Below are 57,732 nucleotides of genomic sequence, written 5' to 3'. Positions count from 1 at the left end.
TAGCATAAAAATAACCCGTTTATTCTTTCCCTTTACTCTGTTGCCTCCCTTTTGCTGACTTATACATTGTAAGCCCCCAGGACAGGGTCCTGTGTTCAAATACTTTGTGTTATGCACATAGATGACATTATCTAAATAATGACTCAGCAAAACTTACTCCTGAGCAGCCATTCCTAGGATGGAGCTGCATACTACAAAGCCACCACTATAGGAAGTGCTCCCATCATCCCTGACTATTGACAATGCTGAGTGGGGCTGATGGGAGTTGGAGTCCTACAATAGCTGGAGGGCACCACTGATAGCTACTGTTGATTTAGTGTAAGTTGCAATGGGTGGCAACTCAGGAAAACATCTCCATGATAGCACCCTTTCTCTTAAATGCTGTGCCGAGAGATCCTTGCTTGCCGCCACCACCTATGGGCACCAAGCAAAGACCTTTACATTCTTGCAGGCCTTCTAAAAACATGTAACCATGGGCTTTATGCTGCTTTTATGTGCAGTTGTTAATGTTTTGTATTTATATTGTTCTTTGTGTGTGCGCAGTCAGTCCAATTTTCTTGCTAAACTGTAGATCATCACAGAAAAACAGAAGTACAAAAGTATCGAGGTACTTTTTAGCATATGGTCCCCGGTACACTGGACCCTATGCTGTCCAATGAAATTTTCCCTGATCCATGCACTGCAACCATAGAAGCCATATATATAAAGTGTGTTTATCCCCATCCATCAGCAAATAACAAAATTTATCCCTACAATTCAAGAAGGAAACTCTCTGAACAATTCATTTGAGAAAGCTATTCCTAGGAGAATTATACAGGGAGCAATACAATATGTAATGAAAAATATTTTCCACCTTTCTCTTTTCATTGTGTGTGTAATTTGCCCAGGCAAATTTTATATGAAGGGCTGGGTTAAAATATATATATATATATATCAAACTTGCTGGTCCAAATTCAGGGTGTTGTTATTAGTATACAAAGCCCTTAAAGCCTGGCAACAGTTTAACTGAAGGATATATATCCCCATTTATGCCCATCCAGCCACTTCGATCTGCAGAACTGTCACTTTTACAAATGCCACATAATGTTCATTCTGCACTTGCAAGGAATGGATCTTTCAGTGTGGCTGCACCCACACTCTGAAACTCCCTGCTTGTTGATATTAGGCAGGTGCCTTCACATCTGTATTGTTTGTGGCATGTAAATTTGATGTTTATTTTAACATGTAGTTTTATTTTATGATCCTTATGTTTTAAACTGCTGGTTTCATCTATATTTTTGAACTTTTTAGATTAGCTTTTTTTCAACATCTGATTTTATTGGTATTTTTAATGTTTACTTTGTATTTTATGGAAGCTGCTTAGAGGCTTTGATGATTAAGTGGTACATAAACCCAGTTAAATAATTAAAATAAATAAGCAAGTTCTCATGCAGTGATTCCCAAACTCTTTTTACTGAATGTATTCTGCAAAGCCTTGAAGACCTGGCTTTTCAGACAGGCCTTTGGGACTTCCGGGGAGGGTTAATTTTCAGGACTAACTGCCTATTACTCTGAACTGTTATCATTCCTATTATTTATAGTTTCCTTGTTATATTGTATTTTATGTGTATTTTATTGTGCTGCATTTACTGCAACTGATTTGTACGTCGCCTAGAGTGGCCACTGGCCAGATAGGCAACACATAAATTAAATTAAATTATTATTATTATTATTATTATTCTCCATGGACCATCTGAAAATTGATGAGAGTCTTGCTGGACTCCTTAATGATTTTTCTACTTGTAATGCGCTGTGCTGGATGCTATATGTTTTTTCCATGCATTTCTATTGCTTCTTTTATTTACGTATTTTATTGTATTCCATAGAATTCAAATCGCAATACAATAAAATACAATATAAGAAAGAAAAAAAGCAATTAAAATACAATCAATGGGAATATTTATTCATTTATTATTTATTAAATTTATATCCCACCCTTCTTACCAGTAGGAGCCCAGTGCGTTAATATGTAATAAGATGGATGTGCCCTTTTCCCATCTTCAACCGCACATCCACAGATGGGCAGCAGACCACCTGAATGAAGCTTGTGGATCGCTAGTGGTCCATGGGCCACAGTTTGGAAGGCCCTGCTCTAGTGAAATCCCGCACCTCTACTCAGAAATAAGCGTCTTCTGAGTAAGAAACTCAGTGGCGCTCACGCTCAGCTAAGTGGGTCCAGGTCAGACCACAATTTGAACACAGACGTATCTGATAATAAATGGGGCTAAATGGGGCTGTGACTCCTGAGTAGACAGGCATAAGGTTTGACTGTTTCGCTGAGATCTTTTGCCCGTTTCCCCGGCAGTAAACGCCATGGAGCCCAGCGACATAAACGTGCAGAGGAGATTGCAATGCAAAAATTTAAGAAAGCAAAGTATAAGTCTTGAAAAGAGCCCCATGTGAGTAATCCATACAAATCATGAGGAAGAGAGGGGAGGGCAACCCCACCCCGAGAAGCCCTGCCCACCCACGGCGACCCCAACATCCACCGTCCAAGCCCTCCCCGCTGCCGTTTCGCGCATTCATCCCCCTAATAACCCGACCTCTCTCCTCCCTCCCAGCCCGAGCACAACAACAAACGGGTGGCGCGCCTCTTTTCGCCATAGCCTGGCGCTCCCCTCGCGTCTCTCCCGCCTTCATCACTCGCGGGAGGGAGGCGGAGGCGGCAGCTTCCTTTTCGCCCCTACGTGACACATACACACGACCGCGACCGCCTGTGTTTGCCTGTGTGTGTATGTGCACGCACGCGCGTGTGTCCTTCCACGGGTAGGTAGGTAACGGATTTGGGGTCCCTCAGGGCTGGCGAGGAGGGGGGAGGCAGATACACACACACCGCACGGACGGGGCGGTGCAGGCCGCGCGGGCGGCTGAGGGAAGAAGGGAGGAGAAGTGGCGGTAGCTGTCCCGGGAGTGGGTGGGGGCGGCGGTGGGGGCTGCCGCCGGCCTAGGCCAGCTCGGAAGAACACGAATGCTCGCCTTCACCTCTCCTTCCCCCCTCCCCATTCTCGTGTCTCCACTAAAAGCGCTCTCCCCCATCCCCGTTATCCCTGCCTGCCCCTGACACCCAGCGCACCTCGGGGTGACCTCTTTCACCCTGGGGCTTTTTCTAAGCTCTTTATCCCTATTGCACAAGCAGCCAACACACTGCCCGCCCCCAAACCATTCAATAATATACTATTGGCAGAGCTTTTGTGTGTGAGAGAGACAGTACTTACCAGTAAGGAGTACCTGCACCTCTTTTTTTGCTGCCCATGCCAGCCATTTTGTGCTGGCACCCACAATATCAAGGTATGAGTACCAGTTTTATCAAGGTATGAGTACCAGCACCTCATACATATTTTTTAACCAGTAGTTTAAGGTTATGAAGGTTTGAAAGGAACCAGTATTTATCTTCAGCTTCCATTTCTTTTTATCTTTTCTCATCTGTTTCTTTGTTTAGAAACTACCAGGCTCCCTATGAAATCCTATCTGCTCAACTGCACAGAAACTTATTTCACACTGCACGCATTTTTGATGCTGCACAAAATGTGTCCAGCTGCATCTTAGAATAAAGCCTGCAGTCTTGCCTTTCATGCATTTGACTGAAGGTGGCCTCCCCACCAAGCACAGATTTCAGCCTCATGCAACAAAAGAGGAGGGAAGATGAAATCTAGGGGCCCCTCCAGGCATCCTGTTCATTGAACATTTGTCATGATTTGTACCCGTCATGGTATCGTGGTAGTTATACACGATCATGCTTTCAATCCCATTTTGTGCCTGCAGAAGTTCTGGGGTGGGCATACTGCTTCTTTTGTAATATCTGCATGTCCTGTAGTTTCCTGCTAAAATTGTGTAACTTTTCATGTCACAAATGTGTGTGCGGTGGGTGTCGTTTTGTAGCGCAAGAGTGCCCCCCCTCCCGGTGCCATGGCAATAATGTAACATTGGGGAAGCATCGCAGAACAACAGATCCAAGCCATACATTGAAAGCACATCCAATACGCATTGAAAGCACATTGAAAGAATCATGAGAACTGTAGTTGCTTAAGGGTGCTGGGCATTTGTAGCATTGTGAGGGGAAAACCAGTTCCCAGAATTCTTTGAGGGCAGTCATGTGCTTTAAATGTGTGTTGCGTGTGTTTTAAATGCATGGTGTGGATCTGATGTAAAGTGGAATGATGTGTGGATGGTCCAGTATAAATCCTCCCCTTACGCACTGTTATTGCAACAATGACATGTTGCAGAATACACTTAAAGACTTATGCTGCAGTCCTCTATATGTGTGTTCAGAAGTATAATTATTTAAAATACGTGTGTTAAGTAAGATGCATTGAGTTCAGTAGGATTTATTCCCAAATTAGGCTGCAGTCCTAACCCTGGAGATCTGAGAGTAAGCTTCATTGAGCTCAGTAGGACTTACTTCTGAGTAGACATGGTTTGGAATGAGCTGTAAATGTGTATGCAGGTTTGGAGACTTGGATTCTATCAATTTCGTAGTGTAGTAGACTCTGGAATTGCCCATGTTTGATCATTTTGATACAATGAGTTTGATCATTTTGATACGAATCAGTTGGTATCCATCCCAGCTCTCTCCCCTTTTCCCCTCTCAAACTGAAGTTTTGTCCGGTAGTTAATAATAAATAATAATAATTTAATTTGTGGGTCGCCTATCTGGCCAATGGCCACTCTAGGCGACGTACAATTTAACAACAATACATTACATCATAATAAAATACATCATAAAATACAATATAACAATAAAACAATAAAACAGTTCCAGTACAGAGTAGTAGGCAATTCGTCGTAAAAATTTAACCCTCCCCGTAAGTCCCAAAGGCCTGTCTGAAGAGCCAGGTCTTCAAAGCTTGGCGGAATACATTCAGGGAAGGGGCATGCCGAAGGTCATACGGGAGGAAGTTCCAGAGAGTGGGGGCCGCCACTGAAAATGCCCTCTCTCTTGTCCCCGCCAACCTAGCTGTTTTAGTTGGCGGGATTGAGAGAAGGTCCTGTGTGGCTGATCTTGTTGGGCGGCATGGTTGGTGGCGCTGGAGGCGCTCCATCAGATAAACTGGGCCGAGACCGTATAGGGATTTAAAGGTTAATAACAACACCTTGAATTGGGCCCGGAAAATAACTGGAAGCCAGTGTAGGTCGAACAACACTGGGGTGATGTGTGGCTGATAAAACCCACATTTACTCGTTCTTCAAAGGGTATGTGTGTGATGAAAAGGATACTCAGGCAAAATTAGGGACGATGGGTTGTTCTGACATATTATTACTGTAGATGATCACTGTGCTTGTTTGCCCTTGTTAGTCAAACCTGCAAAGAGTCTTGTGGCACCATAAAGATCTGATTTACAGCACAATCCTATGCATATCTACTTAATAGTAAGACCCACTGTGTTCAAGGGGCTATATGCTATAAACTCAGGAAAGATAGGAAGACTGCAATACTGTGGATACTTGAACTTACTGACTTGGTAAGATTTACTAACAATTTACTAGATTCTGGAGTTTATCATATTTTATCATTTTGATGTTGCTATGCTTTCCAGTCTCAATTTGACTTTAAGGTCAATCCCTGTTCTCTCCTTTCCCCATATGACCGGGTCCAGTGGCCATGGCCCTTTGGTTACTCAGGCTAACAAATCCACATTTATTTTGTGTGTGTGTGTGAATTTAAGATCGGAAAAATTAGAAACTGAGAGAGCCTGTTGCTAAAGGGCTGTTTAAAAGTGTAATAAATAAATAAAAAATAAAAGTGACATTGACAGATTCGCATACCCCTAGTAAACAGTGGGGTCAAAAGGCTATGAAATACAAGTAGTGGTCTTGGGTCTACAAAACATTATAGCTCCATAAATCTGTTTGTCTTTAAGGTGCTACATAAATTTATGTTGTTTTTGTTGACATGACTACCTCTTTCTGATCTGGTATAATATCCACCTCACCAGTCCTATACTGGCGATTACTAACACATATTGGAATCCACATGCAAGTGGTTCTTGAGCCAGGAAAGATCTACCTCCTTTACCTTTCATGCTGTCTATTAGTTTTGTTTGTTCTTTAGCATATCAGGCAAAAATCTATCCACTGATTATTATCCTGGCCTAGAATAGGTACTATGTAGAAAGTTTCATTTCCTGATTTTCTGTCTTTAATACACTTATTAAAGGCACAAGAGTCACATAAAGTGGAAAACATTGGCAGGCTTATATAGCCATTTCTAACTGTGCAGAAATAGAGTGTTAGCACTAGGGTTGCCAGGTTCATGGCCTGAGACTGATCCTGTATATTTAGGAGAAGAGAAAGTCAGCCAAGTGCAGATGTTCTTGCAACATTGTTATGGGAGAAGGGAGAATTCCACCTTGTGGTTTTTCCCATTACAGGCAGGCCCTGCTTATACGGCAGGTTCCATTCCGGACTGCCGCCGAAAAGCGGAAACTGCCGAAAAGCAGAACCCATTGAAAATAATGGTGCGCGTTGTGCAAAAATGGCGTGCGACAAAAAAAACCTCCATAAAAGCGGAACAAGTGCCTTAAAGCGGGGACTTTTCGGAATTGAAAGCCACCGCATTAGCGCAACACCGAAAGGCGAAATGCTGTAAAGCGGGGCCCGCCTGTACAGTGTTGCAAGAACACCTGCATTTGGCTGACTTTCTCTTCTCCTAAAGATACAGGATCAGTCTCAGGCCATGAACCTGGCAAACCTAGTTAGCACTGACTAAGGCTGTAATCCTAACCGTATTTACTTAGAATTAAGGCTGTGAGTACACTAGTCACCTAAAGCAAACCATTTCCATTGCCCACACCCAGATGGGTAACTGGTTGATCTGCCAATCAGTTGTGAAATCTCTCTGAGGCAAGTTTTTTAAAAAATGCACTTAAAACAATCCCACCAGGTTTTACAGTAAAAAGGGGCAGGATTTGACTAGTGCTGTATTCCCCCGTTTTCAGAAAAGAGAGATAAAGATGCACTGGGATCAGCAGAACAGGAAGTGTGTCTCCCCTAAGTCCCATTAAATTCAGTGGGCTTACTTCCATGTAAGTGTGGTTAGGACTGTATCCTAAGTTGCACTTAGTCAAGGAGTCTTGAATCACATCTTGCCTTAAACTCCAGATCATGCTCTTTTCTCATACCTGTCTATACCCTTCTGCCTCTTGAGTTTTTTCCCATTTATGGTATGCTTTAATACCCTCTGTTTTTACTTTTTCCCTATCTCTTGGAGCTTATATTCTATTTTTATCCAACATTCCATGTCACCCTTCACTATCTCATTTCTGCTCCCTATAACCACAATGCCTATTTCTTTGTACTCTTTTCCTATATGACCCATACTTCACCCAAACTGTCCCTTTCACCCAGCCCATCCCTTTCTACTTTTAAGCACTCATGTATTACTTTCTACTCCACATTTTCTCATATTGTCTTGCCCATGCATGCCAATCCCTTGCATTCCTAATCGACTCACATTCCATTCATTGTTCTGGTTAGAGGGGTAAGAATGATCAAGTGAGGCACATCCTATTATTCTGCATACTATCTATCCATGGCTTCTATTTCCATTTGAACTAGGAAGGACCCTTCAGAGCATGACCCAGTTGACTTCAACATGCAACATTTCACAATCTCCTGGCAGGTGGTGATCTGCAGTTGAGCTGGCTGACTTTTGCATTTTAAATAGGAATAGCATTTTTCTTAACATGGTTGTCCTCCATCACAGGTTATTAAGGAACCTGCTGGACCTAAAATGGCCAAATTTTTGTTTTGAGGCATCCAGTCAGACTAAAAGATAAATTGCCTTGAAAATCGTCATTGTTAGTGGGCTAAGCTATAAGATGGGAGATTAATTATACATTGGCCCAGAAGATGTTAAATAACTGACTTTGTAGATTTGGCCTCTCTGACTTTTAACCTGTAACCTTGATGTAATATATCATTGCGTAAGGTGAGAAAAGTTCTCATTTTACTTGGGTTTACTAAAATTAATATTCAATTTGTGTGAACAAAAGCACATTGCATTAGCATTCCCATCCACAGTAAGTGTATTGCAAACTACCAAAGGTGAAGTGTAGGATAGAGAAGCTTTATGTGCCTTGTGATCCTCCTACCCAAGCACAACCAGTCATGTATTGTGGCTTACTAGGTTCTTAACACTTCTGCTCCGCTGCCCCTCCCCGTGTTTTTGCAATCTGCATCAGCCAGCCTCTGCTAGGTTCCATTTGGAAGGACCCTTGAATATAGAGTATGTCATTAGCACATATCATAGGAAAAATGACCCCACCATACACACACAAAAATCAGATTGTTTAGTTATACCTTTATTTAGGTTAAGCACATACAGAACGGGCTAATTCCATTTCAAAGATTTTGCATAAACATTATTCTTTGACAGCACTCATCATTTTCATTTTATTTTACCATATTCCAAAATTGGCACAAGTCTTTATAAAATAAAGAACCATCTTGCCAGATTACACACTGTCATTATTGGATAGGCCTTTCTTTCACCTTAAAAATATTTTTTGCTGCGACAGAGGCAGGCACATCAGTAAAGTCCTAAATTATTTTTAAAAACATGTAAATATTTGTACTTTCAAATGGTGCACTTATACCTTGATTCTGACAGGGAATAAATTAAGAATCTTATGTTTTACCCTATATCCTTTGCACTGTTATCTGCAAGTTACCTCAAATGGCTCTGTGCATTTTATTAAAAAGTTTTATTTTGCTAATTTGGTTGTGAAAAACTGAGAGAATGAGACCATTTATTCTTGGATGTTTTGCACCAATAAAAAGATGGTGATTCAGTGATTATTCCCTTCTGTCTGTAAAGTATATACCATATCTTCTTGTTTATATTTTAAGGGTAGTAATAATGATAGAATGTTAAATGTTTAAATACTTTATATATGTATCTATAGGAACCAGCATAAAGTATAATGTGCGAATATTACTGACATCATGACAGCTGTTAGACAGAGGAAGGGAATAAAAGCTACAGAAGTTCCAGAAGAGTGCCTGTTCCATGAGAAGAATTGGAAACGTAATGGGAAAATTCTAGCTGGTAGGTTATTGTTATGTTAGTGTAATGTACTTCAAGAATATGTTTTCATTCAAACTGTATTACATTGATGTTGAGATTAACCATTGTCAGGATAAAGCCCTGTTGATTCTCAACCAGCATTTAAAACTAGCTTTGACTGTATGTTTAGGTGTATTTCGAGGATATAGGTTTTTACTTACAGAGCTATGTTTTGATTTCGGATTTTTTGCCTACAAAATATTTTATGCAAATAAATGTTTTATTTGCAAATAAGGTTCAAAGATCTTGTCTCAAAATTTAACTAGTTAGCACATAAAATACAGGTTTATATGAAACACCCTCTGCTATTAAGACATATGGGCTCTAGTGTTTTTAGTTTTATTGCATTTTCAGAGTTTGGTCTTGTGCTTCAAGAATGGGTGAAAGTTGATCTTTCTTTCAAATAACATGAATAAGTGAGAAAACTGAGAAAAGTAATTGATTTGAAACAAATATAGTCTGCATGGAAGAGCAGCTATTGAAATGTAGGAAACTAGGCTGTATTTTCCCTTGATATCATGTTGTCAATGATTTTGCTGCTCTGATCAGCAGGTAATCACATGTAATTGTGTGACATTATCAGAGATTGCTTTGATCCGCAAATATTTAGAGAAGAAGGAGGTACAATATAGATAACCAACCCTTTCAATATTAAACAAGATTTTAGTGTGATTAATAAAGTCACCCTGCTCATAATGTATCAGAAGGCTTGCCACAAAGGACATTTCAAAGAATTTCAGAATGCAAGGTGATGATTGTCAAGATTACTTTGAACCTACAAGCTTTTTCCTGAATTCTATTATTGAGGAAAGAGCACAACACCAAGCAGATCAGAGCTTCACTAGTGAGTACATGAGCAATAACTGTTCTTTGCAGAAGCCATAGCAAACTGGCCCTTTCAGTGATCTCTCCCTCAGATTAACACCACTCAAAGAGAATTAGTTGGGATCTAGAGTACCTGTGAATGAAAAGAAAATAACTATTAGCATTGCTCCACAGATGCTTTCTGAAGAGTTCATACAGTGCTATAATAGATAGGTTCTATATAATTCTGTTGTATAAGAGTTTGCACAAGTGGTAAGAACATCTTGGGATTTTGTTCACGTCTCACACAATGCTCTATCTAACATGAGGTATAAAACAGTCCTCCTTTGTGTGGAAGCCTCTTCTTTGGGCGGAATTATATCTTTGTATCCAGTCCTTTTAAGGACGAGCTCGGTCAATTTAGTGGCTTTTAGTGTGGGTTTTATTATTGTTTTTTGTTCTATTGTGCACCACCTTGGAGTGGAATAACTATTGACAAGTTGCAATACCTCCTTTTGGGGGGAAGGTGGTGAAGAGAGTAGTGGTGGGGCAGCTGCAGGCATTCTTGGATGACACGGATTATTTAGATCTGTTCCAATCTGGGTCCGGGCCTGGCCACGGACGTCAGTCAGCCCTGGTTGCCCTGATGGGTTACCTTTATAGAAAGCAGGACAGGGGGAGTGCAACCTTGCTCCTGCTTCTCAATCTGTCTGTTGCTTTTGATACCATTGACCACAGTACCATCCAGGATTGGATCCATGGAATGGGAACTGGGGGCACTGTGTTATGGTGTTTGTGGTCCTACCTATAGGATCAAGTCCAGAGCACAGCATTGGGTGATTGCCTTTCAGCCCCCTGGCAGTTGTGCTGTGGGGTGCCACAGAGAACTATCTTATCCCCAATGCTATTTAATATCGATATGAAGCCTCTGGGAGCTGTCATTAGGCGTTTTAGGGCAAGGTGTCATCAGTATACTGATAACACTCAGTGCTACTTCTCCATTACATCTAAATCAGGAGAAGCTATGCGGGCCCAGGACTGGTGCCTGGATGCAATGGTGGGATGGATGAAGGAAAGTAAGCTGAGCTTGAATCCTAGCAAGATGGAGGCACTGTGGGTGCGTGGTTCCTGTGTCCAAGAAATTGCTCAGTAGCCTGTCCTGTACAGGGATGCACTCACCTCAAGGAGCAGGTATGCAGTCTTGGGGTGCTTCTAGATCTAGCTGTGTCACTGAAGGCTCAGGTAGTCTCAGTGGCTAAAAGTGTCTTTCATCTTTAGTAAGATAAATATGGCCACTCCTGGACTGGGAGAGCCTGACCACATTAGTTCAAGCACTGGTGACTTCATGACTGGATTACTTGAATGTACTTCCCTTGCACTTGACCTGGAAACTGCAGTTAGTGCAGAATGCTGCAGCCAGATTGCTGTCAGAGTAAAACCCTGTCAGCATATAACACCTCTGCTCAGGGATCTGCAGTGGTCGCCAGTTTGCTACTGGGCCAAGTTCAAGGTGTTATTATTTGTATATAACGCCCTTAACCGCTTGGGATCAGTTTACTTGTGGGACTGCCTTACCCCATATGTGCCCACTTGAGCACTTTGATCTGCAAAACAGGCACTGTTATAGGTGCCACATAATATCCACTCTGCACTTGTAAGAAATCATACTTTTAGTGTGGCAGCACCAACTCTTTGGAACTCGCTGCCTATTGACATAAGGCAGGGCTCTTCACTGTATTCTTTTTGACTCCTGCTTAAAACTTCTTTGTTTAGGCAAGCCTATCCAGATGCATAGATGCTGGCATGTTTTAATTAATTTATTTTTTTGTCTGTTGATATTTTTAATTTGTCTTAAAAGTATGTTAATTAATTGTTTTAACTTTTTTTGACTGTTTAAATGTCTTTTGTAAACTGATTAAAAGTTTTTTTTGCAATCAAGTGGTATATAAATTTTAATAAATAAATTTTTTAAAAGCCCTTTAAGTGGATGTTTGTTTTGAAAGATGGGATATAAATAAATTTTGTGTGTATTTCCTAATGCTAGAACAATCCAAGACTAATCGGTTTTCCCCAAGTTTCTTTGAAAATCTGTTCTCTGTTTATAATACATAAATTGTACCAACATCTGGAGCGGGTAACACCATCTATTTCAAACATGTTGGGGGAATTTTAAATCTTTGAATGATAAATATTTACTAGAACAATCTTCTGCAGGTGGAAAACTGTGGAAGAAACTTTCACTCATCATTGGTGGAATTATTGGCATATCCCTAGGAATTCTCACATCTGTTTATGTTGCTACACTACATGAAAATGATTTATGGTTTTCCAACATCAAGGTAACAGAATAACTGTAATTGCATCATTGCTTTCCTAAGGCATCGTTCACAATATGGATGACATTGTATCTATATTACCTGTGACTTTACAAACTTATTTTATCTGCAAAGACTTCCAAGACATCACCTTTTTCTTCATTGTTGATAATTTTATTCTCTCCCACATCAGCCACTGTTCTTACCGGGGGTTGTCTTGAGAACTTATTAAGGTGGTATAAACAGCAGAAAGTAGCAGCTATGTTGATGTATTTTTTTGTATACTTTTGTATAAAGGATCCTGAATTGTTCAGACTGAATGGTGACTAAACCATCAACCGTATATGCACAATTCTTTTTAATCAGATTTTGTGTAATTGATGAAGGAAGGTTAAAGCCTTTATTTTCCTTCAGAGAATATCACCAGTAAAACAAAAAGTGGAATTGACATGTGATATGACACAACCAAAGTTGTGCTGTTGTGAAATATATGGCACAGATTCATGAATACTAACATTTATTGTAGGCCTAGCTTAGAAGTTTTTAGAAGGATTCCAGTAGATTTTCCTTCCTGACTGCAGCAAGTTGGGAGTAGTAGAATTCATCGTGTGGTACATTAAAGTATTTTCATCTAATGATGTCACGTTAACAGCACCTGTTCTATCTTTAACTCTGTTAGGGCAAACTTGGTTGCAATTTATTGGCAGTTCTTGCAGGATAAATCAGGGCTGGATGTGATAGAAAATCTGCCAAGAGAAGAATGAAATTTTCAGTTAATAACTTGGTGTTATGAACACAGATTCTTTCTATGAAGAGAAAAGTGCATAATTTATACAGGATAGAGAACTTACCACGAACATACATTTTGCTTGTACTAGGTCTTGAAGCCTGTAACATCTAAATATGAATTTCTTTCAGTCTTTTATAAGGAAAAAACATACTCCTGAGCAATTCATTTAGGTTTGTAGTGTGTCTTCTTCCAATGGGCTTGGATAGGAAACTGAGACACTGAAATAATGATCCAACTTTCTAGCATTAGAATTCTTTATTTCTTTTCCAGTGAAGTCTCCTTTCAGTATTTGACCAGCTATTATATACAAATCTGTTGCTTTCTTCATTCATTAAAGCTGAATAAACACTCCCCTCAGAACAAATGGGCTTGAGGTTAACCAGTCAAGAGTTCTGCGTGTATTAACTATGTTTGTTGAAGGCACGCTGTGCAACCTTTATCACATTAATGCAGTTACCTGTATTGAGCTTTCACTTTTATGCTTAAGAAGATATGTTAATTAATTAATTGGATTATATTTTTAACGGCAATATTCTTTTATTTCTTTTTGGGGGTGCATTTTGTTTTTTATTAAGCAAGCAAACAAACAAAATGTAGGAAGTTGAAACAGTTTCTTGAGTGTTTTAGGTTGGGTTGTTTTGAAAGACAGTATCAACCTTCATTTGATGTAGTTCCCAAACTCTTCACTGATGTGGGACCCTTGTGGTGAAACAGAATTTAGCTGTTAGTCCTGTTCTCTGATTCGAAAGCCATTGCCTTTCCAAGACTGTCTCATATACTTCATTGCCAAACAGCCAGCAGCTCATCCGCAACACTCTTAGGTTCCCCAGATGCCATCCTGGGTTCTTACTGAGAGGAAGGGTGGGATATAAATCTGATAAATAAATAAATAAAACCAGAATCCTCTACAGACATGAATGTAACAACAGAAATACAATGTTAATATTGTTGGTTTCTTTTTATATTGCTTTGTTCAAAATATTTTGAAATACTTTGGTACATCATCTTGATCTTCTGTATACCATGGGGTTTTGTGCTGATGTGATGTTGAGTTACATTTTTAGAGGGGGAAGAATGCACAAAACCAGGATGTATTTAGCTCCTTGCCAGTTCTTCAGCCTTTTGAAAAAGATGAAGTTGAAGTACTCATGAGTCTCTTGAGAAACTATCATTTTGTACAGTGATGATGATGATGATGCAACAAGAGGACAGGGACACCCAATGTTATCATGACAACATCTGTGCAAATCCAGTTTTCTGAGATTACCACTGACATGACCCTTCCCTCCATGGGAATTTTAGATCTGGCCCTGTCATGCAATACCATAGTGGTGGGAGATGAAGACAGGAACAAGTATCTGGACCATGCAGCAAGACTATTTAAAGTATTGGTCCTGGTGTGGAAGCGGGCACTTGACTTCTGCTGTAGGCAACAAAAATGTCTTTGGACTGCACTGTTTAGGATTCACATATAAACAAATCTAAACATCAGGATTCTTGACAAAGCATCAGTGAGGATCACAGAGTCAGCACTTCATAAAATATAATCAAAATGCATATTTAGAATGTGATTATTATTAATAACAACAACAATAATAAAATTATTATTATCATCATAATTTGAATATTATTCTTAAATTTTTAACCCGTAGTTCTGGCCACTTTATTGGCATACGAGATTAAGAAAAGTATAAATTGCTATAGAATTGGAATGAGTAAAGCAGATGTTAGCTTAGTATGAAACAGATGTAAAACAGTAGTGTTTACTTCATAAAGTATGGCATTTGGTTGAATACAGCTGGTGCCAGGCTTACAAATTAATCACATTTGATACATTCTTGCTAATTAGATCCCCCTCTATGCTCAGCCCTCCAAAATAAATTCCACAACACTTTAGAGAGCTTTCCATTTTTAATACAATAGGCATATTTTTCCTTTATATACTTTCACTAGTTGTGGGACTAACATAGGAACTTGAGTCATGGTAATGTGTCATTGTGAATTGATTAAACTGATTGATTAAATCAGTATTTTAGATAATTTAGTGAGCTTCCACTGTTACCTAAATCGTTCAGCTCACTACACAACATACACAGCCACCTAAAATTGACATGTATTTTAATCTGCAATTGAAGCTCATAATGTTGTTTTAACACTGTTTTTTTAAACTTGCTTTTAACTTTGACTTTTATTGACAATTTTAATGTTTTAATATTCTTTGTAAGCGGCTTAGAAGTTTTATTTACAATTAAGCAGTATATAAATTCTGTATGGTTTCAAAGGGTTGTGGTGTGAACTATCTGTCATTTTCTCTCCATTATCATGTCTCAAAGCCTGGGGTTAATTTTGGTTTGGATAGTGAGAATTTGACTATATTCTTAATAGATCGTAAGTTAGGAAGCAACCCAAGCCCAAGATCTGCGGAGTGGAGTTTGAAATAGGAGGATCACAAGCTGAGCCTGTGCTCAGCCAGGGCTATTCTGTTTGAAGTCCCTTATCCCAGTAGGCCAGTGTAAGTCCTCTATCCTGACTTAGCCAGATCAGCCAAAGCTGCCTGAGTCAAGACCAAGGTAAGCCGTGAAAAGGGGGTGGCATGGGGCAGTGGGGAACTTACCCCATTCCAAATTCTGTTCAGCTCAGTCACATGGTATAGCAGCCCAGCGGAGATTACACTGGCAAACTGGTGTTAAACTATTTTAAAGGCTTGTTTTCCCTCTGCCAGGCTTGGGACAGCTTAGCCAGCAATAGCCCCACTCCTGAGTGGAGTTTGGAATGGGGTAAATTATACGGGCGTAATTTACGATGGCATAAATTACGCTGACTTCCTATAGTTTGGATAGCTCTGCCCATTATTTTATAGCCAGCCTTCCACTATAGTAACAACGACCAGGGTGATTAAGAACAATGTTTAAAAAACGGCAAAATGAGCCATAGACCCTAAGAATATAATTTGACAGTAACAACAATAAAACAGAAGCAGGTACAACAGGTAAAAAGAGCTCAAATACAAGTCCATTAAAACTTCTCAGACTAGCATATCAAATGCCTGCTAGAATAAAAACATCTTCGCTGGATAACAGGAAGGCAAAAATTGGAGGTTAGAAAATGAGATAGTGAGGTAATACAAATGAGATAGTTGCTAGCTTCAAAAAGAGTAAGTTCACTGAGGACAGCTTCACGAAATTTCAAGCCTGTGTTTCTAGATTTGGGTGGGCAACCTTTTAAAAAAAATTTGGGAGTCAGTCTTAAATTGACTGTTGACAGGTCTAAAAACCACATTTGTTCTTATAAACTCAGCAAATACACACATCTTTGCTCACGCTAAAACTTTTGTTTAGAAGAAGCAAAACTTTTGCTTGGTAGCTGGGCTGGGCTGATACCCTGAAACAACATTTAGGAAATAATGTTACTTTTGCTCTCTCAATTCTTGCAGATCTATTGGCTATCCAAAATGAAATGGAAGTTTAGCTGCCTTTCAGGTCTCTATTTTCTTTTTGGACAAGAGCCAAAGTTTTCTGATAGATTTGGACCTTGGAGATCTCTGGGCTTAAATTTCTGTTGTGCCAGCAACAACTCATCAAACATTCTTGATTAATCTCAGCCTCAGGTCCCCTTTGGTTAAACTAGGAAGGATAATTATCTATTGCATGCACTTGTACTGAGGAATGAGGTGAGGATTAGAGAGCGGTTTTCCTATATTGTATAAATTGCAGTTGTTGCCATCTTGTCTTTGTTAACACTAACTTTATTAAAAAAAGGGCAGAGGCAAGTAATACTAAGACAAGCATCAGTTTAAGATTATTCTTCATCTTAACTCACTTGTTTCCTTATAGGAGGTAGAGCGGGAGATTTCATTTAGGACAGAATGTGGCCTGTATTACTCTTATTACAAGCAGATGCTACAAGCCCCATCCATTCAACTAGGTATTGTTACCTTTTTTTAAAAAAAAAGTTTGTTTTCTGAACTGGATAAAATGCAAATGGCTTTCAGAAGCATGACTCTGTTGTGATTACGGATAGTGCTGAGTTTTTAACTCCCACTTCTAGTTTGTCAGAGTGCTTTTTGTATAAATCTCAGGAACACAATTTTTTGTGGTAAAAGGGCTTGTCATCCCTGGAGATATTTGTTGTTTCTAGACAGTATAGAATTCTAGATGTTATTGAAATCAGTGGACTAATTACTGCTGTCTTCAACTGTACTGTTCAGATTGTCTCTACTTGTAAAAAGTGGAGTGAGATTCCCAATAAAAGCAGTACTATTTATTAGACCATTTTCAAGAAAATTACTCCTATACACATTTAGTAAGTGGTAAGCCGCATTAAACACCATAGAACTTACTTTGGAGAAAGCCAGATTAATTGCTGCCATGGGCCACTTCTGCATTTTCCAGTTGCTCATACTTGATCACAGTCCTTCACTAAAGGGGGCACTTTCAACTCAGAAAATCAGTTCAAAAATCTTTGGAGTAGATTTTGTAACTTAACAAAGTTCCATTCCAAACTTTTTGACTTCTTGCACTATGCTGAAGAATCCCAACACAAATGTTACAGAGATATACGTTGTGTATTACTAAAGATGCATAAGCTGTACTTAATGTTGTAAAAAAATGTATTCTAAAGCAAGGATGGAGACCCTCCAGCCTACAGGCCAAATTTGGCCCACAACTCCATTTTCTCCAAGCCATGCCCACCTTCCCCACACCTTATATTGTATGTGATGTCATATCACTTGACTAGCGCTTACAGCAAACTCCACAGGGTTTGGTTACACTACAGAGTTCCTGGGAACTTCATAGTGCAGCTGGTTGAAAAGCGGGGCTTGCTGTAACCATTTGAAATCAGCCGCGCAGTCAAAGGAAGTGGGATGTGCTGTTGTCACCAATCAGCTGATTTCCAGCTATGGGCAAAGGAAAATGCTTCGCCTGATGTCATGTGATATCAGGTGGTAGGTGAATGGTATCGCCTACCTGTCAAAGTGCTTGCAGAGGTTGCGGGAGGTCTGGAGCTGGCCCAGTTGCCAGATCTAGTTCCCCACTTATGTTCCAAGACAAGGACTTTTTAACCATAGTAGAATATATTTAACGAGAAGTATTTTACTTTCCAACTCTGTAAATTATCTTGCAGGAGACATTTACATTTTAATGGATTTTTATATGTGCTCATTTTATTTGCTTCTTACTATACAGGTTTACATGGCTTGATTTTTGACAATAAAACTGAGTCCATGAGGACAATTAACATACTTGAAAGAATGAATGTTTACCAAGAAGTATTTCTCAGCATTCTGTATAGGGTTTCTCATATGAAGGTAAGTGTTTAATTATAAATCTCTGACAAATGCACAATGAATTGAACACACACATATACCATATCAGCATAGTGTGCTCCTTCCTTGCAAGTTTTGTGGAAATTCATGTGCAGCCCTAAAAATGTTTACCCAGAAGTAAGTCTCATTAAGTTCAGTGGAACTTAATAGTGCAAAAGAACCAAAGAACAGCCCTGCTGGGTCAGCCCAAAGGCATATGTTGTCCAGCATTCTGTTCTCCCTGCGACAACCAGATGTTTAAGGAAACCAACAAGCAAGTATGAGCACAGTAGCTTTCTTCCATTTGTGACCTCCTACAATTGGTACTCATAGACATACTGCCTCTGATCCTAGCAGAAATTATTGTAATCATGAGTAGTAGCCATTGATAGCCTTATCTGCCATAATTTTGTCTATTCCCCTGTTGATAGCCATCACTAGACCTTATGGTAATGAATTCTAAAGTTAAATTATGCCCTGCATAAATACAGTGCAATCCTATGTATTTTTACTAGAAAATTAAGGCTCAAATATTTCAATGGGACCTGCTTCCTAATATATGCAAAAGTTTCTTATGATATGAACTGTTGATTTCATGCTAAAACAAATGCTCTGTGTTTAACTATTGCATATATCTTTCTTTCACAGAAATTTTTAGAACCTATTTATTTTTACATCTACACGTTGTTTAGTCTTCAGGCAATCTATGTTGCTGCTCTCTATGTAACCAGCTGGCTTCTCAGTGGAACTTGGCTTTCAGGTGTATTGGCGGCCTTCTGGTACATCACAAACAGGTGAGGATACTTTTGTAAATCTTCCTAGAATAATCTGATTTTTGCCATGCTATAGAAAAGAATATATTCAGTCTGCTAAATATTTGGGAAAATTTGTTGTCTGTTCGCTATGTATTTGTAACCAAATTTTTCATCATGGTTCCTCAGATCAAAGATCAGGTTTTCACCTGTGATTGAATACAATTGGATACCTACATGAATGGTGGACCGAACCTTTCAAAACTGCACTGATTTTTATTACTAATTTTAAAACTGCACTGATTTTTTTGTTTTTATAATTCCTGAGCAACACCAGATACAAAGCTGCTAGTCTTTATAGGCAGATAAGAGTGCATACACTAACAAAGGCATATTGGTTTTAGATCAGTACTTCCCTCTGTATGTAGATCTATTATAGGATGCCTCAGAGTGGGACACATGACTTAGAAGAGACATGAGGGAGAGAGAATATATGGGAACAGAATGAAGTTAGTAGCCACAGTACAGTATAGAAGGCAGGTTTGCTGAGACTGAGGAATGAGGATTTTAAGCTCTGGAGTTTCTGCATAAAACTGTTGTTTGAAAAAGCCTGCTCTAGTTTAGGAATGAAAATTTGGAATAGCCCCATGGGGAAAAATTTCCCTTTGTGTAGAAATGTTGCCTGCTGGGCTGTCGACCACTTAAGGGTACTCTACTGTTGCCAAACATTTATTTTGTGCCATTAGTGTCTAGACAGTGTATGGAGCACGGACATGACAGAGTCAATAAATTATCAATTAGCTGGCTTTTAATCTATTAATAAAAGCAATTACTATAATATTTCACTGCAGAAGATATTTTGAAGATGTTCAATGAAAGATGCTCAATGAAGCTGGCCATATTTTCTTGATGAAATAACACATGCCAATAATTTAGTCCTTTTGGAGTTTTAGAAGTCTTTGACATTTACACATTACTGCTCTAGATTTAGATCTATAACAGCACTAAACTCCACTTTACAGGGTTCCTCTCTCATTGAAACCTGATTTTATTAAAATAACCTCAATGCAAATTAATTGGATTATCCTGAAAACTTTCTGCCATATTTTAAAGTAATCAAGTAATATTCTATATACATTTTCAATGTTGAGATTTTCTTCTTTGTAAAGAACTTGCCGTTGGTGCTTATTTATACCTTTGCTTTTGTTTTCCGCAGAATAGATACCACCCGGGTGGAATTCACCATTCCATTAAGAGAGAACTGGGCATTGCCATTCTTTGCTGTTCAGACAGCAGCAGTTACATTCCTGTTCAGATCTCATTTACAGCCAACTCATGAAGTGAGTCTTTTTTAAAAAATAATAATAATAATCTTTATTAAGGAAAAAATTACAATTAAAAAAAGAAGAAACTTTTTACAAAGTTTTCCGCTTAAATGATATGTTACTTTTATCAAATTGATAGTGTCCCAGATTCTGTTAAACCAGTCAAGAATTGTTGGTATTTAGGTTGCTTCCATTGTTTTGCAATTTCAGTTTTTGCTAATGTTGCAATGATTTCTAAATCTGTGTCCATAACTACGTCTTTCAAATAGTTTTAATAAAATTAGATGCTGTTACAAGGGTAATCTATATCCAGTTATTTCATATATATATTAGTATATTTTCCCAATATTATTGTATTTTTAAACATTGCCAAAAATATGTAAACAATCAGCTTTATTATGATTGTATCTCCCACATTTATCAATATTTATTTGGTATATTTTAGAAATTCTATGTGGTGTGAGGTACCACTGATTATTGAAGCTTAAAATAATTTTCTTTCAAATCTGTTGATATGAGTTTTTGAGGGATTTTTGTCCATATCCACATCCATTTATCCATTTCTATCTCCTGCTGTAGATCCTTATTCCATTTTTTAATAAACGTTTTCTTGATCTTTTTTGTTTCTGTGATTACTTTATAGATTTTTCCTATTAAGTTTTTATTTGTATCAGTAGATATCAGATATTCAAATTTACTTTTTCCCCTTAATGGACCATATTTTCTTAGGAGATTTGAAATAGCTTCACGAATTTAGAAATATTGAAACAATTGTGGTTGATAATTCAGTCTATTTGGAATTTCATTATAAGATTTAACACCTGTTTCTGATAAGTGCTATATTGTATCCAGATTTGAAGAATGCCACTGAGTTAAGTCACCAAGCATACCTTGCATATGTGATATGAAATAGAGAAAACCCCATCAGCTTATACAACATTATCTGTTTGGTACAAATATAAAAATACATTTTTACCTGGGTTATCACCATTTACATAATCTTTCTATAATGAGTTCATATCTCATATGAAGTGAATTTTTTTTAAAAGCAAAAACATTTCTCATTAAGATATAAAGATAAATGTTTTTGATATAGCCAAGGTAGCTTGCTGCTTAGGTTGCTTTTAACTGTTTTTAATTATGTGTTTTAAAACTGTTGTAACCCGCCCTTGGACCTTTGGGTGAAGGGCTGGTAATACATCATCATCATCATAAAAGGTAGCGTTGACAAAGCAGAACAAATATATATACCAGATGCACATGCTATTAAAATAATTATTTCTGCTCTTCCATAGTTAAATGTAAAATCTTTGATTGAATACAGACATCCCAATCCACCTAGGAGCCATATTACCCACAGAAACAGACTTCCATGCTGTATCCCTAGCAGCATGGAGAATTGCTTGTGCAAATAAGTGCTGATCACACACAGAGCCTTTTTAAAAAGCAGCAGCCTTGTTGACTAGGTTATTCGGAGTCGGAAACTGACTTATACTGAGTCAGGTCATTGGTCTGTCTAGCTCAGGATTGTCTACACTGAATGGCAGCAGCTCTCCAGGGTTTCAGGCAGGATTGTCTCTCAGTCCTACCTGCAGAGGCGAGGAATTAAACTTTATTCCTGTGTCTCAGGATGCTCAGCACTGAGCTATGGCCCTTCCACAAATAAGGGGGTTGGATTGTGTCCCCTTGATCCCCTTTCTCACCAGGGCAGGGTTTGTTTTTTGTTTGTTAAGAAAAGGTTTCTTGCTGCATGTGTGCTCTGTTAGATCAGAGCCAGAGAGAGCATGCTTTACAGATACTGATGCATGGGTGGTATTAAAAGGCCACTGGTTGACTATTTGTATATGGATGCATGATATTATGAAATTATTTATATATATATATATATATGAAATATTTTATTTCTTTTGTAATGATTTTATTTTTTGCATTTTTTTAAAGAAAGTAAACTGCTTGCTACATTAGAAAGGCCAATAATGGCTTTCTGCTTTATCTGCTATGATCTTTCCTCATGTTTCTCATTTAGCTTATGTTTCTTTTTCCCAGAGGTTGACACTTCTGGCAGTATTTATTTCAACCTTCCTCTTCTGTTTGGCTTGGCAGTTTAATCAGTTTATATTGTTGATCCAGGCATTGGTTTTGTTCACACTTGACTGTCTTGACTTGCTTCCTAGGGGAAAGGTAAGCTAATTGCTGAATGTGGAACCATTAAAATAATGGAAAACAGTCACATTTAGGTGTGCTTGATTGTATGCTGCATTGCAACCACTGTGCATAATTTGAAGTTTTGAAAATACTGTCTGTTACCAAGAACTAAAATGAAAAAAGAATATTGTGCTAGATACAAAGTGAATTTGGTTATATATATACATTTAGTATGGCAAGTCTTGCTTTTTCATACTTTTCAACTGAATACTAGAATCTTAGTTTTCAAAGTGAGACACAGAAATAAAGGCCATCCAAACCAATTTCATGCATTTGGGGTAGTTTTATTTAATTTTTAACAAACAACATAAAGTTCCGCACGAAAACTCAATTCTTCTGGTGGGAATTCCACCCTTTCTATTTTCCTCTGCCAATTTCCTCACTATGGGAGGACAGGTATGAGTATTGCACAAGATACTTTTAAAAGTGAAGCCAATGGACATAGAAAAAGGGAACAACCTTATGAAAGAGAGCCTCAGTTTTGCACAAGGCATGATTATTTTTTAAACTGTGACATGCATCGTTTCTCATTATTTTTGCAGGTGACCTGGATCTACATAATACAAGTGGCTAGTTTGCTGCTTGTTTGCTTCCTTCAGTTCTTTAATTCCATGATAGTAGGATCATTATTTGTAAGCTTTAATATGTCCATCTTGTTAGCAAGAAAACTTCAGGTATGTATTTATCATTGTTTATTTATTAACTAATTAGCCTTTAACAGGGTAAACTAAAAAGTTGTCTACTACTTAAGTAAACTTCATGAAATTACACATGGCATAATGCCAGCCACCTTCAGTTAAATACATTAGGATTGTAGAGACCATGACGCACATAGTCATGAAGTCCACATCATTATGGGGAAATAGCCATGGTCAGTTTGAAACTAGAATTGCTGATCAGATTGGGACTGGAACATCTTGGCCCTGCTTTCCTCACACATCTTCTCATAATGAACCCATGAGATGTTTTAAGGACAGGGTTTCCTTATTATTGTTATCAGTAGATCGTGAGGTCCCCTCCTCATCCTACTTACCATCTTGCTCAATATGAACTGCTCTCACAGCAGAGTATCTTCAAGATTGCTGGCTATATTTTCATGCCACTACTGCCTATCATAGTGATATGCAGGTTTTGCTGAGGAGACTCAGTGCTTTGAAAACATCATTGACTTCTCCTTTCAAAGATATGCATTTAGTGCCAACCCGAAATAAAAGCTGAAATGACCTTGTTGTGCTAATTATGTGTACAACAGTAATGTAAATGTACTGCCTTCAAATTGATTCTGACTTATGGTGACCCTATGAATAGGGTTTTCTTGGTAAGCGATATTCAGAGGTGGTTTACTATTGCCTTCCTCTGAGGCTGAGAGGCAGTGACTGGCCCAAGGTCACCCAGTGTTGTAGGGATTTGAACCCTGGTCTCCCAGGTCATAGTCCAACACCTTAACCACTACACAACAGTAGTCTTAAATTTAAAATCAGACGAATAAGTGTTGTTGATTGGCATAATTTATCTTTTGGTAGAAATATTCTCTGGAGTGAAGGAAGCATCCATTAACGATGGGTTAACCCTCCTACTGCCTAGGAAAAGCAAGGAACATGTGGTCAACTTTTAAGGTTTAGGCTGGATCTTCCTGCTCTCCCCACCGCATTCATTTCCTGCCTTTACCTAGAATACAGCTCCTCAGCTGTTGCTCACTGCTTTTTAAAGAAAAGTTAGTGGGTATTTGTTTTTTAATCTAACCTTCTGCAATTTTTCCTTTCATAATCTTGCTCATAATCTCTTCTTGTAGCCTCCTAGTTCTCTCCTTTACGAAAAGTCACATCCTTGATGAAAAAGGAGAGAGTGGGGAAGAAAGACTATTTTTTCCTATCATGTCCTCCTTGTTTCCTCATGGCTCCCATTGGCAAGATAAAAGCTGCAAAGTATGTTGGGGCATTAAAGGATAATGAAGACACTGGCTGCTAGCACTTGAGAGCCTCCTGCTGTGAATTTCCATGCTACTATGCCTTTCTACCCAGAATGCTGAGTCAGCCGATCCTTGTCCCTTATGGAGCTCCATCTCACCATAGGCTGCTGCTTTGGAAGTCTCCAGGAAGACCACCACCAAACTCAGAGAGAAATTGAGTCTCTGCCAGTGTCAGAGGGCAAAAGCAGAACTGGTTCCCGGGGTGGGTGGAAAGCCTCTAGAATGGAAGTGACAGCATCAGTGTCCTCATGCAAGGCACCTTTTGGAAATGGGGTGGGTGGGACAGTCCAAGGCAGATATGCAGCCATGCTCCGAGCCTTTCAGGAAAGGAAACTTCTGCCAACCTATTGGGCCTCTCTATAAGCCATTGTCTCCATTGAGGCTACCCTTTTCCTCAAAAACCTCCCCCTCCTCCCAAGGAACAACCAGCACCACCCTTGCCTCTGTTCCTTTTAGACTGATTATTTATTTATTTATTTGTTTGTTTCATTTTTATACCGCCCATAGCGAGTGGCTCTCTGGGCGGTGTACAAAAAGATTAAAATACAGAATATCACAATAAATAAACAGCAAACAAAAAAGATTTAAAATTATAACATTAAACGCTTAAAATGCCTGGGAGCATAGCCAGGTCTTAACCTGGCGCCGAAAAGATAGAAGCGTCGGCGCCAGGCGTACTTCTTCGGGGAGGCTGTTCCACAGTTCGGGGGCCACTACAGAAAAGGCCCTAGATCGAGTAACTGTCCTCCGGGCTTCCTGATGGGCTGGTACCCGGAGGAGGGCCTTAGATGCTGAGCGAAGTGACCAGGTCAGTTCATAGCGGGAGAGGCGTTCCACAAGATACTGCGGTCCCACGCCGTGTAAGGCTTTATAGGTCAAAACCAGCACCTTGAATCTGGCTCGGAAGCAAATGGGTAGCCAGTGCAAATGGGCCAGAACAGGTGTTATATGTGCTGACCGGCTGGTCCTCGTCAGCAGTCTGGCTGCTGCGTTTTGCACTATCTCTCTGGCTGGTGTATATCCCTTCCAGGGATGGCAGATGGCAGAAACATCCTTGCAGGCAAGCCTTCATTTCTGATTCCTCTCCATGCCCTTAATTAATGAAGTCTTGCCACTCCTTAGCAGAGCCCCATCAGGGTATACCTGAATCGCAGTTAAATGTCCCAATAGTGAATGCCCCAGTGGTGCCCCCGGCCGTCAGGCATCATATTACCTGAGGACAGTGTGTCACTTCAGGACCAAGTGAGGAAGCCAAAGGGGCACTTAATAAGAGCCATGAGACCTCTGTACTGGCTGTCAGAGCAGCTTTCACTGGTTCTCTTTTTGCCAGGGTCTCCCTCCAATGGCAGAAATTAATGCAAAACAAGCATCTAAATGACAGAATCTTACATAAGCTGCTACCCAGGCTCACATGGAAATCTCCATCACTAGGCACTAACAAATTAGATACCTTCGGCTCTGCAGAGACAACTTGTGGCAGGGCAGTGCTTCAGCATGTTCTCCCTCCCACAAAATCCTTTACTAGTAGCACCATGAGTGGACTCGCCCTACAGTTTGGTTAGGTAGGACATACCACGTTAATGATATGGATGCTTCCTTTACACCAAACACAGAAATGAATGTTGGGTACTTAGCATGGATTTTCTTTCTCGTTTGGGGTGAAACTTGCATGCACACCACAGCCTGCTCAGCCAGTGGCCATTGATACACTCATGCAGATCAGGGCTTCATCTGCAGCAGTGCCTCTGACTTGTGTCAAGTCTTCTCAAGGAGTGCAACCGTGGTCTCTTCTGTCCACAGTTAGATGCATACATCTCCAATTTTTTCAGCTCTCTGTCTCTTGGCCATGGGAGAGAACTGGAAGTGGAGCCAGACAATTGAGCCTAGATTATAAAAGGCAAGTTCTCTGCCTTTTATGAGCAGTAAGAGGGATTAGCTTATTAGTAATGGATACCTTATTCACCCCAGACCAGAAAGAACGTTCACTGTGAGTATGCAGTGTTGCTTTTCACACACTAAAATATCATTGCTTACATTTCCCAGAATAACCTGAAAACTGGAGGCTTGTTCAGCAGACTTGGGAAGATTTTCCTTCATGTACTCTTAGTGCTCAGTTTGACATTTCTTGTAAATAATTTTATTAAGGTGGGTAATTTTTTTTACTGTCTTTTACCAATTAAATCTATTTATAGTATCTTGTTCAATATATATAGAGAGGGTCCATTTACAGTGCAATCTTATGTGTATCTGTTCAGAAGGAGACCCCTTTCAGTTCAGTGGGATTTGTTCTTCATAAGTGTGCACAGGATTATAGCCTTGTGGCTTTATGCACTAAATCATAGTGAGTTTGTAAAGAAATGCTGTTTTTTATGTCTTTTCGACAGACAAATTGAATTTCTTATTCCAAATGTGTCCTGCTTTTTCAAACACTTTGCCTTGCACTAACATGGTATAACTTCACAAAAAACTGAAATATACTGCTTTATATTTGGGATGGCTAAATGTAAAATGAGCTTCCATAACTTCTACCACTACATGCACACATTCTGCTTTCACCTTTTCATATCCTTCCTCAGTCAATTTAAATTAGGAGTGGGGAACTGGATCCAGCCAAAGGGCTGGATCCAGAACTTGCCCACCCTCCACAGGCCTACCTGTAAATTACATTATGTCATATCACATCAGGTGATAAGATCAAGCCACTGGAGCAGGGACAGGCTCATCTCCAATCTTAGTGCAGTAGTCCCACAGCGCTAAGATTGGAGATAAGCCTCTGCTGCTGCCTTTTTAAGCAGTAAGCAGAGTTTTATCTCTGATCTTAGTTCCCTGGGACTACAGTGCTAAGATTGGAAAGAAGCCTCTGCTTGTACTTCGATGGTAAAAGGCAGCAGCAGGGACTTCTATCATAGTACTGTGGTCTCAGCAAGCCTTTGTTGGTTTAGACCTTGTTAGTTAGTTTAGAGGAAAATTTGTATCCCATATTTCCATTATAAAGTATTCAAGATAGCTTATGGAAATAATAAAATAAGAGTTAAAACAATCTTATCAGTAATCAATCTAACAATCTGCCTCGCACCTGTCAATCACCTGACATCATACTGACATAAGGTGATACTGCAGTTTGAAGCCCTGATTTTTGGAGGTTCAAAGAGTAACATGGGGCTGTTTGAAAGCCCTTTTGGAACAGGCTCATGATGCTCTTTGAACCATATGTTTAAAGAGCAATGCAGGAAAGTTTGCAAAATGGCTTTCAAGTAGCCCCGCAGTGAACTTTGGCTGCACGTGTAATCAAACTGAATTGGACTTAACCCCCACTCATCAGCTGATGAGCAGGGGTTAAATCCTGCTGCTTGGGCTGTGTGCACTAGTTCCTAGCAGGGGAACTGGTATATGCAACCAATGCAGAATCAAACCCCACCCATCAGCTGATATCACCCTCACTGGAGTGATGTCAGCTGATTGGCAGGTGGATGTGGCTTTTAAAAAACGACCTCGCGGGCCAAGATTTGCCCATGGACCAGAGGTCGGGACCTGGACAGGCAGTCCCATAGGGAGATGCCCCACTTCATTTACAAGGGCAAACAATGACATGGGTCTACACGTTCTTGGGCAAGGCAAGCCAAGTGGTCTTTCCCTTCCTAGTAGCTGAGATATATAAGAGAAAATAGACAAACATTCCTGTACTCCAAGCACTGTTGCATGCTGGGTCTCTTAGTAATTTTTGTTCCCACTTGAAGTACGTATATATTGGGCCTAGACTATTAGGTTAGTCTGTTGCATGGCTTGGCTTAAGTGAAATACTAAGACCAAAAATTCACCTTGAAATAGCTAAAATCATAAAGTGTTTTCCTGTTCTTTCCTATTAAAGATGCAGACTATAGAAAAAACTCAGTTACATGTCAGATTAGCAGCTAATAAACTAAAACAATATTTGGTAGCAAGAATGTTATGTGATTTGTGGCAGTACCATTTTTGCTTAATGATGATTAGAGCATCACTCTCCACGTACACCTGAACAATGTGGACTGTTTCACAATTTCAAGAAAAACCAATGTAAAAAAAAATGTGGCACATGCAAAATGTCATAATGGGAATGGCAGTAGAGGAGCAGCTCTCATAGCTAGGAGAAAGTAATAACTTTTATTTTCTCCTCACAGAAGGTTCTTAATCTGGAGTCAGATGAGCATATATTTAAATTTCTGAAAGCAAAGTTTGGATTTGGAGCAACAAGGTATGGTATCGTTCAGAGTTCAAAATAAATATATTTTCCTCTAGTTTCTTGGCTTGGGACTCAAGTATCTGTTGGAGTGTGTTCTCCTTTACTAGCCAACCTGCGCCCTAATATCTCTAGAGGCGGCTCTTCAGGTTGTCTCATTGGCAGAGATAGCTCACTGTATGGTGACACAAAATAGGGCTTTTTCTATAGTGGTACCCCAACTATAGAACTTCCTGCTCTAGAGATATGATTAGCCTGTCTGTTGACTTCCGACATCAAGTCAAAACACTTGTTCACCCATCCTTTTGGTGGTACTGATTAGACTCTCCAAGGTTTCAGAATTTGGGGGATGTTTTGTCTGCTGCTGCGTTTTTATCTGTATTTGCTGCTGCTTTTTGTCCTAGTGTTTGGTCCTAATGATTGTTGTTTTATTGCAAGCTTATATTTTTATCTGTATTTTATTGATTTTTTTGTAAACAGCCCTGGAATTTGTTTGAATGAAGGGTGGCTTAGAAACGCAACAAACAGATAAATATACGGCAGCAACTGCTTCTGCTTGTAAATTCTGAATTACTGTATAATTCTTGATCTCACATTAACAGCAGTTAACAATGTAGTATACAACTCTAGGTTTTGTTAGGTTTGTTTTATGTACACCATCTCAAGAACTTTCTAATATTTACCTTCCTTCTTTTTCTTTAGAGATTTTGATGCTAATCTGTACCTGTGTGAGGAAGCTTTTGGCCTCTTGCCTTTTAATACTTTCACAAGACTTTCAGACACTTTAGTTTTCTATGCCTACATATTTGTGCTCTTTATAATGGTCATAACAGCTGCTGTGGTTGCTTTTCAAAATCTCAGGTACGTGTGTTTATAACTTGTAAGATTATATTTTCACTGGGGGTCTTTTTTCTTTCATGTTGCTAAAAACAGGATGGCATGAATGGAGTACAAGAAAGGGTCTGCTCACATCAGATTTGAACCAGATATCTAAAAGAGAATTTGGTCTTCTGAACCCAAGATATGTAACTCTGGCAGCCTCAATCCTAAAATCTGCTAAGCAAGAACATTGGCACTTATATGTGTATATGTGCTAGTTTACTTGCTAAAACTGTGTCACCATAACAAGGCTTTGTTGGTGGCGCATTTCAGGCAAGTAGTCAGCACATATCTTTGTGGCTGAGATGCAAAATTCCAGTCCACAAACTACAACAAATTTAATGATGCCTAAGTACAAACATTTCACACATCACTAAAGCCTAGCTTCCAATGTGGCAGTAAACTTGTGTCTGGGCTGTACTACTTAAGCCAGTAGGCGCACCTCACATCATTATTATTTATTTATTATTATTTATTACATTTGTATACCACCTCATGGCTGAAGCTCTCTGGGTGGTTTACAAGAATTAAAAACATTAAAACAAATACACAAATATACAAATTTAAAAACACTTAAAAAACAAACAATTTAAAAACACATGCTATGCTGAAATGTTCCTACACAAGCACACATACATACATACATTTCAAATGGAAAATTACATGTCACGGAGAACATAGGAAGCTGCCTTGTACTGAATCATAAGAACCTCCTAAATGAGGCTGGTGGCCCACCTAGTCCAGGATCCTGTTCTCAGAGTGGCTAGTCAGATGCCTTGATGCCTTGATCTCTCAGCGGCGTTTGATACCATCGACCATGGTATCCTTCTGGGGAGACTCGCGGAGTTGGGAGTTGGAGGCACTGCTTGGCAGTGGTTCCGCTCCTACTTGGCGGATCGTCGCCAGAAGGTAGTACTTGGGGAACATTGCTCGACACCTTGGACTCTCCATTGTGGAGTCCCTCAGGGGTCGATTTTGTCCCCCATGCTTTTTAACATCTACATGCAGCCTCTGGGTGCCATCATCAGGAGTTTTGGAGTGCGTTGCCACCAGTACGCTGATGACACGCAGCTCTATTTCTCCTTTTCATCTTCTACAGGTGAGTCTGTGGATGTGCTGAATCATTGCCTGACCGCGATAATGGACTGGATGAGAGCTAATAAACTGAGACTCAATCCAGACAAGACTGAGACACTGTTGGTGAGTGCCTCCCCTGCCCAGATGGTGGATGTTCACCCTGTTCTAGATGGGGTCACACTCCCCTTGAAGGAACAGGTTCGTAGTCTGGGAGTTCTTTTCGATCCTTCCTTGTCTCTTGAGGCACAAGTGACCTCGGTGGCAAGGAATGCGTTCTACCACCTTCGGTTGGTAGCCCAGCTACGCCCCTATCTGGACAGGGATGACCTCACCTCAGTTGTTCATGCTCTGGTAACTTCTAGGCTGGATTACTGTAATGCGCTCTACGTAGGGCAGCCCTTGAAGACAGTTCGGAAGCTTCAGCTAGTGCAAAACGCAGCAGCCAGACTGCTGATGAGGCCCAGCCGGTCAGCACATATAACACCTGTTCTGGCCCGTTTGCACTGGCTACCTATTTGTTTCCGAGCCAGATTCAAGGTGCTGGTTTTGACCTATAAAGCCTTACACGGCGTGGGACCGCAATATCTTGTGGAACGCCTCTCCCGCTATGAACCTACCCGGTCACTTCGCTCAGCATCTAAGGCCCTCCTCCGGGTACCAACCCATCGAGAAACCCGGAGGACAGTTACTCGATCTAGGGCCTTTTCTGTAGTGGCCCCCGAACTGTGGAACAGCCTCCCTGAAGAAGTACGCCTGGCGCCGACGCTTCTATCTTTTCGGCGCCAGGTTAAGACCTGGCTATGCTCCCAGCATTTTAAGCGTTTATGTTATAATTTAATTTTTTTATTTTTTATTTTTTTCTTTAGTTGCTGCTTGTGTTTATTGTTTGTTGTTTGATTTTATTGTTGATATTTTGTATTTTAACCTTTTTGTACACCGCCCAGAGAGCCACTCACTATGGGCGGTCTATAAATGAAACAAATAAATAAATAAAATAAATAAATATAGGAAGCCCACAAGCAGAACCTGAGTGCAAGAACACTCGCCCCTCCTGCAGTTTTCGGAATGGGTATTTGGAAGCATGCTGTCTCCAACTGTGGATAGCTTTACCTTCCATGAATTTGTCTAATCTTTTAAAGCCATCCAAGTCAGACCATTGGTCCATCTAGCTCAGCTTTGCCTCTCCCCTGACTAGCAGCAACTCTTCAGGATTTCAGGCAAGGATATTTTAGCATTCTGCTGAAATTTCAACATTTCTGTATTAGCAAGTGTAAACAGACACATGATTTTTTACATTTGTTGTAAATGTTTAATTGATTTTTATCTTTGTTTTTAATGATGTTTTATGTATATTTGTTTTTAATCGTTTTGTTGCATTTAATCATGGATGATACATGTTGGAGGATTTTTTTTTCTTTTTTTGAGCAATCGGTTTATCCCTTTTCTAAATAAATGAATAAAATAGTGGTGCTGTCTTTTGAGGGCTGTTAGAAATCTTAACTAGGACTACCTAAAGGGACTTAATCCTAGCAAGTAGCGGCCATGACCAAAAGCTGAAACTGTCTCCCAGCTAAAGACGCTCCTGGAGAAGTAGACGTGGTGCTCAATATGGACTCTTCCAGGGCAAGAAAGATTTTCCCCAGTAGCCACTGCAGGCCTGACAAGGTATCAACAGCAGTAAGAGGACTGCACAGTGAACTTCTTACATTACCTCCACCAACGGTTTTGAAAGGCAGGGGGCAGTAATAGCATCTGCATGATTAGGCTACAGGATTCAAGGAGCAGCACAGATGAAGATGTTTTCAGATGTTTAATTGTTGTCCTCTTTTAGTATGTAATTCACTTTGAGAACCTTTTCTTTAAAAGCAGTATATAAAAGCTGCAACCAGGCCAAATTGGTAGGAGTCACGACTAAGTTTTCACATTGATTGCAGGGTCTCTTCATGGTAGTTACAGTTGTGCCCCCTTCTGAGATTATACAGCCTTCTAAAATGATAGAAGAATCTGGCCAGGCTTGAATACTGCTTTCTGCTTCTCTATCACTGTCCTCATTTGGCTGGTCTTTTTCACTGTCAAAATATATTGTTTCAGTTACTGAATTCAGTATCTACATGTTTATCTTCTGATGCTACCAAACTGCTTGATGATGTAGATGGGATGCTATCATCAGGATTCACCGTCTCTTCATCTGCAGTTACAGAATTCTCATTCTCTAGAACTTGTCTTGGCTTTTTGAAGTAGGTACTAATAAAGGTTTGATTGCCATTGACACTCATTGGGGCCTGCATAACTGACTCAGAAAGCCCTACAGCAATAAAAAAAAAACCCAAACTGCTAGGTGCATAGGCTTCCTCCCCTTCTACTCTCTTTCTCTAGGGACTTTTTTGATGATGGGTTAAGACAAAGCCTGTTTTTCCTAAATGAATGAATTCAGACTCCCTGAGCAAGTCATGCACTCATTTTGCATAGACATTTGTAACCTTTTGAACTTTGCCATCTAGACATTAGGAGGGGATTTTTCTACCTGTGTCACCCCTCCACCTTCCACACATACCTAGCATGTTAGAAAAAGAGAGGGGTTTTAGCCCATTCAGACAGTTTTTTATCATCATCATTATTATGCTGTAAGGTAAGGAATTTCTTTTGCTGAGTTTCCCTTCTTGGCTGCAATACTAAGACACACACTAACTGCATTTGGGCAGAGCTTACGAGTTTTAGGAGGAAACTTAAGCATGTAAATTTCTGATCCTAACCTCTGGTGTTGGCTCCACCACACACACATTCTTAGGCATATTCATCTGCATTTCACTTTACCATGCACAACACATCTGCGCGCACACACTTATATACAAGCTGAAACAGCATCATACACTTCCTCTTTCCTCTCTTAGCCTCCTACTCCTCCCTTACTTTGGCTTTGGACTTGAACAAAACCACACATCTTCCCCCTCCCCCCGTTCTTTTGCAGCTGGGTTGAGAATGAGATCCTTGTTAATGTTTTTCACTCTTATTGGCTCCAGTCAGCAGGAAAGGACAAGGAAGCATGTTAGAAGGCTATTCTCAGTGGCCAACACACTCCCCTTTCATGCTGATGGCCTTGTGGGATACTGGAGATATAAGGACCCTTCTGTGACCTGTCTTCCCAAAAATGAAAAGGTCTAACATACACACACACCCTGAGACCCTGGACAACTACACTCCTGCTGCCAAGATGAATTTATGCTCATAGCAAACAGCATTGATCACCAGGAAAAGATACTATCTTGCACTGCACTTTAGGATGTTTTGGCAGCGGTATGCAACATTGCTGATTGCTTTTTTGGAAGATTTATTCAGTTGACCTCTTTGTCACAAAAACGAGTCGCCTGGGTAGGGAAAAATACTTGAACCCAAGTAAAATGGTCAGGTAAATGCTTCTATATATTGGGGACGAGGCCCTTTAGAATTGCATTCTTATCCAAGAAACTTTTATCAGCCCTTTTCCAACACGTTAATTCTTAGTAACAGCTGAGCCCAGTATTTTGTCTGAAACCAGGGGAGCACTCCTAACTGCAAATTTGGTATTAGCTGTAGGAAGCTTGTTTGTTTTTCCCTGAACATTTATGCTTCATCATTTGTAGTATTATGATGTGCAAATAAAATTATTTGTTTTTTATATTTATTTCACTTGTGTTCCACCGTTTGCCAGTCCAGCTTGAAAGCAGAAAATCTTGCACAGGGGAATATTTAAAGCACTCAGCGAGCATGAAAAATCTATTAGTATTGCCTTAGAATGTTTTATTTTCCTTGGAACCAAGAGATTCGTTTGAATTGCATACAAATGTCCTGTTTTAAAATAACTTATTGCTGATATAGCAGTGTTCTTTTTTTATTATTTCCCTCTCAGTGGTTCGGTGAACGTCAAATCCACAGATAAACTACAAAAGTGCATAATGCTGCTAAAACCAGGTGTTGCTTACAATTTAGTACACACCATTCTGTTTGGATTGCTGGCTTTAAGCACAATGAGGTACTCTTTATTTGAAATAGCATGGTGATAGGACATTGGACATTAAATATGAAATATAAAATAATATATAAGGTAGGCTATATATTTTTCTGCTGTCTATTTACCTTTTTCATAAAATGTGTCCCTGTTACATTATCTTTTAAAATTATCTTTCAAGAACAGCACTCAAACTAGAGTACAGAGGGATTTTACTTCCACCTCTACCTGATGAGCTGCCAGGACTGATTTTTTAAAATCTTGTCTTTGTAGGTGCTTTAAAATACTGAATACTTTGGAATTAAAATTAAGTTATTTTTAAGTTTGCATGCTGGTATAGATAATATAAATACTGTTCAGTTGCCTGCACATATTACATTATTATTTTTTCTTTTTCATCTTGTAGGATGAAATATCTTTGGACTTCCCATATATGTGTGTTTGCAGCTTTTGGTTTGTGCAGTAGTGACTTGTGGGGGCTGATCTTGAGATTTGTCCATCTTTACACACCACAAAGGGTTAGAGCTGTTATAGTTTATTGCTTTATTTATTTTCACTGATGTATGAAAAATCCAGATTTTTAAGGGGTAACCTGAGGTGAATCATCACATGTTTAAAACAGACTGCCAATACACAGAAGGAAAAGCATTTAGATGTCTACCTGGTTTAATTTGGAGTTTAGAGTGTGTTTTGGGAGTGTAATACTTTTTGGAAAGAATGCTATTTAAGTCCACTAGATGGAGATGTTGCAGAAGCTATGCAAGGCATAAGCAAAATAATGCCTTTCATGAAAAATCAAGGGAATTACAGTATATAATTTTTCACATATAGCACAGTACAATATTTTGCACTTCACAGAAACATATTTCATTAAATTTCTTATTAGAATGACTTTCAAAGAGGGCAATTGTTGACTTAAAGTAAAGTGACCCTGACTTCAAAATGTGACTTGTGAAGCAGATCCTGTTGTCCTGATGAAATGTTTGTTCATCATTAATTTATTATGATTTATTTCACTAAATGTAATTGTTGTTTTTTCCTGCCTAGGTATCTGTGATAAGATATTTAACACCAATACTCATATTACTGTATCTTTGTTACAAGGTAGGGCTCTTTTGTAGTCTTTTTGCATTTTTCCTTTATGAAAAATTATGAAAAATAACTTTTTAAAATAAAGCTAATTTCTAAGCCACTAAAGCCATTTCTCACAATTACATTTGTCCATGAGCTCTTGTATGAAGATGCAGTGCAGCGTGGAGAAAGGTTACAGTGAATCAGTGGTGTGCATGGAAGTCAAATCTATGGTCATAGCTGCATTTTTTCCAGAGATAGCTGCCACTGGATGTGTACCACCAAGTTCACATGAACTTTTCTGCACACAGTCATGTACCCATGTATATGAGAAACTAATTTGTGTTGCAGTAGGAATAGCTTCCACACACACCCCATCCAAACACATACATAAGGAAATAGAACCACATAGCTTCCCAACATCCATGTTGAGATTTTTGAAATGTACAAATTAATAGAATTATAAAATAGTCAAGTTGGAAGGGGCCTATAAGGCCATCAAGGCCAACCCCCTGCTCAGTGCAGGAATCCAACTTAAAGTATACCTGGCTGGCGGCTGTCCAACTGCCTCTTGAATGCCTCCAGTTCAACCTGGAAAAGATTTACTAAAATAATAACATGCATAACCAATCTGGCTGTCCAGCTGGAGGGTGTTTTATTTCTGCCTGAGGAGGGATACCTGTGATGGCATATTCTGTCTCAACAAAAGTTAGTCCAATTAAATTCTGTTTTCTAAGTAGCACATTTTTGTTTATCCATCATTTGAACTTTCTACTTTCTTAAATGTGAAACTCCAAACCAGATCCTATTTGAATAATAAAATGCTTCACCCAAATCTACCTACCTGAGCCCAAAGACTGGCCTCAAGGTCCTGCTCTCTGGCTTGTTGCTAGGATCCATCAGATTGCCAAGTACCAGGGACAGGGCCTTTTCAGTAGTAGACCCACATCTTAGGACTTCCCTCTTCCAAGGTATGGGCCCCATTGGTGGTGCTGAAGCACCACTTTTTTATTTATTTATGGCCATATTTGACTTCATGTTTCAGTTGCTGTTTTATTTTTAATGTATATGTTATATTTATTGATTGCAATAAGTCACCTTGTGAAGGTTTTGCCCCAAACACAACATCAGCGCCTGCTGTGTTCAGACTGTCCACACATACACATATGGATAGGACTATCGACTCCATCTACCCTGTGAGAGAAGAGAGAGTGAGGCAGGCAAAGATAACAGCAGGGCCTGTATGAGTCAGACTGTTCCAGGGCCATTTTACATTAGATATAGTTTACCGTATTTGTTTTACTATTTTAAAATTAAAACGGGTGCCAATGGGTGCCTTGGCAGAAAGGTGGTATAAATGCAATAAACAGCTGGTATAGCACAGTGGGGAGGAGAGCCTGGCTGGGAGTCCAGAGTCTGTGAGTTCAAATCCCCGCTCGTGTCTCCTGGGTGTCAAGGGCCAGCTAAAGATCACCCCCACAGGGAGTGGCTCAGGGGTTACATGCCCTGCCACCTGTGCAGCCGTGGGCAAGCTGCATAGTCCCAAGGAGCCCAGTTGCCCCCCAGCTGGCAGTTGCAGACAAGGAAGGGGCTGGCTTGTGCAGCTGTGGCAAGATGAGCAGGCCCTAGCCAGCTAGGGAGAACTAGCCTCAGAGGGAGGCAATGGTAACTCCCCTCTGAATACCACTTACCATGAAAACCCTATTCATAGGGTCACCATAAGTCGGGATCGACTTGCAGGCAGTCCATTTCCATTTTCAGAAGTATAAATAAATAAATATGCTATCATTGGATAAAGAGTAGTAGTATTTGCATGGATAGATGAACAATTAAAGTAAACAATTACACTTACATTCTGCAAACGTTTTCTAAACATCTAGGCTTTTCAAGCCTCAGTTGAAATACTCATTGCAAATCCACAACAGTTGCTACATATGAGCCACTTTTAAAGCACCAAATGATCACTGTGGTACTCTGTACTGATTGGTGTTTTATTTCATGATAGAAACTGCTGCAAGATGTTTATTTTTATTTTTAGCTCTCATTTGGTGGTGGCTGTTTTCAACTTTTTTATGCATAGATATGTAAAACTGTGTTCCCAGTCCAAAGATTCTGTCATGCAGCAACAGGCTTCATACTAGCTGATGTATGCAAAGGTCTCCATTTCTCTCCTCACTAAACAGATGGCTGGTGCTGTCAGTTTGCCATTATCACCTCTACTAGGGAAGACAGGAGGGTATGCCCCAATTCAGTCCTACCCAACCCCCTCAAACTGGTGATCAAAACTGACCAGCTCTGTCGCTTCTCTGTGCGCATTGAAGCAACGTCTATGCAACCCTAGGCACTGGATGTCCTTTGCATCTCTTCCATGGGTTGCCCCTCTGCATCACCTTCTTTGGTATGCAGAAACAGATGCAGAAGGCCATTCAAAGCCTCTTTCTACTCCTGAATCCCATCCAGTTTCATCCAGTTCCAGTTCTGTCCTAAAAAATTTTTTAACAGGCCATCATTCACAACTGGCTTTTTAGGAATTAGTTTGAACAGTTTTCTGTGGTTGCATTTTTTTCAGGCCAAATATGCATTAGCTGCCCTTCTCCCCAAACCTGTGGGGGAGGGATTATAACCTAATCTTGAATAATGCTGCTTTAAATAAACTAAGCTGCTTTAAAGGCATGTGGTTGCTGTAAGTCCAGAAACATTGCCTGAAATATTTATTTGTTTGGCTTCAGCTATGGCTGCTTCACTAGTGACTTTAGAATAGTCCTACAATGTGTCATAGCTAGTTTAACGCTTTCCCTGACTGTGATTTTTCTGCTCCCACACACATACCCTTTCTCTCTTATCTGTGTGGGATTCCAGACATGTTTTTTACCCTTGCAAAGACACAAGAACTCCCTTGGAGAAACATAGCTTGTGGGGGGTGAAAATTTACAGGCAGGGAAGGGAATTAAACATACTCCCTTCCCACTGTCACATCTCCACTCTCATCTGTCCCTTGCCACCTGCCTTTCCATAAATAAAGCAGCCAATAGGGAGGGGAGTTCAAAAATTTTGTTTGTGTGTATTACCTAGTTTGGCTGTCAGACTAAGATGATGTGATATGCAGAGCAGCAGACTCACCTGAGTTGCACCTTAGTACAGCCTCCCAATTGACCATCTTGTGGAGTTTGCTTTGCTCCATACCATTCTTGTTTGTCATGTTTTGAAATACCAGACAGCCATTGCTGAGCAAAATACGTGTTTCTTCATATGACTGGGACATCAGTTTTTATGTTTTCCCACCAATGCTTTAAAAGCAACCATTTGTAACTATTAAAGAATTGAGCTCTATTTTAGTATCTGAGTTGTGGATTATTCTTTGTGCGTGTTTTTTCTTCTAGTTCTGGCCTGGAGTGATGGCTGAGCTGTCAGAGCTGAGGGAATTCTATGACCCAGACACAGTGGAGCTGATGAATTGGATTAAGTAAGAGGATTTTTACTTTATTTAAATTAGATGCTGTTTAGAGTTAGCTGATGTTCTTAGCGATGGTAGTCTGATTCCATCAGTGACCTATATTGACTGATTCTAGAAATAAGTCCCTGTGACACATGGAAGCCTTTAGCCTGTGCTTAGTGACTCCATAGCAATCACTATGACGTCTCTTACTGCATCAACTGCTTACGGTTTTGGGCTAGCACGTTGATGGCCAACTTCATCATTGTGGGGGGTGCGGGTGGACTCGCCCAGCCATGCTGCTTGGGGGCTGGAACCTCTCCCTTTTCCTCTACTGCATGGTGGGCATCTGCCTCAAGAAGCTGGGCAGATATGTCCACATCTACCCATCTCCTTCCACCACAACTGAATAACATGGCAGGCATCACTTCTAGCACAACAAGAGGATACCACAGAGACTTTTCAATAAAGTTATGTGTCTTCATCTTCTGAAATGGTAATTCACAGGCCTCTGGGGTCCTCTTGCTTTGTGTTAGGAGGGGTCCCTAACAGGTTATTCAGCTTGGGAAGGGGACACTGTGCCCATTCCAGCAAAGTTTCTTGGAGCTGATGACTCTTGAGCAGAAGGGAAGGAAGACTTCAGCCCCCAAGCATCTTGGGTGGGAGAGTCTAGCCTTTCACCCACCCCAAGACTTCTGTATTGGAAGTGGCACCCATCTTGGCGCAAGAGCCATTTGGAGACCACACAAGATATGACTAGATGTATTCTGTAACTTCCTTTTTTTAAAAGGGGGGGTAGCACTGCCACCTAGAGAAATGTGTTTGCCTTTTATACCACTGCATTGCCTTTTTTCCTGTCTTTTTTTCCTTTTTTGGGTAGGGTTAACAGACAGTGTAATTATTCATGAGTAAATAGGTAATATAAATCTTCAGCACCTTTCTGAAAGCAGTCCATAGTCATCTCCATCCCTTTGCTCCCATATTGACATGTTCGCATGACTAATGTTCACCAGCCAGGGGTCTTTAGTACCACTTCTGTATTAAGAGATGTTAAATGTTTGATAGCCCTGGTCTCTGGAGTGCAATATGCAGTGTTTTATATATAGATTTATACATAAAATATACATGGGGCTTTGGTTTCAGCTGCAAACTGGATTTGACTGGTTGCAATGAGAGCAATTTTTCACACAAGCCCAGAGCAGAGAATACTAAACTGCTGCTTATCCCCTTTTCCTTTTAAATCATGACAGACACTTTTTTTGTTGTTTGTTATTTGGAATTTATTGTGTCGAAGAGCGAATGTTATGCACGTAAGAAAAAGTTAATTACTTTTGCATTAACAGCAGCCGACAACCAATTTATGCCTTGCACCTGAAACTGGGACTGATGCGTTCTTGCCTTGTAAGCTCCTGATGTCAAAAAAGATTCAGTCATTATTCATCCAGCCCTTTAAAAGTTCGGCTGAACTTCATCTCATTCAGGGTTTTCTGCATAGGGTAACTTTTTTGTTGTTTTGGCTTGCAGTTTTCTACCTCATCAAGGTTTTCATGGCGGTTTTCAATCAAAATATAATTTGAAAGCCAAAATTATCATTACAGACTGTCAGGCTTAAGAAGGCGTTTATCTAAAAGGAAGTGAACTATTTAGTATACAGTGGCCTGTGCTGCATACTATACATTATGTTGTGTCATTACACTTCCTGTACAGTAGTGGACTGGAGCCTAAGGGCCCAATCCAGGATATGTTAAGTGCCTTAAGGCAGCATCCAGTGCCGTAACTAGCTTTTCATGTGCCCTGTGCAAGGTTTTATTTTTGGGCCCCTTAATAATGTAATATCGCTAAATTCAAATAGATGGTTCGCCACCTTAACCTTAAAATATACGAACGTATTTTTGAGATTTTTATTATTTAATAAAGCTTACCTACCTGTTTTCACAATAACACATAAACGCGAAAACAAAGTAATTCGTTCGTTATCGAATCACAAGTCGAAGTCAGACTAGTTAACAAACAGCGTCAACAATATTTTCAGCTGTGGTTAGATAAAAAGCGGCATAAACCACGACGTAATAAACATTCGCTCCCGTCGCGCGCGACACTCGTCAATCAGTCCTGCAATTCAGTCATTCACATGTTGGTGAGCAAAGGGCATCGAGGGCGTCCAGGGACTGAGCGACGCAATGACCAATCGCTAAACTGCTAAATAACGCAATGGGCTGCCTGGGCCCACTCAACGCAGTCGGTTCACCAACATCTGAACCGCACAGCAGAGCACAGCGGCAAAATTTAAAATTTGAAAATATTGTATTTGACAATTTTTTTTGTCAGTTCCATTTCAGGGGGCCCTTCGTCCTGGGCCCTGTGCCTGTCCACCTGTTGCACCTGCCTACTAATGGCACTGGCAGCATCTATGCATGTAGCAAAATGAGATGGAAGGATCCAAGAGTAGTAGAATGGATTGTACCATTTCAGAATGTAGTTGGAGAATTACACTTTTGAGTGCTGTAGTACTTTAAAAAAAAAACTCCCTGCAAATAGAAATCTGCAGAATGAAAGTTTCTTTTTCCCTAGCATGCTAACTTTCCACTTGCAGGACATTTTCCACATAGAGGAGCATTCAGAAATTTGATTCTCCACCTGAAGTGGTATACAGTCCATTCTGCCACCTCATTGCATGTATCGATTCAGCCTCAATCCCATGTATTAACTTGGCTTCATCTAACATTTATTCCATGTAACCTGTAACTTGTTCACACTTGTCATCTATGAACAAGCAATGCATTCATTTCAATAGAGTAAACATTACATTCTCACAGTAAACAACATGATAGATAATAGTTACAGTCTGTTATGTGCAAATCAGATTGCATCTGTAGTAGTGTCCAGTTCTGGGCACCACATTTTCGGAATGACATGTGTTAAGGACATTGACAAACTGAAGCGTGTCCAGAGGAAGGTGACCAGGATGGTGAGTGGGTCTGTAAGCTAAGTCCTATGAGAAACTGTTGAAAGAGCTGAGTATGTTTACCCTGGAGAAAAGAATATTAAGGGAAGACGTGATAGCTGTCCTTCTATAGCTATAAATAAACAGGGGTGATAGTGCTGAGTTGTCCTTTGTTGCTCCTGAGAGCAGTACTAGAACCTATAAGTGGAAACTGTAGAGAAGCAGATTTTGGCTGAATATTGGAAGAAACTTCCTAATAAGAGCTGTTCAGGAGTGAAGAATGAATCTGCCTTGGAAGGTGGTGGGCTCTCTTTCACGTGAGTTTTTTAAGTAGAGGCTGGCTGGCCATCTGCCAGGGATACTACATTGTAGACTCTGCACTGAGCAGGGAGTTAGATCAGATGACCTCCAATGTCTCTTTGAACTCTTTGATTCTATATGAGGTCCAGATGTATGGCTGAAAATGTGTGAGAAAGTAATGCATATGTTTTCTAGTAATGCTGTCTTGGAGGAAGACTCATAGGCAGGAAGGGTGCTTCCAGGCTATGTTTTGCTAGTGATCAGCATTCTGAATCAGACTACCTGTTACTTGCAATCAGAAGGAAGAGGGGCAGCAACAAAAATTGTTGAAGTGTTTGCTGCCCTGGGCTCCTTCAGGAGGAAGAGCAGCATATAATTCAATACATAATGATAATAATAATAACAATACCACCCCAAAAAAGGCAAAGCCTCAAATGTTGCTAGGAAATAGAAGTTAAAATTTAATACGGATGCGTGCAGTACATTTTCAACTGACTGGCTCCTTGAAGGTAAGCAAATTTTGTTCCACTGTATTGTTAGAGCAACTCACTTAGAACCTTTTTCTAAAAGAAATAACCCACTGTTCATTGTAAAGTTTTTCAAATACATGAAGTAAGGGGACATGATGTCCAACACAAAAAAAAGACAATTTCAACACAATTAGAAAATAAATAAATATAATGACAATAATAAATGGAGGGGGTGGGTGGGAAAGAGGGAAGAGAAGGGAAGAAGAAGGGAAAGTGAAAAGAGGAGGAAAAAGATGAGAGAGGAAAGAGGGAGAAAGGTGAGAGAGGGGATAAAAGAGAGGTTGGAGAGTGAAGAGAAGTCAGAATAAGGTGTTGCTAAGGAAGAGCAGGGGTGTGTGGCATTTATATATCAGTATATCGCTTTTAGAGAGAATGATATACACACACACAGACACGCGCACACACACCATTTAAATGACAAGAAGAAACGGTGTTAGCAATGTTAGGGTGAGGCACAAAGGTAAGGCAGTTGGTGTGATTCTAGGGTGATTCAACCAAGGACATCTCTCTTGAGTTGTGGGCAGAGGGAGGACTCCAGTCATGCTCCTTTGTTGCAGTATGGCTAATAAACACGTACCATTTTGTGTGAAATGTATTTTCCTTTGAGACTCACTTAGAACTTGTGTCAAAAATAAGATAGCGTTAGAGTTACTTGCCCCTGAAGAAAAGGCTCAACTGAAATCTATTGGGTATATTTGGCAGCATAATTTCCTACTGCGAGTCTGATGTCTTACCTTGGAGGAGGAGGAAGGAGTTCACCCTCAATACATGCATTTAAGAGTGATTGTCTGCATGCTGGTGGCTAACCCACATGGAGGATCAGCCAAGTGATACAGTTCCACCAAAACATTGATAGAGGTTGTGTCCATGGCGGGGTGTGTGTGTGTGTTTTTGCCCAATGGGTAGATCAGAGCCAATTTTTCCATGTGTGTCTGGGTGCAAGGGTGTCCACAGATGAGCTGTTTCTGATGTTTCCTGTTAACAGTAGTGAGTGGTCTTTATATATATATAAACACGTAATTGTGATTAACCAAACAGAGGTTTTTATTATATTAACAAAACATTTCAGCTTCCGCCTTCATCAGCTGCTAACATACAAATGCTGTTACCAAGGTGGCAGTTATAGAGCTTTGAGGATGGAATGCTCAGAGGGCTTCATTTGCAGAAGCTAATTAGTGGTGGTACTGTCCTCCAGGTTCAGGCCATGTGGTGCCAATGTGTCCAGAGAGTATATCCAAAAGTTCTCCCTTTTGGTCAATGCTGCTGGATCTGCTGGCATCTCTATCGCTGTTATGGAAAAGTCCAACAGGCTGTGACCCTCGATGTTAAAATGCTTTGCAACTGGTTGCTCCACTTTTTTTGTCAAGATTGCCGACTTGTGGTTCCTGAAGCGCGTGCGTAGGTCAGTTATGGTCTTTCCTATGTATTGGATATGACATCCTGGTCTTTTGCACTCGATGATGTAAACTATATTGCAGGACCTGCAGGTGATGTTTTGTTTGATGTAATATGTCCTGCCTGTCCTAGTGCTTGTAAAAGTGGCTGTCTCCCTGAGGTACACACAGGTGATACAGTGTTTGGAGTGACAAGGATGAGACCCTGGATTGGTGATAGGTGGCTTAAGCACAGCTCTCACCAACAGTCTGCGCAAATTAGGAAGTTGGCGAAATGCTACAACAGGAGGCCTGCTGATGGCTCTAGCAAGATGTTCAGAGTTTGCCAGCAATGGGTAGCTCTCCCTGATAGCTCGGTGATAGGAGATGCTGGATGGAAATCTACCACAAACGGAATCCATTGCTCTCTGCTCTTTGACATCTCAGTATGATGGAGGAGGTTTTCTCTGGACAGAATGGAGGCTCGGTGGATGTTGCAATTCATAATATGTGGAGAATATCTTCTTAGAAGAAGGTGTTCTTTAAGTTCACTGATCCTTCTCTGGTATATATCTTCAGTGTTGCAAATAAGTTTGATTCTCAGAGCTAAGCTATACACAATGTTCTTTTTTATATGCCTAGGATGGCAGGATTTCCAGTTTAAATAGGTGTGGGCATCAGTGGGTTTGCTGTAGAGATCAGTGGCTATTTTGTTGTTTTCAATGGTGAGAAAGACATCCAGAAAAGGGATGTGCGGATTGTCATTTGTACTATTAAATGTAAACTTAATAGAGGGATGGATAGAGTTGATGTAATTTTTAAATTGTTCCAAACTCTCTTTACCATTCGTCCAGACCATAAAGATGTCGTCAATGTATCGCCACCATATAAGTGGTTTGTTGATGGCCTTTTTGAGGATCTCCTGTTCCAGTTTACCCATAAAGAGATTCGCATATGATGGAGCCACGCGAATCCCCATAGCTGTGCCTTGTAGTTGCAGGTAGTGTTCTCCATTGAATGTAAGGTTGTTACAAGTCAGGACTAGCGTAGCTAAAGTTGTGAGAACCTCTGTTGGTGGATTGTTCATATCTCTGGTGTTAAGGAACTCATTTAAAGCCTGAATCCCATCATTATGTGGTGTATTGGTGTAAAGAGATGTGACATCTAAAGTAGCTAGTATAGTATTGTTGTGGAATTGATACTGCTTGTTTAAAGACTCAATTTTAAGCAAGAAGTCCTTGGTGTCTTTGATATATGATGGGAGGTTTTGCACCACGTATTGTAAATTTAAGTCAATGTACAGAGAAATCCTTTCAGTAGCTGTGTTGTTACCTGAGACAATTGGGTGACCAGGATTGTTGGCTTTCTGGATTTTAGGCAGCATGTAAAACCTTCCAGGGGTGGGATTTGGATTAACAAGGAGATCAGCAGTTTCCTCTTTAAGAAGTTTCCTACTTGTAAGGTTTTGTATAGATGTAATGAGATCTGTGGTGATGTCTTTGTCAAGAAATCTATATGTTGTTTCATCCTTTAGTTGTCTTTGACCCTCAACTATATAATCTGTAGTGTTAAGTACCACAACAGCACCACCCTTATCTGCAGGCTATATATATATCCCCAGGAAGTGCACATATTACCAGCGTATTTTAAAATGGGCAAAATTGAAGGTTGTGAATTTGGAAGTAGGGGTAAGGATCTACGCAAAAAAAAGTATCTGCGGTGAAAGCAGATTCCTGCAGAAGAGTTCTCTTGGATCTGTCACTGGAAAGCCAGCCCAGGAAGCCTGCCTGCTTTCCTCCCTCCCTTCCCTGGCGTGCACCCCACTTTCAGCAGAGAATGATATAGACCAAGCATTTTGCAAATATTTAAAACCTTGGGGAAAGCTGCAAAAAAGCTTCTCCCCTCTCAGCTCCTCCCTTGTCCCTTCAAATAGAAACAGACGGATTCTAGCCAATTTCAGGTCGCTCAGCCAGTGTTGTATGCTGGCAGGAGTCTTTTTCTCCCACCATGTCCTTGGGTTAGCCCTCATTTTCCTCCACATTCCCATCTCCTTTCATTATAAATTCATGTTTACATATTGTAGCTGTCAATTCATGTTTATATATATATATATTTAAAAATAATCTAATAGGAAGGTTTTGCACAACCTCTGTATTAAAATACTGGTTTATGATCTGCATATGCGCTGCAGATTCCTGATTGTATTTTTTTAATACAGAGGTTTTGTGCAAGCAAATGTGTCCTCAGCGTTCAGCAATTGGATACAGGCACACTTTTTCAGCCACCAACGAGAACAAATGCCTCGTGTAGCTTGCCAATTATTCGTGAAGGGCCAGTTTTATTTTTAATTTTAACACAGCTGTTTTGCACAAAACAGCTTTTATTTTTTAAAAAAGTAATAAAAATGTACTGTGAAGGTGCCTTCACCAACAAGAAGTGGAAATAGGCACACTACATCCTATCCTTTGGGCTGAAGGACATACAATGACTAGGTTCTGCTCAGGCAAGGAGCAAACAGAAGTAGGGGGTGTGGCAATATATGTCACCCAGTTAAACATCACCATACACATTAAAAAACCCATCCAACACAATACATTAAAATGTGTCCACAGTCTGGTAACATGCAGTTTTATATTGGATTTTCTTCCTTTATTAGATTATACGTAGATCGGGAAAAATTGAATTGAGGGGAAAGTGGGGGCTGCCAGTTAGATAAGGAGGATGTCGTGAATACCACAAAAAAAATTGAGACTTCAAATCTACATTCCATTCCTGTGTGGACAAGCCTGGAACCTCCAAATCCCCTAAACCTGCCTTTTCTTTGAGGTACTTCCTGGTATGCTTCCTGTTCTGTGTTACTTTGCTCTTTGAAGCTCCATCAGGGAGCATCCTAATTCTCCAGAAGTCTCAGTTCTGACATTTTCATATTGCATTTAGAAGTGTCATGTAGACACATTATTTGCAGCACTGAGCTCTAAAGTGGAGGAGCTCAAAACATCTATAGAAATGTTCATAATTTGTCTCTTCTGATTTGACAATTAAATAATTATTTCTTTTTAAGCAGGACTTTTAAAAAAGGCTTTGAATTTTCCTAGAATCTTAAAGCAGGCAAAAAGATCTACCTTTCCACCCACCCCTCTTCAAAGTTGTGCATGGAGCCCTGTAATTCCCATTAAAGCTTTCTGTTGTAAATGAGTTATTTTGTAGTAATCCTATAATTCTTAAAAGCGTAGATAAAGCAGAGGTTCCCATTTTGTATTATAGTGCTCAGTTTACCCCATTAGTTCAGCAGTAATTAACTTGTTGAAGTTTAGAGCTTCAAAAATAAATGAGATTATTTGTTCAAAATGCCATCAGGTCCACTTGGAATGACATTTAAATTACATAATGTAAATCAGTTTGACCTGTAAGTCCTTGTCATTATTTAGTGACATTTCTTGCAGAATAAATTGTTTGCAGGTTGGGCAGCCTGGTTATGGAGCTTGGCAGAAACCTATAAAAACAAATTATCCTTTCATTTTATACATCATTTGTTCAGACATTTGTAAAAATTGCTTCGTTTTTCCATAATGGAAAAGTGTCATTCGGTCGTTTGAAGCACATTAGCTGTGTAAGATTCAGACTGAGCTTTTTAGCAGCTGCATCAGGCAGAAGTATTACATCAGAGGGATTCAGTATTCCTAGTTGCTGTGTGCCTGGACAATGCTTGCTAAATGTCCCCCTCTTTTGGCCATTTCCTGAGATAATTATTCTAGCATTTCTGCTACTTATTCATAGCAGATTCAGCCATTAAAGAGTAGCAAGGGAATTCCCGCTTCCTCGTTCCTTCTTTCTGCTGAAACCTGCCAGTTAGACTTATGGATCTCATCTTATTTTCAAAATACTCTCCGTGGAGGGATGAAGTCACAACAGGTGGACCCATGGCAGAATCTGGCAGATCAGGAAGAATGTGGTAGACCCAGGGTAGAACTCGGGCAAAACCTGACAGGGATCGTGATTGATGAAGTTTACTGGATTTTCATTTCCAGAGGCTGGTTGCCAGATAGAATCAAGTTTTACTGATTGGACCAGTAAAACATTTGTGTTTGGCAGCCTTAATTGCTTAGGTCACTAGACAAGGTCCTGCTCTAGGTGCCTTTGCCTTCAGAGGTTAGGTCTTTTCAGTGGTGGTGTCCCATCACTGGTGAACCTGTCTAGCCTCATCACTGTCACATTTAGGCATCAAATACTGTAGTTACTGTTTTCCCAGGGCTTTTTGTGAACGATGTGATCTTTTGCTATTTGTTACTGCTGGGTTTTTTTAATGGTGCTTTTCTTGTCATTTTTTAAGCAGGGTGGAAAGGTTGAAAAGCAAGATGAAAGCTATAAGTAAAATAATTACATATTTTTAAAAGTTCCACAAGACATTCCCTCCATGGTAGATGAGGTCCCACATCTCACACATTGCAAGAGAAGCGGGAAGAGCAGGAGACCTGAGTTCTTTTCAAATCTGACTTTGTAACATGTGAATTGGCTCTTAGTGGAGTTTCTTCTAGTTCAGTTGGGTGAGGGCTTGAGGCCTGTCTGGAATTCAACCCCCACCTCTGGCTAATGGAGAGAGATTATTACACACACACATAACATTAAGTTCTTGTACTGATTCATATGCTGAGACCACATCACTTCATGGTATTTGTGACTTTAAATATTTTAAACATAATTATAAAATATTAAACTGGAGCAAAGAAGTCAGCTTTAGAAGCCAAAGAGAAACTGACAGGTTTTTTTCCCCTTCTAAAGTTAAAATGGCTTGCTTAAAAATATAATCTACACTGTCTGTATATGAGATTAGCTTGGCTTTGTGAGAAGTTTAAAGAAATGCTTGTGGTATGTATGCGTGGTTTCTAAGAGTTAACTCCTTTAGGGCTGCAGCAAACATTTATGGTTGTCTCTTAACACTTTCACATTTTAATTAGGAAAATTCAGTGGAAAATGCATTGAGAGTTTAAATAATGTGCAATAAGGTTAGCACATTACTACACACAAATAAGCACAGAGAAATGTTTGTGCAGCCAGGTTTCTTGAAACGACGTCTTCTAGTTTATCATTTGTGTATTATAGTTTATTCCTCCAGCCAGGTGTCTGCAAAACCAATAAATGGGCACACATTGGCAGTTATAACATGAGTATTTGTATAGTGCCTTGTGACTACAGTACATCCTGCCTGGGATTGTATCACTTCAGAATGCATGTTTGAAAGACCTTATCCCTAAGAACTAGCTTTCCACATGTAAGAAGCTTTTGATAAGCTTCTGAATCCTATCCCTGCATTCTGAAGTAGGCTTTTCCTAGAACGGTTGACCTAACTCTTATTTGCATGGATTGTTCCCTTCATTGTTAAGCCTGCCCCCAAAAACAAAAATGAGGACTGGTCAAAGAACATGGGGCCTGAGGGAGTTGCAGGGACAACTGATGTATAAATATAAATGTAAAAACTGATGTAAAAAGTGTAGGTCTGCCTCTGAAGGGGAGGGAGGGAGGGAGATGGCCATCACACCTGAAATCTTTGGGTCTGTAATTGCCAGCTCTCAGTTCTTGGCTATTTCTTCACCTTATATTCCAGTTGGGATCAGAGTTGACATATAAAATCCCTTAAAATGATCCTGCCTCCCATCAGTTTCAAGGGTACTTCCTTAGGGGGGAAAAACTGCTCAAGTCATTGTGAAATGAACTGAGGGTACGTATGCCCCTTGTTTGTCTATTTAACTAGATCTGCACACATGCGCCCACACATTACGCTAATTGTCTGAGAACTTTAGTTTAAAACCTTCTATCTTATTACTCCCTCTCATTTGTAAGGCTTTCTTATGAAATCAACTCAAGAATAGTGATACTGATTAGACAGATTAGGTGGACACTAGGAAGCTTTTTTGCTTTTTAAAATCAGTAACTTAATGGAATCTTTTGAAACACAAAATAAGCCTAGAAACTAGAGCTTCCTTTCACAAAAGATAGCTCTAAGTAGATTCCGTTGGGTATGCAATTTGCTGGGATGCTCATTTTGTGTTTGTGTGTTTGGAAAATTCACCTTAATTCTTGCAGCCAATGTAGACATTTTGCAAGCAGGTGTGAGTATACAGGAGTTTCTCTTGCCTAGTTACTACAAAGCAGACATTTTCTTTAACCTTCAGTTACAGCTACACCAATGCAAAAGCATTCTTGATATTTACCCAGGTCTAACACCCCAAAGAAAGCAGTGATTGCTGGAAGCATGCAACTCTTAGCAGGTGTCAAGCTATGCACAGGAAGGATTTTAACAAATCACCCCCACTATGAGGACAAGAGCCTGAGAGAAAGGACAAAACAGGTAAGGGGCTCTAACCATTTCATCTCACAACTGAGCCATTGGTCAGGCCTGGCATGAAGTTTTAGTGGGTGTGGATGAGGGAAACTCCATCAGACTTCTGCATTCCTCTCCCTACCCTCCCCAGGCCTAAGTCAAACATGTATAGCAAGGTGAATAAAACAAATTGTGTATTGTTAAAACTATTCTCTGCAGGAGTAGGCACACAATTTGGTGCTTCTTCTTGATCCATCATTATCATGTGCACCCCAGCTTTAGTTGGTACACAACTGCAACTGTTCCAGGACATAGATAGCTTAGCATTGACTAGATTGTTGCAATGTGCTCGATGGGGTCTGGGATAGGTTGGTTTGGAAGCTGCAGTTGGTGTGAAATGTCGCAGCTAGACTGTTGAGTGGGACACCATACCACACACACGCCTGTGCTGAAAGCATTGCATTGGCTGTCAGTTGGATATCAAATCAAGTTTAAGGTACCTCTGATTACATACAAAGCCCAACACAACTTGAGACCAGGTCCCCTGAATAGATCTGTTTGCATAAGCAGGCAGTGGGCAACTATGGGCTGCCACCTGAAACTTCCCTCATGTGAACAAGTACACAGTATTTATGCTTTTATTGTTGTTTATTGTATTTCTATTCTTTGTTGTATAAAATATTCCTTAAAAATGCAATAAAAACAAGAAATTAAAAAACGAAACCAGGCTATCTGAAAGAACACCTCATGTAGTGATCTTCCCACCCGTTACAATAATCCGAAGAAACTCTTTTTGTCATACCATGTGCTGTGTATATTCAACTTATGACTACTTAGAGACGAGCTAAGTACGACCCACAGTACTGATATTTTGTCAGCTAGTAAAAATATATTGGTTTACTTGGGCTTCCCTGGGTCTTTGCAATACCAGTTTTTATTGTTCCTTAGATATGGTAGATGCAAATTTTTATACCCTAATGGGGATTTAATGCGTTTTAGTGGATTGTCTTCCTCACCCTCAAGTACTATTCAGTGATATACTGCCTCTGAACATGGAGGGTCCCACAACACCATCATGGCTAATAACTATTGAAAAACCTCTCTATGAATTTGTCTTTTAAAGCTATCTAAGCCGCTGTTATGATGTCTTAGAACAGTGAATGTCATAGTTCACAGAATTTCCCTGTTTCATAATACCAGAAATTGAGGTCATCTAATGAAATTGGATAACCCCAAGTTCTAGTATTATGAAATAGGGAGGAAAATGCCTAGCAACTTTCTCCACACCCTGCATGAATTTATAAACCCCTGTCTTGTGCACCTCCTGAGTCGTCATTTTTTTCAAGTTTAAACAATACATAAATAAATGGAGGAAATGTTTTAAAAAATTACAATGCTAATTAAATTACACAGTTCCAATTGTTTATAGGTATATCAGATGTATGCAAAAAGATCGCCTGAAGAAGTCCATAGGATCCTCAGATCTTTCGGCACTGACTTTGTGATCCTAGAGGACAGTATTTGTTATGAAAGAAGACACACCAGAGGCTGCCGGTTGCGTGATCTTCTTGACATAGCAAATGGCCATGTAAGTACTGGAAACTCCCATCCTATTTGTATTTAAATAACTCCAGCAACTCTGCCACTGGGTCATCCGTCCCTGTAGCAGCTTGTGGCTTTGTAGCCAATGTGGTACCCTCCAGACGATGGTGCACTACAACTCCCATCAGCCTCAGCCAGCATTGGCAATGGTCAGGAAAGATGGGAGTTGTGGTCCAACAACTGGAGGATACCACATTGGCTACCCTGGTTTAGATCCACAGCTAAGATTACTTGAAATACTTTAGAAAGCAGGACTATTAAATCACTCAAGTGCAGCATTTATTTCCTAGTATGAGTTTATACGTGCAATCCCAACGCCACTTACCTATGAGTAGGCTCTATTCAATAGGGATTACTTCTAACTAGAAAAAATTGTGCTGTAACCTGAGGTCAAGAGTTAGGATAAGTCATGCAAAATAATAAAGGATCCAGCAAGTAAAGTAGAACAGAAAGACAAATGTAGTCTTTTATCTATCTATACAATGGTCTCTTGTGCTTGTACAGTTTACAGTATGTTACTTTTATACTGGATGGATTACAGGAGCAGTTCTAAAATGTTCTAAAATAGAATATAGCAACAAAGAGGATGTTTGAACAACCTTGTAATTTCTGTTACAGACTATGGATGGTCCTGGGGAAAATGATCCTGATTTAAAACAATCGCCATATCCTCGCTTCTGTGAGGAAATCAAACGAAACCTACCTTCATATACGATGTATTTTGCTAAAGTATTTCAGAACAAAACATTCCATGTTTACAAGCTTGCTAAACATAAAAAGACTACATAGCTTTGCTGTGACCACAGTAACTAACGCTAAGAGAGTTTACAAAAATAGTTCCATTTTTTAAAAACAAAATCATTGTACACTGGTCTAAGTGTTTACTTTCTCATTACTGTGACAATTCAATTCAAGGAGGGTTTGTTTTGATAATGTTTTTGTGAATCCAGAAATCTGGATAACATGAGGCTTGTTCAGAAAGGGTTCTGGTGTGGATGCTGTACAGGTGGTCCAGTGCAAGCTCTACAATGTCATGTGTGAGTGATTCTTGTATGAAATATGATAGTACTCACGCCATAAAAAGATGTTTGTCATACAGAGAAGGGCAGGTGAGCCCACAACTTATTCCCATACCCACTGCATGCAGAGTGTACCCACCAGGAACCTACATGGACCAGCTGTAATATATTTCCATCAACTGCTAAATCTAGGGAAGTCTGCTCAGGGTTCTAGCTTACTAATGTTGTCCTGTGATACCATTAGGGTGTTTGTGCTTTTTCCGTTCTGCTCTTTTCCTTAGGATGCTAGGGAATGCAAATCCAATCCAATATTTACTTGGAAGAAGGTCCTACTGATTTTTCATGGTGCCTTTTCCATGTTTGCTTAGCATCACATCTCAGCCCATATCTTACAACCCAGAGCTTTGCTGCCAAAGTGCATAGTATATGCTGGTGACCTTTTCATTTTTTTAATATTAGGACCCAGGTGTCAGCTATATAATAGCCACCAGCAATGTAATGTTTTTGGTAACCTCCCCTTCGCACACAACCAGCTCTCCCTGCTTCTCTCTCAGCACAGCACAGCTATAAGGACACCTGGCATTTGCTGACAAAGAAGGAGCTGCCAATACCCTAGCAGCTGTTTTGTAGCTAAGGTCAAAGTTGCACAAGAATATCCCTGTGTACAGTTTTGCTTTTAGCAAGGACTCAAAAGTGAGGGTTCTCTTGGCAGGGATGGCCATGTGTTGTCCACACCATTGCCCAACCAACACCAGATCTTTACTATTTTCTGCAGGTTGATCTGCCTCAAGCAAGCAAAGCTCTCAGTCTTGTATGGGTATTGTTGCTGAAGATCATAGTCTAGCTAAGGGCTTGCATCCCGTTTGAGCAGCCCCCCCTTCATTGTATACTACTTTTCAAACTCTCATTACTTTCAAACACTTGTTGCTCAATATTTCATTTGCAACAGTTAATCGTTCTTTGTTTTACCTGTGGTTCCACATTTGGTGACTGATTTGTCTGTGTGATTTCAAGACTGAAGAATGGAGCATGTTGGGTTTCTTTGTTTTTGTTTTGACAATGCATCCTGTTGTGGTGTCCTGTATTTCAGATTTTAAAGAAGCTTTTACAAACAAAGCAAAATGCCCCCACTCTCCTCCTACATGTCACAATGTTCAGTTCCTGTGCTGTCTTTTCAAGTAGGCATACCAAACCCAATCTAAATACTGTCATAAGGATCACTGTTAAAAGAGGTAGGATATTTTGTTGTTTTAAGGGAGAATTGTAACTAGTACATACATGAACTCTTCTTGCCAGAAGACCAGCCCCCCCCCTCCCGCCTCTTCTCTCCTTACTTGGACTAAACTAAACCCATGAATCATGTACATTATTTGAAGCAAGTAGATTTCACATTTTTGAACTTTTATGAAGACTGCCAACTTTTTAATGCTGTTTAATGCTTTTTTTTAACAAAAAAAAGTCACTGTGATGATGTTTTTAATGCTAATTTTAACATTTTTATATGAGAGTTATGGCAGGGTTGGTTTGGAAGTAGAACTTTTCCAGTCATTAACAAGTCACCCAGCAGCTGTAGGCATGATCTCTATTCACTCCTTCTGCTCAAGTCTCATTGAAATAAATGGGAGATTGACAAGAACACAATCCATCTCTTACTAACTTACAGTAAGTAGGGCTTTCCCAAGTGTAATGTACAATGTTCACTTCTGGTGTCAAATCTGATGGTAATCAAGTGCCTCTGGAAAACCATCAAAACATCAATAGGAACATATTTGGCCTACTCAAATAGTTCATGTAAGAAAATTGCTACAATTAATTTCTAACGATAAGAAACTTACAGTGCTTCGGCTAGCTTCCCCCACATTTAATTAAATCAAGATGTGTAATGAGATTAAAGTTCCCCAACTGAGCTATGTTCCATTTCTCAATGATTTAAACACTTTTCCCTCTGCAGTTGTTCCTTGGTAAATTACTGCAGGGCTAGATATGGTTCTGTCACCATCACACAAAAATAATTTTATATTTAGGCAAGTATTCATTAAGTAACATGCAGGGTCTTTCAGTGCTTTCATACTGCCACCATAAGAAAAGCAGACTTTAATCAGCTCATGCTTAAATCAAACCTGGAGGTGAGCCACTTTGGGGGTTTTTTAAGCAAAGAAGCAAAGCCGCCTGAATAATTTCTACTCTGTTTCCCTTAATGAGGTTGGAGCCCACTGCTGTTTCAGCATAATACAATAATAAAACATTCTAATAAGTAGTAAAACTTTAATTAAGCCTGTAGTGATGTGTGCCTGATCTTGCTGGGAGCGTGGGTCAGCAGATTGCTCACTGGTAATGCTGCATGCTAATTCAGGATAAGCATATGTAAGGTACGGTAGATAAGGTTGCCCTGTTTTTTAAAGACCGTGGGTGTAATCGGCTGAGGCTGTAAACACTTGGGGCTACTTCGCCTAGCATATCCTGCACCTGTCTCCCAACCAGCCCATACAGCCACAGCAGGTCAGTACTTGTATTACTTTAAGCCTTAAGCTCAGCCCATAAGGAGTAGTGAACTGCTCATGTTTGGTTCTGGGTTCGTTTGCCACTACTACAGATGCCACTGCCATGCCACAGCCAGAAGTGGAGGATGGTCAAGTGGGCCTGATTTTAAGGTATAGCATCTTCCTCCATCAAGGGTCCTGATAGTATTATATATATTTTAAGAACAACCCTGAATATTTCAGTATTTTTACATTACATGTTTATTACTAATTTATCAAATATTACCATCATAGAAATTCAAGCTTTTTACTGGATCTGTCAAGTGCTGAACCCCAAGCCAAACTTGTCCTTGACTATAAAGAAATAATACATGAAATGTACGAACAGAGGAGACAATAGATTTATTGAGTCAGGTAAAATACTTAGAGTTGCACAGAACTTTTATGTGGGCTTAGAATGATCTTAAAAGGAGAGGGCTGGGAGGAAGGTGCTACTTGGGTCATTGGGTATTGACCTAGCTGGAGAAGAGGCTGAAGCTGCATTAAGGTTGTTTAAGGGAGTTGTACTTATATTTGTAATGTCTGACATGCTAGTTCACTCTGCCTGATACCTACAAAGCAATTTCAGTAGTATTACCAGGCGAATGGAGGGCTTGGTGTTGTCATAGGAAAGTTGTTTCCTATAACATCTGAGATACTGGGTGCAAAATGGTTTTTGTTAGTGTTTTGGTTCTGTAGAAACCAGTACTTGATGACTGTTAGAATGTGCTGGGGGCCGTTTGCTGTCTAATCTGTAGTAGGCAAAGCAGAGATGGCCATGGAAGTTAAAGCTGGTATATGAAGATGGTATATGAATGGTGCAGCAAGATTATCTGTTGCTCCTTATGGGAGGCTGGTGCCACGTGGGCTCCGCTTCAGGCAATATATTTCTGGGTCTGTAACTAAGGCAGAAGAATCCAAACCTTCTCTTTAGAATAGAAAGGAGCGCAAAAACTGCAAAGGTAGAACAGTGCACAACACTTGCTTGAGGAAGTCTTTCCACTGTGTCCTGTTTTGAGGCCAGCCAACATGCCGCACGATCCTATTAACATTTTCTTAGAAGTGAGGCCCACTGTGGTCACAACTGCAGGCTTAATGTCTTCATGTGCTGCTGCTTTTTTACCTGTCTCACTTTTGAAGAACTTGAACACAAACTGCTTTAGGGTAGATGACTCTGCTCTTATGAAACCGTGGGTTGCCAGCTCAACCAACAGGAGATTCCTTTTTGGTAACTGGCAAAAACATTCTGCCCAGTTTTTTCCATCATGCAACTGTACTGGTGGTCCAACCACTTATTACAGAGCATAGCCACAGTGTGGCAGAAAACAGAACCAGTGACATCAGAACTACCTGGGCTTCTCCCTACATTGGAACTCCTAGGAACCAGAGCCTTCTGGGTGCTGTTAATGGGCAAGCCGTATAACATCCAACCCAAATTCACAAAAGCCCTTGTCCTCCCAAAATAATACTTCACAGTATTTATATTGTGATTTCCCTGTAAGAAGATACATCAAGGTTATGCCATCCTTTCAATCAGAAAACCAACCACAAAACGAGGGTAGGACCATTAGCAGGCAAAAAAAGGAACATGAAATTCCAGAAGCTACAAAGCAGTGTTTATTGTGAGCCTAACACATTTTGGAAATGCAGGTTACACGTTCCCAATGTGTCAGAATTGTTACTAAAAACATGTCCTTGATAAAGGATTTTTTCTGAAACACATCGGGCTCACAACAATAAACACTATGCTTCTCTCCATTTTGTGGGGCATCCTTCCAATTACTGCTTTTTTTAAAATTTAAGGTGAGGGTCTAAAGTAAAGAGTCCAAAGATTGGCTGGTGATTTTTTCCCCAGCTATCTGAATGTGCATAATCAGAGGACCTTGCCGAAGGTCTG

General features: G+C 40.0%; 1 protein-coding gene across 6 annotated transcripts; it reads left to right on the top strand.

The window, feature by feature from the left end:
• Positions 1 to 2,323: 2,323 nt before the first annotated feature.
• On the top strand, positions 2,324 to 55,585 carry DPY19L3 (dpy-19 like C-mannosyltransferase 3). 6 transcript variants are annotated; one of them, XM_061594180.1, is made up of 19 exons: positions 2,324 to 2,438; positions 8,943 to 9,085; positions 12,122 to 12,246; positions 16,846 to 16,936; positions 18,199 to 18,320; positions 18,966 to 19,111; positions 20,286 to 20,409; positions 22,441 to 22,575; positions 23,142 to 23,273; positions 26,612 to 26,713; positions 28,726 to 28,799; positions 29,487 to 29,645; positions 34,627 to 34,749; positions 35,132 to 35,243; positions 35,773 to 35,829; positions 39,177 to 39,259; positions 50,590 to 50,722; positions 52,125 to 52,283; positions 52,916 to 55,585. In XM_061594180.1, exons 2-19 carry the CDS (start codon positions 8,983 to 8,985, stop codon positions 53,084 to 53,086), a joined length of 2,151 nt encoding a protein of 716 aa, XP_061450164.1. In that variant the 5' UTR covers positions 2,324 to 2,438; positions 8,943 to 8,982; the 3' UTR covers positions 53,087 to 55,585. The 6 variants fall into 6 exon arrangements, with proteins under 6 accessions (XP_061450164.1, XP_061450167.1, XP_061450162.1 ...); XM_061594183.1 differs by lacking the exon at positions 2,324 to 2,438 and adding an exon at positions 2,536 to 2,809 and having other exon boundaries at positions 28,729 to 28,799; XM_061594178.1 differs by lacking the exon at positions 2,324 to 2,438 and adding an exon at positions 2,537 to 2,805.
• Positions 55,586 to 57,732: the final 2,147 nt, after the last annotated feature.

This window comes from Rhineura floridana, chromosome 13 (genome assembly GCF_030035675.1).
Source record: "Rhineura floridana isolate rRhiFlo1 chromosome 13, rRhiFlo1.hap2, whole genome shotgun sequence".
In the NCBI taxonomy this organism is placed as follows: domain Eukaryota; kingdom Metazoa; phylum Chordata; class Lepidosauria; order Squamata; family Rhineuridae; genus Rhineura; species Rhineura floridana.
This window is presented reverse-complemented; position numbering and strand designations above follow the sequence as displayed.

Bases quoted from the DNA above. Each gene is read 5' to 3' on its own strand.
- DPY19L3 (XM_061594180.1), top strand. From the start codon at position 8,983: ATGACAGCTGTTAGACAGAGGAAGGGAATAAAAGCTACAGAAGTTCCA. The intron at 9,086-12,121 runs GTAGGTTATTGT...AATCTTCTGCAG, and splicing joins TAATGGGAAAATTCTAGCTG to GTGGAAAACTGTGGAAGAAA. The intron at 35,830-39,176 runs GTAGGGCTCTTT...TTTTTCTTCTAG, and splicing joins TACTGTATCTTTGTTACAAG to TTCTGGCCTGGAGTGATGGC.